This window comes from Gymnodraco acuticeps, unplaced genomic scaffold, assembly GCF_902827175.1.
Source record: "Gymnodraco acuticeps unplaced genomic scaffold, fGymAcu1.1, whole genome shotgun sequence".
NCBI classification, from domain to species: domain Eukaryota; kingdom Metazoa; phylum Chordata; class Actinopteri; order Perciformes; family Bathydraconidae; genus Gymnodraco; species Gymnodraco acuticeps.
In genome coordinates this window covers 1,487,830-1,559,918 of record NW_022991123.1, presented here as the reverse complement: position 1 = coordinate 1,559,918, position 72,089 = coordinate 1,487,830, and positions in this window count along the sequence as shown.

Below are 72,089 nucleotides of genomic sequence, written 5' to 3'. Positions count from 1 at the left end.
GCTATTATTTCATGGGTTATATCTATTTGACATTTGGTGTAGTAGTGTCTCATGACATGAGTAATAAATGATATATGACTTTGTGTAAGCTCATAATAATAATAATAGCTTGGATTTATATAGCGCCTTTCATGAGACCCAATGTCGCTTGATGTGGAAAGGTGCACAACTGACCTTTAATGACACAATATTGAAGCATTGGACTCCATGTTGCAAAAAGGGAAATGTTTTAATAAAACAAATAGGTATTTTTACACACACACACACACACACACACACACACACACACACACACACACACACACACACACACACACACACACTCAAATGATACTGGCTGGCAGGTATCTTCCCAGGTTCTCCCACTGTAAAACACAATGAGTAAGAACAACCATAATATCATTGCATGTGCCACAAGATCATTTCATATGCATGGGTTATCATAAAACAACAAATTATTTAGGGTCAGTTTTGTAGAAGCCTGATACTAAACTAGTTATGAAGTAATAAATGTATTTATAATGCACAGTCTAAAGAAAAAGCTAACAAAAGAGCTGTGTTCTCACCATGACGCGCAAGGCAGCCAGCAGACCATTGCCTCCTCTCTTCCCTACACATGGGCACACACAAACAGACAGGCAAAAACAAGTGTTAGCCATATCAGCGACCACGGGTAAATGCATTGCTGCTTCATGCTAAAGTAACGAGTTATAGCAGAAAGTTTAATACAGCGTATTTCTGGTATATTCATTTTAATGTCACCTGATATATAGGATGTGTGTTAAACTTGAATGGACGAGTCAATTTTTTCCTCTTAAATATAGAGAGGTTTTTTATATTATATATTCCTAAAATGATGTTCTATTTTAAGTAGAATTAGATTAGCGCAAATGGTCTTTTCTTCCACTTTTGTGTTATAATCAAAAGGTGTTTTTTTGGCTATTTGTGAGTAGGAAAGGTACAGTACAACCTGTGATTTCTGTCTTGAGTAAAATGATTACCCGTTGATAAGTATTTTTCAGAAAGTCATTAGAAAAGGCCCACGAGTCTCTTTGCTAATTATCAATGCTCTTTGCAATTAACAGCAGGTGTACCCATGTTAAGTGAATTGGTAAGAGGAACTCCAAGAGAGGGCTTCCTCAGACATAATACAGTTAAAGTCTTGTTAGTAAGTGGTTCATATCCAGCATGCATTAGCTAAGAAACGATAAAGATGTTGGTGTGTAAGCTGCATAGGGAAAATGTATGTGCGATAATGTGCAGACGTTAGTTAATTGGATAATGCATATCCTGAAGGACTCCTAGAGAGGCCATGAGACGATTGAGTCACACAGTTAGAGGGACAATGGTCGTTCTGAATTATCAATAGATGTATTCATGTTAAGTGAGCTGATTTCGAGGTTAGAGGAAGTTCAGAGAAGGCCTTAGGGTATAAGAACAGTTAACCTTTGTTAGTTAACTAATCCTAAGGATGTCATGAGACGCAGAGAGAAAAACATGTGACATTTGTGTGGTAGGCTGCAGGATAAAATGTGTGTGTTCATTGCAGTGGCTATACATGCTGTATGATTACTGATCAACTGTACCTGTGTTTGTGTTTTATTTGATTCCTCTCTGTTTTATTCTTTCATGTTGTGCATGCTAAATTGCCACAACATTTTGGAGTGGTTGGCTTAAACATATGTGTGTGCATAATTACTCTGTGTTGTGGAAATATTTTCCAAGGCCCATACTGTAACTTTGACCCAGTTTATCAGTTCAAACTGTCCTGACTGAGCACACGCACCTCGTAACCTTGGCTGCTGTGCTCTCAGTGTTCTGTCTCCCTGTTCCTGACTGTTGGCGTCAGCTGATAGAGGTGTTATGATTCTATGTTCCTGCCTGTTGATGTCAGCTGATAGAGGTGTTATGATTTTATCTTGTTATGCAGCAGTTTTATGATGCTCTCAGAACTAGTTAAATACATGGGTCTGAGGTAGAGTTCTTTAGAATTGACGTGGCAACCTACCCATGCAGTCTCACCGGGACTGCTGTGATTTGTGATGTGAATGCTCCGGCCGAAACTCCAATAAATCATCAGTGTTTTGACATCAAAGCTACTGCTCCTACCGTGTCTCCTTCCTGAGTCGGTGACTCCCACTGCATAGCTACACAGAAGTTTCCTTTACAATTTGGCGTTGTCGGCAGGATGCCAACAGATCTTCAGAGCTGGTAAGTGTGATTTTCAAATCTACATTTGGACATTGCCTTACCAGAATCTGTGATTGACGGTATCCTAAAATTACCTGTGAAACTGAGCGGCTGCGTTTAATTTTGGTTAATGAACATTTGGGAATAATAAACCCAGGGAATCAGTGTCTGGGGACTCAGTCCTGGCTGATTTCCTCTGTGTGTGCTGCCAGGGACGGAAGTGCCATACAAGCATACACAGCTCATGTTTAGAGAGACCTTAAAGAAAGGCATCAGTGAAGTGGAGCTTCTGTGTGAATTGAAAGCAATGTAAAATATTTGTATTGGACAAATCGCCGAATTCTGGGGGTTTCAGTGGCCAAAACAGCAGTTAAAAATAAGCAGCCAGAGATATTTTCCCCCATCGCCTCTGTGAGCACGGCTCCAGCAGCAGCCGGGGGTGTGTGTGTAAATACTTCCCCTGTCTGGGTGGCTGCATCCGTGCAGCTGAGAGGAAGAAAGTCACAGCTTTTTGTCTATATCTTTAACTCACACCACCGCCGTCTCTATTAAAAACGGGATGGTCTAAAAGCACTCGTGGTTGTGACCGTCTTCTGCATTGCTGGCAAGGCTGGGGCAGCACGAGGTGCGTGCATCGCCCGATGCGCCACAGCTCTCTACTCTGCTGGAGGAACATTTCCTCCGTTGCTTGGAAAGCGTTCCCTACTCCGCTGGACCAGCTGGTGGCGGTCCGGGGTGCATACATACAATTATAGGCTAATTGATCACAGGTGGGCAGTGGCAAGCAAGTGTAGAACAAAACTGTGTTTCATCGTTGTGATGAACTCGATGGCGATAGGCCATCGATAGGCCTATCGATAGGCTGGTCGAGTAGGACTACAGTTAACTGGGCTGTTTTTGGAGAGAAAGGGTAGAGAAAAAAAGTCTATGTTCTCCTGGTCGGGGGTTCATAGCACCACTGATGGAGTAGTGGTTGTCGCAAGAGGATAAGCTAGTTATTGCTTTTGGACGGTCTTCAGGCACGATCTTAGCACTTGTACAAGGGTGGACGCGCGAGTAGGTGCTCCATTTCTATAATTCTCTACCCCCTCTGAAAACCTCCTAATTCGAACTAAATTGAGCTGGATGAGCTTTGCTGTCGCGCTGGTGTTTATTGCGAGTTCATGTTTTGTTTGTCTGATTGTTTGTATGGGGGGTCTATATTGGTTTGTCCCGCCGTCTTGTGTATGTTTTGTAACAACTAATAATGAATCAGTCCATAGACAGGGTAAAATGAACTAAACTTTAGTTATCTCACCAAAAGTAAATGACTTGAGAAAAATAAATAATATAAGATGTAAAGCAAAATTCTGGTCGTATAAATGTGCTGCAAAATGAGAATAAATAACAAAAGAGTGTTTTTATGTCCTGCCTCTGAGTGCAGGGGAAAATGTAAACAAGAAACCCACTGTTCAGGGTGAGTGCTAGGTGTAAGAAGAAAATAAGATTATATTGCTTTAAGAATCCATTCTTAGATGGTATTGCTGGTATGTTAAGATATGTTTGTGACCTTATATAAACCCTATACCCGTCCTGCGCCCCGAGACCCTCAGAGACCTGCCTGAGGAGATCAGGGTTGCAAAATCTGTTTTTGTAGGTCAATGTTGTATTATTTGTTTCATTTATTCTTAATCTATGTATTGTATAGTAATAATGAATAAAAACGTAATGTATTGAACACATTCCGAAACAAAGCAGATAAGACAGAACAAGACTCAGACATAATACTAATTGTTGTTGAAACCTTTTGCGCTGTTGCTGCAAAATGGAAACTGTGTTGATTGTATATTCCAACTGGCCACTGGAATCAGATAATTAATATAAGTTGAAGTTCAATTACAGTTTTAAAAATAGTTTAACATTCTTTATTAAACTGCTTCAAATTATTTCTCGTATCAACCAATTGGTCTCCATAGACAATACTAAAATTAAAATACTTGTTAAACTACTGACAAGTTTTCTGAAACCGAGCTTATGAACAACAGAGTAAAGGTCGCTGGTTAAGCCAGGATCAATATATTTGTTGAAGTTTTTATTGTGTGCATAATAAATGTTAAATTCATTGAGCAATTCTTTAAAAGTATAATATTGCAATCTCTTTAAAATAAGTAATTACAGTTAAAAAATAGATGTTGTTTTCCAAGGGCCTCTCTTTCACAGGCCCACACTTTGAATCATAACATTCCCAAGTCCTACAGAAACTCAGTATCATTTTAAGTTGCAAGCCAAATCCAGGGGTTCTACTCAAGCCCAATTTTAAATACCATAAAGAAAAGTATTGAACCCAGCTCGAGCTAAATGTCAAATGTATTTAATTAATGTGCAAGTGTTTTGATTTATTTCAAATGTTCCAGTCTAGCTTCCTTCGAGTTTAGTGTAAACAACATATTGGTTCTCATAACATTCTCACTGCTGTGCTGTCCCAAATGTTTTAAACCATGGGCAGACAACCACACACACACACACACACACACACACACACACACACACACACACACACACACACACACACACACACACACACACACACACACACACACACACACACACACACACACACACACACACACACACACACACACACACCACACACACACACACCACACACACACACACACACACACACACACTTTTTGTTCACAACATTAGACCTTGTCCTCTAATCTCTACTAGAATAAGATAAGTGTGCATGTTTGGGTATTTTAACACTCCTGTAATGTACCTAATCTTGTTATCCTTTTCATTACAGAGCTGGGAAAATGGTGTATTGATTAGATTCTGATCCGTGCAAGTCCAATTTTGACTGACTTTAGTTCTAATGTTAATTTGATTTCAACCCATAAGTAATTATTTAGATTAACTCAACATTTCACATGATGGATTAGTGCTCCACATTTTTCCCACTAATTTGTTGTGCAATTAGGCCAATGGTAAAGAGAGACATTGATGACCTTGTGTCCCTTTTGTCGGTACGTGGTTCCATTCTGTCTATGGCCTTGGACGATTTCACTAAGAGTCACCCAGTTCTGACAGTCCGGCTGAGTGCAGTCACAGAGATGCTATGGCTGCTCTACATGAAATGACATTAATGGTCTGGTCCGAGAATGGACACCATTCCCTGCTCCCAGAGACCATGCCGCTCCTGAAACTGAACAATACTGTCTCACGTGGACCATTCCCCCCACCAAGCCATGAACTGAAAGCTAGACATCTGCTTTGAACACCTGGAAGCCTCCCGGTCACACATTACATTACATTACATTACATTGCATTTAGCTGACACTTTTATCCAAAGCGACTTACAATAAGTACATTCGACCAGGAAGACACAACCTTGAAGAAAACAGAATCATATAAGTAGATCAGGTTTCATAGAGCCAAAACATTTCAAGTGCTACTCAACTGGCTTTAGATAAGCCAGTCCTTTATTAGTATATAAGTGCTTTGTTAATAGTTCTATCGCTCGAAGTGGAGTCGAAAGAGATGAGTTTTCAGTCTGCGCCGGAAGATGTGCAAGCTATCTGCCGTCCTGATGTCAATGGGGAGCTCATTCCACCATCTTGGAGCCAGGATAGCAAACCCACGTGTTTTTGCCGATGGGAACTTGGGTCCCCCTCGCAGCGAGGGCGCAGCGAGTTGTTTGGCTGATGCAGAGCGTAGTGCACGCGCTAGGGTGTACGGTTTAACCATGTCCTGGATGTACGAAGGGCCAGATCCATTCGCAGCATGGTAAGCAAGTACCAGTGTCTTGAAGTGGACCAGCACCAACCCTTGGGTCAGTCAGATGGGACTAACGGCTTAACTTAGGCCATTTGGTTCAGAAATATGACTCTCGTTACCGCAGAGTGGGTTGTTTTTTTAAGGCTATTCATACTGCTATGCAGAGGATGCCTGTAGGTTGGCAAGCTGTTAAAAGCCCCTACTATTTTTAAAAATAGGCCTAATGTCAGGGTTCTCTTAGTTCTACATGTATTCACATTATATGGACAATGTTTCCACCTGGTAAAACTAAAGGCTGCACGGTACTCAGTTTACAATACAACCATTCTGTTCTGCTCTAACGATTCAATTGATAGATTTTACATCAAAACAATTAGTTTTTATTGTTTCCAATGATAACGTCACCTTAAGTGGAGGAATGCAAACCTGTTTTCAAATGTAAGGTTTTGAATTTGTTTGACATTTCTCAGTAATAACACCCTCAGACACCCACTATCATTCATGCTATGCCTTCAGTGGTAACTCAGATGTTAAGGGGGTTGAAGCTTTTCCTCCCAAATCAGATATGCTTTGTTTTTCAACAAAGGTATACAGTTCCTGCATAATATATGTTTCTCACAATTGTTTTTTTTGTAAGCCGCACACAGGTGATACTGAGTCTTCTCGAGTAATAGATTACACCATGCTTAAATAGACTCCTAAGTTATTATTTCATATGTGACATATGTAAGAAAAGGGAGGGAAGAGTCAATTATATTGAGTAATTGATTTTATATTGGAACATTTATTTCTCAAACCTATGTTTTATGGAAGAGGAAAATATTTCTGATAAACTAATATGTTATCAAACGGTAAATGGTGAATTAATATAACATTTACAATCATTGAGAAGGGGTGATATCCACAGGGACTAGCTCACCTTTAACTTAAAATAACATTTCTCTGCTTTGGACTGATGAGTATATGATTCTTGCATGTTAAATGACTAACACCAACCTTACATTTATGCATGTGTCAGGAAGGCTCCCAAATAATTCTGAGGGGCCTATCCTATTTTTGTATTTAAATGATAATGTGCTAATCCATTACCTTGAGTTGTCTGCACTCAGGAAAACATCCCTATCAAGTGTTAACCCAATAACTAGGACAGCTCTGAAGGCCAAGGGTCAGAGAGAGAGGGTCACACTCTCCGGCTGCAGAGGACACCCCCAGCCACGGGCAAGGAGGCACGAGGTCGTTCGAGATGAGAGGATTCTAATCTTCAACTATCTGAGGAGATGGGATGCTTCTTCACCATTCTGCTCGGTGGGCTCAGGCAGACAACCCTGCGGGACGAGCGAGGACTTCAGAGGCTTCATACCAGGTTCCTTGTTTCTTGGGGGGGCAGATATCTTCCTAACCTCTCCCATCACGGGGGGAGACCTGGATGCGCCACTAGGAATACGCAGTTTTGTCTGGCACTGCTCTCAAGCAGATAGCAGAAGGAATGCAGGCGGATGAGCCTCCGTTTCACTTGGGGATCATCTACAGTGCTCACTAATGAGCCACACAAAAGCAGAGCAATTGGGGGGTTTAAATATGGTGCTCTGATGAAGAAGAGTTTTGAGCCAATCAGCACCTCAGTGCTAGTCTACAGTATCAGGATGCCTTTACACACCAGACACTCTTTGTCATAAAGAGAGGAGGAGAACGAGTCAGAAAGACTGAAGGACACGTTTTTCCAGCTGTCGTACAAAGATGAACTTTGAATTGATTTTATATCTTGGATGTTTACAGATGTACAATTAATGACTGTCTTTATATTTCCAATGACCAGACATGTGTTGAATAGTGGTGATTAATATATTTTTGCCGGATCAGATTACACTTTCGCACTAAACAAAATTAATTCAGATTATAAAGTATTGAATCATAAGATATTTCTACTATTATCACAGATAATGTTAATATCCTTAATCGTCCAGCAATCAGGCTTAACAACACTACTCTTTAATGTATTAGCCATGCACGGAAAGACCTACAATGATGTTTCAAGTACTGGATTAATTTAAGTTTTGGCCCAAAACTAATATTTATAATATTTCATATAACAATTATGTAGCATATTTGATCCTCAAATTAGAGGAGTATAATTTAAAGAAATTGATATTCTATATTCAACATTAGATAAACACAGAATAATCCTTTCCAAGTACCATAAGTAGATGCTCAGGTAAGTATGGCTAATAGGAATAATTGATAGACTTAATTTGGTACAGATCAGTGGTAGCATTCACAAACGTAATAATTCAAGTTTTAAGAATGTTTAATCCTTCCTTTCCAGGTTTTTACAAAAGTCTTTGAATATTTGCCTAACTTTTCCTTTTCAGATTTTGAACAATGTACTTGACTAAAATGAATGTATTGATTTCACTAAGTTCCTTACTCTTGACTAAAGCGTATTTGAATAAACGTAAAAGTAATCCTAAAATTGAGGACACTGCACTTTTGCAGATTACAGATTGATCAAATCACCATTGTGAATTATATACTCTAACTGTGAATTTTTAGCTGGATCTCTTACGATCTTGAGTTTTAAAATGCTTTTGAGTAGTGATTGCCTTGAAGTAAATCTTTAAAGCGGCAAGCTGGTTTTGATTTTATAGTTTGATGAATGAAATTAACTAATGGTAAAATATAAAAGATATAAATTTAAAACAAATATTTTTGCTATTGTGCACCTGTGTTTTATGTGTGTTCATTATTAGGCTTTTGACAAAGGATGATCAAACACTGATGAGAGATGATTTTTCTATTATGATTGGCTGTATCAATCATTGTGATTGAATGTTTCAATCTTAATGTGATTGTTATTGATGTAATTGATGTTGTGTAAGTCCACACTCAAATCTGAAGATTCCCATTGATTTAAGTATTGAACTAAATATTATTAGACTAAGGGTTTTAGATTATCAAACTTGATAAAAAGAAAGAAACTTTAGATTATCAAAATTGATAAAAAGGAAGAAACTGTTGTGGAAATATTTTCCAAGGCCCATAACTTTGACCCAGTTTATCAGTTCAAACTGTCCTGACTGAGCACACGCACCTCGTAACCTTGGCTGCTGTGCTCTCAGTGTTCTGTCTCCCTGTTCCTGCCTGTTGGCGTCAGCTGATAGAGGTGTTATGATTCTATGTTCCTGCCTGTTGACGTCAGCTGATAGAGGTGTTATGATTTTATCTTGTTATGCAGCAGTTTGATGATGCTCTCAGAACTAGTTAAATACATGGGTCTGAGGTAGAGTTCTTTAGAATTGACGTGGCAACCCACCCGTGCAGTCTCACGGGACTGCTGTGATTTGTGATGTGAATGCTCCGGCCGAAACTCCAATAAATCATCAGTGTTTTGACATCAAAGCCACTGCTCCTACCGTGTCTCCTTCCTGAGTCGGTGACTCCCACTGCATAGCTACACAGAAGTTTCCTTTACACTCTGTATGAAGCATAGACTGTATATATAAATGGACGTAGGGTCCGTGACGTCACCCATAGGATTCTGCAGAGTTGCCGAGAAGCCCTTAGTAGGCGGAGTCGGCCACTAACGGCTCGACAGTGACGTCAGAGTTAAACTCCCGCCTGCTCCAGCCTGATCCAAATAAGGGCAAAGAGGCGGAGGCGGGACCTCCTGCCACCGAGCTGGAAGTTCCAGAGCTAGCTGAAGCTACCAAGCTAAGCTAACATGCTCCCCATCTGCACGCTGCCGTCGCATTTTACGTTTCTAAGGTAAGCGGACATGAAACTATTCAGCAAAACTATAAATAATAATCTAAGTTATTGAGCTTTTAGCATAATACTTCAGAATCTTAAAACCCCTTAACGTTTGTATGCAATTGTGCTAAATTCAACACTGGAATCAAGCAAATATTAATATGTTTGCATGACATTAGTTATTTATATTTTGATATCACTTAACTATACGTTTAATACATTTAAGTCAAGCTAAGGTACATGTGATGGTAGCTAGTTAGTGCTCTTACCTGTGAGGCCTCCTCCAAACAGCATAATAACCAGACTGTATCATTAAAATGAAGTACCAGTTATAGATCCTTGACTTTAGACAAACAATTCAAAAGACAAAATGTATTTAAAGACCAATCTTTATTTGAATGTGTCTCTTAACCTGAGATATTAGTTATACAGTAATATTATTGACAATCTAAAAAAACTGAGCAACTCAACAGTCAACTTGGTTATGTTCTTATTGTCTAAAGCATTTATTATTTTCATTTTCCCCATCTCATATTCAGTGTGGACGGATTGAGACAGCGTGGTGTCCAGAGAGCAGCAGAGACTTCAGGGAGAAACCTCCGTGTGATGGACGTCCAGTCTGTTGGTTTGGAGAGGACTGAGGGTCTTTCCTCTGCGAGGAGGACCAGGCCTGATGGAGGAGCCCATGCTGGGCAAAGCTGATACCAACTGCACAGGCCTAGTCGGTCACTTTATTTGACTAAATGTGTTTAATACATTTAATAGGTTTACACCTTCTGTCCATATGTGCTTTTTATTTAAAACATTTGATTAACTTTTGGTTCACATTTCAATAAATTGTATTTGTATTTGCACTCCTTTTGTCCATTATTCTTACTGAAAATGTTAGATTACACATTCACATCTGACTGAAGATTGGCCCCATTTATTTGTGACGTTGCAAACTCTGCGGTACAAGGCACAAGCGATGTGAAGCTCATAAAGTGAGGCAAATATAAATAATCAGCTGATGGAGTGTAGATGTGGAAATAGGTGCATTCGATCAGCTGACTGTTTTTACAATAAAAGTAGTTTCTTAGTGAATGTCCTGTACTGGTCTTAAAATCTCATAACATCAGCTTTTAATGTTCCTCTTGGATGTTCTTCTTGACCCTCAGAGAAGGAGAAAATGTCGTGTCTTTCAGGCATGTCCTTTCCTAACAAAAATGACAGGAAACATAAAACATATTATTGCAGAACAAGTGTGTTATCTATGAAAGCGGTGTGTTTGTGTGTTTAGGGGCTGTAGATATAATTATTTTGTAATTGTTATGTTTTTTATTTTATTTCAACAGTGATCTACAAAGAAAATCAGATTATGAATGAACAGTATGAAGTTCATCAACATTGAAATATATGTTATTATCAAAATAATATTGAAATATTACAAAACGTAGTGCAACTGTAGAAGCTTGCTCTGTTGTCTCACTGAAAGAATAACTTTTACCACGTTTTTTACAGACAATATTGAGAGATAAATAGTAGCAGTTCTCACTATGTGTTAAATATCTTTGCCTTCAATACATTAAATTAGAAAGCTGACAAAATCATAGTGCTTGTTAACATCTAAATGTAACTTTTTGCATGGAAAAAACCCTCAACTTAACTGATGTGTAGGTGATCTAGTATTTAGTATTGTTTAATGGAATGTATATCAGTGTATTCAAGTCAATACTTCATTTATTTTAACCAATATATTTCTTGATTCTTTGTACAGTATGAAAAAAGAGTCTTTGCACCTGTGCTGAAGTTCACTGCTGTGAGGATTCCAGTTCTGTCTCTCACTCTCTGGTCCAGCCTGTCTGCATCACCTGGACACCTTAAACAAACATATCTATAAGTACCATGTGTACAAACAATATAACTGATTCTCTTCTGTTGAACATGTTGGATTGTGTATTGTCCGAGTCAGGGGCCTTTTTATTTTACTGTAACTTTGGAAGTTGTGTTACCAATGCTTACTGTTTATTTGATACCCATTTGGTAATGCAATTAATAAAAACAACAAGGTTTGGGTTCGTTCTTCAGATGACTGTGACGTTAACGTGTAAGCTCGATAATGAACTCCAGCTCAACCAACCATATTGTAATATCTAAGTAATCATCTTGAAATTTGACATTAATAATTGTAATATACACATCTTATTGTGAGGTTGATTTCACATACACTACTTCGACATTAGCTTGTCTACATACTTGAGCATAACCAATTTAAATTAACCTTAGCGATGCATACAGTTCCTACCTACATAATAAAATATCTCTCTAAGTTACAAGGATGACCTTATTTTATCAACCTCAAACAGAAGCCGTTTGTTCAACAGTATTATCCCACTTAACGCTTGTCTATTTAGTTTTAACCTTTATATATAGTCTATGATTTTAACTTGGAGGCTACGATTAGCATCGTTAGCACCGATGTAGCTACCACTCACTTAAAGAGCCTGTGACAGCATCCCAACAACTGTTGTGCAATGAAATATTGGGCTACTAGTAATCTCGAACCGTCAGTTTAAAAAAGAAAAAGTGATACCGTTCCGTTAAATATCAATAATTTCAATCATCGCGGGGAAATTCCTTCGACTCATTTTGAAGTTTTGGGGGAAGCCGGAAGTGACGTCAATGCGGGAACGCTTCACTGTGTTGTCATGCGTAGAAATTGTGAATTACTGAGTTTAGGCACGTTAATAACGTTTTAATGAAGTTGACAACAGTATATTCATATTTGTCAGTGCGTTCATGTCAATTCGGCGAACATAAACATAAATGATAGTGGTGAAGATGATGATTACATTAGGATTACAAATCGGTAGTGAGAGCTACTGAATTTCCTCCCGTAGGATGTGATATAAAAACAAATCGATTATTTTTGTAGTTGTAAACTCAAGTGGATGAAACTACATTTTATTAGTGCTTTCATGTCAATTCGGCGAACATATGATAGATTAAATGATCGTGAGAATGATGATTAAAAATCGTTTGTTTGTGCCGGTCTGCATTTCCTGATGACAAAACAAACCGATGCTTTTTGTAGTTGTAAGGCAAGGCAAGGCAAGGCAAGTTTATTTATATAGCACTTTTCAACACAGGGCAATTCAAAGTGCTTTACAAAAAATGAAAGAGATTAAGAAAATGGCATTTAAATCAGTCATTAAAAAGAAAAGCTAATAAAATAAACATTAAAAGAAAAAATACATGGATAAAAGTTACAGTGCTGTCAATTAAACATTAAAAGAAAAAAGTACATGGATAAAAGTTACAGTGCAGTCTAAGATATGAATAGTTCAATTAAAAGCAGCGACAAAAAGAAAAGTCTTCAGCCTGGATTTAAAAGTAGTAAGAGTTGCAGCGGACCTGCAGGTTCTGGGAGATTGTTCCAGATATTTGGAGCATAATAACTGAACGCTGCTTTTACCATGTTTAGTTCTGACTCTGGGGACAGAAAGCTGACCAGTCCCTGAAGACCTGAGAGATCTGGATGGTTCATAATTTAGCAGGAGGTCAGAAATGTATTTTGGGCCCAAAACCATTCAGTGCTTTATAAACCAGCAGCAGTATTTTGAAATCTATTCTTTGACACACAGGAAGCCAGTGTAAGACTTCAGAACAGGAGTGATGTGATCCACTTTCTTAGTGTTAGTGAGGACTCGAGCAGCGGCGTTCTGAATCAGCTGCAGCTTCCTAATAGATTTTTTAGTGAGACCTGTGAAGACACCATTACAGTAGTCGAGTCTACTGAAGATAAAAGCATGGACAAGTTTTTCCAGATCCTGCTGTGACATTAGTCTTTTAATCCTAGATATATTCTTTAGGTGATAGTAAGGCAAGGCAAGGCAAGGCAAGTTTATTTATATAGCACTTTTCAACACAAGGCAATTCAAAGTGCTTTACAAAAAATGAAAGAGATTAAGAAAATGGCATTTAAAATCAGTCATTAAAAAGAAAAGCTAATAAAATAAACATTAAAAGAAAAAATACATGGATAAAAGTTACAGTGCAGTCTAAGATATGAATAGTTCAATTAAAAGCAGCGACAAAAAGAAAAGTCTTCAGCCTGGATTTAAAAGTAGTCAGAGTTGCAGCGGACCTGCAGGTTTCTGGGAGTTTGTTCCAGATATTTGGAGCATAATAACTGAACGCTGCTTTACCATGTTTAGTTCTGACTCTGGGGACAGAAAGCTGACCAGTCCCTGAAGACCTGAGAGATCTGGATGGTTCATAATTTAGCAGGAGGTCAGAAATGTATTTTGGGCCTAAACCATTCAGTGCTTTATAAACCAGCAGCAGTATTTTGAAATCTATTCTGTGACACACAGGAAGCCAGTGTAAAGACTTCAGAACAGGAGTGATGTGATCCACTTTCTTAGTGTTAGTGAGGACTCGAGCAGCAGCGTTCTGAATTAGCTGCAGCTTCCTAATAGATTTTTTAGTGAGACCTGTGAAGACACCATTGCAGTAGTCCAGTCTACTGAAGATAAAAGCATGGACAAGTTTTTCCAAATCCTGCTGTGACATTAGTCTTTTAATCCTAGATATATTCTTTAGGTGATAGTAGGCTGATTTAGTAACAGTTTTAATGTGACTGTTGAAACTCAGGTCAGAGTCCATGACTACACCTAGATTTCTGGCTTTATCTGTTGTTTTGAACATTGCACACTGAAGCTCAGCGCTAACTTTTATACGTTCTGCCTTGGCTCCAAAACCATTACCTCAGTTTTATCTTTGTTTAATTGGAGAAAGTTCTGACACATCCAGTCATTGATTTGTTCAATGCACTTACTCAGTGTTTGAATTGGAGCATAGTCTCCTGGTGAAATTGTTACGTAAATTTGTTGTGTCATCTGCATAGCTATGGTAACTTATTTGTTGTTCTTCATTATCTGAGCCAGTGGTAGCATGTAGATGTTAAAGAGAAGAGGCCCCAAGATGGAGCCTTGAGGAACCCCACATGTCATATTTGTCAACTCAGATGTGTATTTACCTATAGAAACAAAGTTGTTTCTGTCCTTTAAGTAGGATTCAAACCAATTCAGAAACTGTTTCCGAAAGTCCCACCCAGTTCTCCAGTCGGTCTAGTAATATGCTGTGGTCAACAGTGTCAAACGCAGCACTGAGATCTAATAATACTAACACTGAAGTTCTGCCACTGTCTGTGTTTAAGTGGATGTCATTAAAGACATTTACAAGAGCAGTCTCAGTGCTGTGGTTTGGACGAAAGCCTGACTGGAACACATCAAAACAGTTATTTAAATGCAAGAAATTACTCAACTGTTGAAAAACAACTTTTTCAATGATTTTACCTAGAAATGGGAGGTTTGATATGGGCCTGTAATTGTTCATTACTGAAGCATCTAGATTATTCTTTTTTAAGAGCGGTTTAATGACTGCAGTTTTCAGGGCCTGTGGAAAAATACCTGAGTGAAGAGATTTGTTTACTATATGAAGTAGATCTGAGGCCATGCAACGAAAAACATCTTTGAAAAAATCCTGTTGGAATAATATCAAGGCAGCAGGAGGAGGATTTCAGAAGTTGAATAATGTCCTCTAGGTTTTTATCATTAATCTGATGGAATTGTGTCATGATGTCTGAATTGATGTTAAGTGGAGATAGGGACAACACATTTACTGTTCCTGATGCAGAGGCACTGACTGCTTGTCTGATTTTCTGAATTTTGTCAGTGAAAAAGGAGGCAAAATCATTGCACGCCCTGGTGGATAGAAATTCAGAGGCTACTGACACTGGGGGGTTAGTTAGTCTGTCGACGGTAGCAAACAAGGCACGTGCGTTGTTTTTGTTTTTGGTAATGATGTCAGAGAAGAACGATTGTCGTGCGTTTTTCAATTCCAAATTATAGAGGCCAAGTCTCTCTTTATAGATTTCAAAGTGAACCTGGAGATTTGTTTTTCGCCACCTGCGTTCAGCTTTTCGACATTCTCTTTTTTCTGTTTTCACGGTCATGGCCTTTCTCCATGGAGATATTTTCTTGCCAGACACTTCCTTTACCTTAGTTGGAGCAATGGCATCTATAACATTTTTAATTTTTGAATTAAAATGATCTACTAGCTCATTTACTGAGATGTTGGCAGGGGCAAGTGTGGAAGAGAAATTCTGAGTAAACATTTCCCTAGTGTTTTCAGTTAAATATCGCTTTGTGGTTACCTCTTTTTGAACATTTTTGTGAACAGAAATAGAGCTCTCAAAGAAAACACAGGATGGTCAGAGAGTGCAACATCAGTCACCACAACCTTAGAGATATTCAGACCCTTTGAGATAATTAAGTCCAGAGTGTGCCCCTTATTGTGCGTGGGCTCCGTCACATGCTGAGTCAGTCCATAGCTATCAAGAACACAAAACAGTTCTTTAGCCCCTCTGTCCTGGGGGTTGTCAACATGGATGTTAAAATCACCAACAATGACTAGACGGTCAAAGTCAATACACACTATAGACAGCAGTTCAGTAAAGTCATCAAAAAAGCTTGCACAGTATTTGGGTGGTCTATAGATATTTAGGAACAGAGCTCGAGAGGAGCATTTCAGCCGGAGGGCCACATATTCAAAAGAATCAAAGTTTCCATAAGATGTCTTCCTGCATTGAAGGGCATCATTGAACAGATAGCAACTCCACCCCCTTTCTTATGCATTCTTTCCTGACTCATAAAACTGAAGTTGGGAGGGGTTGATTCGATAAGAACAGCTGCACTGTTATTTTGTTCAATCCAAGTTTCTGTTAAAAGATAAAATCGAGATTGTGCTCAGTGATAAAATCATTGATTAAAAATGTTTTCCTGCTAAAGACCTGACATTTAATAAAGCTAGTTTAAGTTTGTTAAACACACTATCAGTCATGTTTTTTGTAACAAGCTGTGGCTGACATGCAATCACTGCTAAATTAGATACACTCACACAAACGTTTGAGCGCTTCCTGTTTCTAAGATGATTCACTGCTCTTAATCTATTACCTATCAACACAGATATCGGCAAAGCTACTGGCAGGCAGGGCCCCGACATGTCCTTGAAGAGTTTGAGAGTGCCATACGCCCTTGAGCCTGGACCCATCACATATCAGTAAGAGTTTGTTGGTGTTTTGTACACACACATCCTTATCAGGCTTCGGAGACTGCAGAAGCCCCCTCGAAGGGAGGGGAGGTGGTCGACGTAGGCACGGTGATGGAGACGGGCTAGATGGTGCGGGGGTAGAGGACATGCTGCCAGGGGGGGGGGGGTGGTTGACGTAGGCGCGGTGATGAGGACGGGGGAGATGGTGCGCGTCTCCGCGGTGATTTTGGTGGGCGTCGTTGAGGAGCGGGGGGTAAAGGACATGGTGCCAGCCCTGCGTATCGCCTTCGTTTGGTCTTTGAACTCCAGGAAGGAATCGGTGCCAACCTCTGTATCTCCTTTGTGTGTTCATCGATCTCCAGGAGGGTGGGGCGGAGGGTGTAAAGGGTGAACGGAGTATCCTCAAAGGCGTTGACAGGGGGGGGGGGGGCAGTGGAGACTCCTCCATGTGTCTCATATGTCTCCCATAATCAGAACATTCCTCAGGCGGGTGCAGTGATAATTCTTCAGGGTTTTCTGCGTGATGTGTTGTGTCTTTCTCGTGTTTTGATTCCTCCTGCCGCTTGTCCTTGGCAGAGGGAACAGATTGATGACGCAGGCAGTTGAATATGTTAGAGATAAACAATTTCACTCCTGACTTGTTCAGGCAAACTCCATTTGCCTTGAAAAGATGTCTGCGATCCCAGAAAAAGTTAAAATTGTCAATAAAATGAACAGAATGGTCAGTACAGGCCGTTGAAAGCCACGTGTTCAGTGCAAACAATCTGCTGAATCTCTCCACTCCTCTTCTGACTGGCGGTAGAGGGGCCACTGATGAACACCTCTGCATTTAGAGAGCTGGCAGTTTCCAACAAACATTTAAAGTCTTCTTTCAGCACTTCTGACTGTTGTTTCACAACATCATTTGTTCCAATGTGCAGTACCACATTCTTCACAGTCGGATGTTCAGCCCCAATATGCAGGATCTTCTCAGCCAAGTCAGAGACCACATCCTTGGGAAAACAGAGTACTTTGGTGTTGTTCTTATTACACAGACCTTTTACATCTCTTACAGCAGAGTCACCCACAATCAGAGTTTCAGGCCCAGTCGTTAGCTTTCCCTCTAGCCTTTTACTTTTAGAGTAGCTATTGGTCCTTACCCTGCTGCGTGAAGAGGACAGGTTATCCAGGTCATCAGATCTCCGGTTCTCGGTCAGCGGAGCGTATCTGTTCTGGATTGGCACACTTGGTGGTTTAGGAGGATTGTTTGTAATTCTCCCTTTAGCAGCTGTCCACGGCTGTTTCCTAGTATGAATAGGGGTTGAAGAGGCGCTCTTCCTGGGTGATAACAATGCAGGCCAGCCGGTCGCATCACAGATTTCGGAGCTCTGGGCTCTGCCTGTTATCCGTCCTCCCAAATCCCATGGAAGTGATTTACTCTTAGGCTTTGCACCCAGAGAGTTCCAGGGAGGACTACCACTTGTAGATTTATTACCCGGTACACAGCCCTCCTGTTCCTTGGAATCTTTGTAGCTGCTAACTAGCTGTGAGTTAGCATACCCTTCTCCATTACTTAGCAACACTGGTAAAGTCGTGTCATTCCCACGACATAGTCCATTCACTTCCACGTTAACTTCCAACCGTTGCATTTTCATTTCCAACACAGCCATCTTCTGTATAAGTTTCTGGAAGTCATCTGTAGAGAACGGAGGCATTTTGCTACCAACTAGCTTAAGCTAAATAGCAGTAGCCTACCAGGCTTTAGCTGTTGTAGGCTGATTTAGTAACAGTTTTAATGTGACTGTTGAAACTCAGGTCAGAGTCCATGACTACACCTAGATTTCTGGCTGTATCTGTTGTTTTGAACATTGCACACTGAAGCTCAGCGCTAACTTTTATACGTTCTGCCTTGGCTCCAAAAACCATTACCTCAGTTTTATCTTTGTTTAATTGGAGAAAGTTCTGACACATCCAGTCATTGATTTGTTCAATGCACTTACTCAGTGTTTGAATTGGAGCATAGTCTCCTGGTGAAATTGTTACGTAAATGTGTGTGTCATCTGCATAGCTATGGTAACTTATTGTAGTACACCAACATGGATTAAACGTGTGGTTTTTTCACCACAATGTTGGGGAAATTAATGGATAAAATGCACGGATTATTATTATTATTATTCCCACTCCGATCGGGACACTAGGTCCACCGTTTCCCCGCAGCGAGGCTCCCCCCGTTGACAGTTTACGTGGGCTGGGTGCAGTGGCGGACTGGCCATCGGGACGAATCCCGATGGGCCGGTACCGAAGTGGGCCCGTCGGATAAGTCACTAGCACATCCCCCATAGGCGGCGCGTGAGGCTCAGGTTTGGGAAGGCTAAATAACTTTTTTTACGCCTCCGGCGTCTATAGAAAAGAGATCAACTCAGTGTGCGGAGTTTAAATCTCTCAAGTCATATTACAGGATAAAGGAAATACAGTTTAAACTGCCGTATGCAGAGAAGACGCCGACGTGTCGCACTTATCATTCATATTACATCATCAATCAGATCATCGATCATATAATATCATAATATATCATATCTTTCCTTATCTGAGTCAGCTTCTCCAGCCGTATCTGGCCGTGCAACACTTACAGTGTCACATACTGTATGCAGAAGTATTATTTTAAGCAACACATTATGTTGACGAAACACTCGAGTCAAATGTAATTAAAGTCAGATCCACTCGTGTCTTAGACGTGAACGCGCTCTCAGCTGGAGAGAGAAACCCTGGCTTGATTTACCGAGTTGATAACCAGCGTCGTAGGACCGCTTAGCGAGATCTCGTTTGTTAGTTTGTTGTTGTTAGTTTGTTACTCAAACATATCCAGGGTATGTTGAACTGGCTTCGTACAGGGCACAGGTGGCTAGCAGCGCTAATGTCAAAGACACAGACATTATACATTATATTTGTATTTTACCAGGATGCAGTGACACAAATATTTACATATTTACATTTACTATCTACAGCACCCGCCGACCCTGACATCCCCCACTCCCCCCATTTACTAGCGGTACCGAAGTGGGCCGGTCGAGAGTCCCGGGATGATTTTTAGTCCCAGTCCACCACTGGCTACATGACCGTATGATCGCCCATATTGACGACGCACCTAATTCCTAAACTTCTAACAGATACAACATAAAGCGATCCTTCAGCCTCATATGAGCTCTCAGACACGTTCAACAGTAAACTGTCATCGCTGTCTGAGCTTGCTGCTGTGTGCACCATCGTGCGTTTACATGCAGATGCTGGGATCCTGAACGGTGCAGCTGGAGCGCTGTGCCCGCAATGACGTCACACATAATTTGGCGGGACTTGAAGAATCCCAGAGAAGATCCAGAAAATGGTCAACATTGAAGGGCAGATTAATGGTTATCAAAGTACAAATATCCAAAATCAGTTCAGTAACGGTTTTCAAGGGGACAATATTTACTCAAATTGATGGGTTTGGATGATGGGGGAAACTCGTGTCACAGGCTCTTTAAATGCTAACCCAAGCCTTACCATTCATTACGTAGCTGATTACAATCATTAACACATAAATAAAGCACTCGAATTTCACTTACCGCATTCATGCACCGTCTGTTTTAACCGCAGAGCGAGTCACAATAGTCCGATATATAAGCATGAAGAACAAACAACCACGGCCGGCTTCAAGTTGTGTTTCCTGGATGAACTGAGCAGGCAGAGTCCCTGTAGCTAGCTTCACGGAGCAGGTAGCAGAGAGACAAGAAGCTAGCAGCAGCAGTCACTTGACAGAGCCGTCACTCAATGTGACCACGCCCTAATTTATGCACAAACTTTAAGACCCAATATAAATAAAAGGGTCGCGTTAGAAAACAATTCACTCACAGATCCATAATCATGAAGGTGGAATCTAACTATATCGATAATAAAATGTATGGAGCCAGGGGTAGAAACATGTTTTTTTCTGCTGTAAAATTGGGCATTTTAACATGGGGGTCTATGGAAATTGCTCCTTTCTGCAGCCATCGCCTATCGGCCAATATATGAACTGCAGTGTGTGGCACGTCCGTATTGGCGTCCCGGCTCTACCCCACAGTTTGCCGCTTGGTATGAAGTAGGAGCAGTTTGCATGGCAGGAGACATCCTTATTTAGACACATCATGTCAAGCATCTGGAAGGCTACATGTCTAAGATGTGTGTGTGTTAAAGATGTTTAAGGGGAATGTGTGTGCGTTCTGTCAAAGAGTCCTAGGGACATAGACAGACACACACACACACACACACACACCACACACACACACACACACACACACACACACACACACACACACACACACACACACACACACACACACACACACACACACACACACACACACACACACACACACACACACACACACACACACACACACACACACACTCACACTCACACTGTAAGGAGATGGGGTGAACCAGACGGAGTCAACGGCTGCTGACTCATTGCCTAGGGTTCGCCCAGAAGTGAAACCGGCCAATAACAAATATGTGTATAAATACTGTAACATTCTTACACTCTGCGCTGTCTTCTGACTGACTGTCCTGAGACGTATCTCACACGGTGGTAGAATTCAGCCCGGAGTACTCTGTATTTGGTACTGTTGCAGGGTACTCTGTATTGTGTATTGTTGCTTTTTACCATTAAACTCAGCTTATTGCTTATCTCATTCCTCGGTGTTCGAGTCCTTTCCTTGTAGGAGCCTACTCATCAACGGACGGCGCGGAGCAGAGGTGAACCTTCCAACCACTCGATTGGGTGGTGCTCCAACAATGCTCTGTCAGTTTCAACATCTTACCTTCTCTACCCTTCTGTCTTTTATGCCGTTGTACTTAAATATCTGCTGCCTTGAGCATTTTCTGCAGCCTGAAATGATGCAAATAAGAAGTTATTAACAAATGAAGAAAAGGTTTTGACATCCTCCAGAAGAATATTTGATTAATGACTTTCATATAGGAAGAGAACATTAGCTAATCTGCAATGTGGCCTATTTGTGTCCAACTTCCTTTTTGTTCTATTTTATGAAACATAATTTCTAAGATACACCACCTTATAAATAAAGACGAGCAGACCTTTATGTTTTTTTTATGGTTACTTAAAAAAAGAGGGATTATGGAAACCTGGATCTGATATCTTGTCTGAAGTGTGTGCAAAAGGACTTGCGAGTGAATGAGAGAATACAGCTCTTTATTTGTTCAGTAGGATGTACCACAAAAACAAAACATACCCTTATTCCTCTTCTTCATCCCTTCACCTGTGGTACTGCTACACCCATTTGCTACAGAGGTAGCAAATCTTGGAGAGGAGGAGCGCTCTGTGGGCAAACCTGTCACAGATGTAAGAAAGCTAAATGTACAGTAAGTGACGGTAGAGACTGGGGCATAGATAGCATCACAACCTCTGTGGGCTATAGATGATTGTTGCCCTTCATGTTCCTGATCTACTGACCTCAAATATAGAGTATGTCAAAGTGTATTTTTGAATCAACTTAAATAACTTTCATATTTTGTGTTATCGTCCAGCTGTGACTTTATGACAAATCACACCCTATTTATGGAAAGACGGTTTCCCTAAGATATCTGTGAATTGTGTTGTATTTGTATTTCTGTTGTATTTGTAAAATGACCTTGGGTTCCTTGAAAGGTGCATTTAAATGACAAGTGCTATTATTATAAACTGTGATGCCAGAGGGCAAATAACACTCAACACTCATTGTTTTAAAATGTAATGATTCACACAAACAAAACACTAACCCTTCCTCCTCTTCCCTGGCTGGGACGCAGCAGACGGTGAAGGGAGTGAATAGGTGCTTGCAGCTGGGACAGGGATGAGTGTCAGGGTGTATATCTCCTCGGATAGGTTTCCTACAAAAAGTATGTGAACCCTTTGGATTTTCCACACATAGCGTTGTGTGTTCCTTCCAAACAACTCAACTTTGGTTTCATCTGTCCACAGAATATTTTGCCAGTAGTGCTGTGGAACATCCAGGTGCTCTTTTGCAAACTTCAAACGTGCAGCAATGTTTTTTCTGGACAGCAGTGGCTTCCTCCGTGGTGTCCTCCCATGAACTCCATTCTTGTTCAGTGTTTTACGTATCGTAGATTCGTCAATAGAGATGTTAGCATGTGCCAGAGATTTCTTTAAGTCTCTAGCTGACACTCTAGGATTCTTCTTCACCTCATTGAGCATTCTGCGCTGTGCTCTTGCAGTCGTCTTTACAGGACGGCCACTCCTAGGGAGAGTAGCAACAGTGCTGAACTTTCTCCATTTATAGACAATTTGTCTTACCGTGGAGTGGACTGATGAACATCAAGGCTTTCAGAGATACTTTTGTAACCCTTTCCAGCTTTATGCAAGTCAACAATTCTTAATCGTAGGTCTTCTGAGAGCTCTTTTGTGGGAGGCATGGTTCACATCTGGCAATGCTTCTTAAGAATAGCAAATTCAAAACTGGTGTGTATTTTTTATAGGGCAGGGCAGCTTTAACCAACACCTCCAAACTCGTCTCATTGATTGGACTCCAGGTTGGCTGACTCCTGACTCCAATTAGCTCTTGAAGAAGTCTTTAGCCTAGGGGTTCACATACTTTTTCCACCCTGCACTGTGATTGTTTACATGGTGTGTTCAATAAAAACATATAATTGTTCGTGTGGTATTAGTTTAAGCAGACTGTGTTGGTCTATTGTTGTGACTTGGATGAAGATCAGAACACATTTTATGACCAACTTATGCAGAAATCCAGGTAATTCCAAAGGGTTCACATACTTTTTCTTGCAACTGTAGAAGTAGAAAGAGTAGAATGGATATACGCCACCTTCCTCAATGTACAGGACCTCCTATTTTACTGGAAATCGCGATGAACTATGCTGTGCTACCTACCAGAGGACTCGGTGGGGGCGTCTTAGGTGGCAATGACGACTTCTGAAAAAGGCAATGTTACAATTTGTAAAACATCCAAGTTGCTGTTAAAACTGACAATGACTTTGAATAGAAGCACCAGGTACAACGAAATTTAAAAAAGCAATCTTCGCAGTGCATTTCCACATAAAACGAATAAATATATCAATATAAACATATACACACATAAACATATGCTCACACATCCATACCAACATGCATACATGCCCGCACATTATTTAAATACAGTTTACAATATAAAAACACAGGGATGATATTTTGCATCTCTGATGTCGATCAGTTAATAAGTTAATACAACTATTAAAAAGTAGTGCAGTTGCAAGTTGTAACTGTTCTTACAAAAATAACACAAGTTTATATTACATCAAGACTCGGGGAGGTAGTGACGGAAAATAACAATACAGGACTCTTACGAAGCCCTGTAATTGGAATGAGTACACTTTAAATCCTTTAACGAAGATCCATTGGAGGGCAAGTCTGGTGCCAGCAGCCGCGGTAATTCCAGCTCCAATAGCGTATCTTAAAGTTGCTGCAGTTAAAAAGCTAGTAGTTGGATCTCGGGATCGAGCTGACAGTCCGCCGCAAGGCCGGTTCGGAACCGGTTCCATCATTTCGATTCCAACGGCATCATTTAGAAATGTGAATTTCGGTTCCGCTTTTCGATGTTCAATCAGGAGAGACGGTTGATGTATAAAATACATATGTATTGCCAGGACACGCAAATGAATGTAATAATGATCGCCAGAATTATACAGGTGAATAAAATGGTGTTTGGCGATTAGGCCCCGGTTTGCAGGATTATGATTCAGGAGTAGGGTTGGGTATCGTCGCACGCATCTCTGCTTGTCTAGCTGACATCTCTCAGTGGATGTCTGCTCACCACCTCAAGCTCAACCTTGACAAGATGGAACTGCTTTTCCTTCCGGGAAAAGATTGTCCCACTCTTGACCTGACAATCAACATCGGCACCTCTATTGTTTACCCGACTCAGACTGCAAGGAATCTGGGTGTGACCCTAGATAACAACCTGTCCTTCACTGCAAACATCGCTGCTACAACCCGCTGCTGCAGATACACGCTTTACAACATCAGGAGGATACGTCCCCAGCTGACCCAGAAAGCGACGCAGGTTCTGGTCCAGGCTCTCGTCATCTCGCGCCTAGACTACTGCAACTCTCTCCTGGCTGGTCTACCTACATGTGCCATCCGACCTCTGCAGCTCATCCAGAATGCAGCGGCTCGTCTGGTCTTCAACCTTCCTAAATTCTCCCACACCACGCCGCTCCTCCGCTCCCTTCACTGGCTTCCGGTAACTGCTAGAATCCAAGACAATGGTACTTGCGTACCATGCTGCGAATGGATCTGGCCCTTCCTACATCCAGGACATGGTTAAACCGTACACCCCAGCACGTGCACTCCACTCTGCATCAGCCAAACAGCTCGCTGCACCCTCACTGCTAGGGGGACCCAAGTTCCCATCAGCAAAAACACGTGGGTTTGCTATCCTGGCTCCAAAATGGTGGAATGAGCTCCCCATTGACATCAGGACAGCAGAAAGCTTACACACCTTACGGGCAGACTGACAACTCATCTCTTTCGACTCCACTTCGAGCGATAGAACTATTAACAAAGCACTTATATACTAATAAAGGACTGGCTTATCTAAAGCCAGTTGAGTAGCACTTGACATTTTTTTGATTCTTTGAGGGGCAGGGTAAAAAAATGATACATGCTTCTTCCACCAAAAAAATTACATTTATTTGAGAAACTTTTACACAGGTTAGTTTACAGTAATATTCACATTAATCAGTCTGTTTATATTCACTGCTATGTAACTGTAACCTGAGAACCACTGAAGCTACAACAATGCAACAGTCCAACTTTTAAAGGAACCCCCCCCCCCCATTTAAAAACAGTTATTGTTGAGAAAAACAAGCATATCTGCCTTCTCAGGCATAGCGGGGAGACATGTTTGAACATTTTAAAGTAAAATTCTTCAATCTGGTGCACTTTGAGCAAAATTACTAGAGACTAAATCTAGGGGGTACAACTCTAAACACCCATATGACAAAGATCGGTTTACATTTTAATAATTAAATATGTATGTGCACATAACCAATATAGCCTACCACAGCCAATAACAAATACATATACATATTTTATTTTTATTGTTCATTCATATCTTACTTTTTTATTCATGCATATTTTTGTATCTCTCCAGTTCAAAACAATATGTCTGGTTTACTGTCCTATAGTATACATTGGAATTATTTCAAACCTGTTTTATCCCAATAATTATAAAAGGAGTGCCTTGGAAATATGTGTTTACATAAATTGTGATCAAAACGTTTGAGACCCACTGAGATAACTGTGCATTCACACCTAATAGTCCGCTCTCTGGTGCACCAGACCACAGTTTGTTGTATTGTTTCATTATTCAGAAGGTTCGGTTTGCGTTCACACGGGCAAAACTCAAACGGACTATAAACTTTAAACACAAGTCATGTGCACGGAAATGCTGTTCAACCATTGGTCAGACATTAAGGGGGTAAAAATGCAAATCCCGGCAATTTCTACCGGAGCCTCCGGCATGGAGCATCGGCAGGTTATTCTCATGCTGCTGTTAATCTGGAGATCAACAGACACTAGCGGCCCGCGTATATGATTATATAATCAGACAACGTCCGTTAAAAAACATTATAACACATAATGAGACGTTCTGCAGTAAGGAGAGGCGTTTCACCGACGACAGGTGTTCTTACTTTTATGTAGCTGACGGAGAATTTTTACTTTACACGACACTGTTCAACACTTTATTCTGCTTCGCTCTTTAACTAGACAACCGCGGATGTCTTGAAAGACTCTTTCACTAAAGATTTTGAAGATATCCGCGTTCTTGTGACATGTAAATACTACGCTTCCTATGTTTTGGTGCGGACTGCGTTCACACCAGCAATGAACCGCTCCAGAGTTCGCAAGCAAGCGCTTGGAGACCACCTATTTTAGCGGACCAGAGTCCGGTTGTTTAGTTCACTTAAGAGTAGGGTTGGGTATCGTTTGAATTTTCACGATTCTGATTCCGATTCTACTTTTCGATTCCGGTTCTTAACGGTTCTCGATTCCGATTGTTTGAGGGGCAGGGTAAAAAAATGATACATGCTTCTTCCACCAAAAAAATCACATTTATTCGAGAAACTTTTACACAGGTTAGTTTACAGTAATATTCACATTAATCAGTCTGTTTATATTCACTACTATGTAACTGTAACCTGAGAACCACTGAAGCTACAACAGTCCAAATTTTAAAGGAAACCCCCCCCCCCCATTTAAAAACAGTTCTTATTGAGAAAAACAAGCATATCTGCCTTCTCAGGCATACCGGGAAGAAATATTTGAACATTTTAAAGTACAATGCTTCAATCTGATGCACTTTAATTAAGCAGAATTACTAGAGACTAGATCTAGGGGGTACAACTCTAAACACCCATATGAAAAAGATCGGTTTACATTTTAATAATCAAATAAGTATGTGAACATAACCAGTAACCTACCACAGCCAATAACAAATACATGTAACGTATTTTATTTTTGTTGTTCATTCATATCTTATTTTACTATTTTATTAATGCATATTTTTGTATCTCTCCAGTTTAAAACGATATGTCTGGTTTACTGTCCTATAGTATACATTGGAATGATTTCAAACCTGTTTTATCCCAATAATTATAAAGGAGTGCCTTGGAAATATGTGTTTACATAAATTGTGATCAAACCGTTTGAGACCCACTGAGATAACTTAGTTCACTTTAGTCTATCTAAACACTCAAGAGTTCTTTACCTCACTGAGCTGTAGTTATCAGCCTCAGTCTGACTGGAGAGGACTCTCCCTCCACATTATTGTAGAAACATCTTCTTCTTCCAGCACCAGATGCTAATAACAACAGCGCGTACCGGTGCACCCTCCCTTTCTTCCTCGCTCGCTCCCACGCTCACTCGCACTTTGGCTGTGAGCTGCGGTTGCCAGATAAGCCAACATCCCCCATTTTCATCACTTACAGCGCCCATCGTACAGGGCAAATGAAAAGTGTAACCGGGATGAAAAGGGTTACTTAATTATGAATGTTGTTACATCAAGGCCGAACATTAGGATGAGCACCAACGGTCAAAACATTTTTTTTCCTCCCAGAGCTGTCAGCGCAGCGCCTCCACATATCTGGTGCCATAGGCGAACATCTATAACGCCAGTGCGACGGTTCGGCCCTGGTCTCAGGTTTTTGTTTTGTTTTGTTTGTATACCCCCCCTCCCAAATGTAAAGCGTCTTTGGGTCCAGAAAAGCGCTATATAAAATTAATATATTATTATTATTAGGTTACGCTGTAGGAAGTGTAGGTACAACCGCAATGTGTGGGTTGTTGTCCTTGTACTATGGGTACAACGCTACACTTTGGGTACAATGCTACATTTCCCGCCCCTTCGCAGTCATACAGTAGGCTACGCAGAGCGGCGAGAAACATTTCCTCAGGCATCGAAAAGCGGAACCGAAATTCACAAGTCTAAATGATGCCGTTGGAATCGAAATGTTGGAACCGGTTCCGAACCGGAACCGGTTCTCGGTACCCAACCCTACTTAAGAGGTCTCGGATTGTTTTCACATCGACCCAAATGAACCGCACCAAGCGGCTAAACGCACCAGGGTTCGATTCAACCGGACTATACAAGGCAGGTGTGAACGCACCCTAAAGTGAATGATCTAAACACTCAAGAGTCCTTTACCTCACTGAGCTGTAGTTATCAGCCTCTCAGTCTGACTGGAGAGGACTCTCCCTCCACATCATTGTAGAAACATCTTCTTCTTATATCCGTTAGAGCAGCTAGCACCAGATTCTAATAACAACTGCGCCGGTACCGTTGCACCCTCCCTCTCTCCATCGCTCTCTCCCACTCTCTCACTTTGGCTGTGAGCTGCGGGTGCCAGATAAGCCAACATCCCCCATTTTCATCACTTACAGCGCCGATCGTACAGGGCAAATGAAAAGTGTAACCGGGATGAAAAGGGTGTTACATTTACTTAATTATGAATGTTGTTACATCAAGGCCGAAAATTAGGGTGAGAACCAACGGTCAAAAATGTTTTTTCCCCTCCCAGAGCTGTCAGCGCAGCACCCCCCAGAACTGGCGCCCTATAGGCGAACATCTATAACGCCAGTGCGACGGGCCGGCCCTGGTCCCAGGTTACGCTGTAGGAAGTGTTGGTACAACGCTACATTTCCCGCCCCGCCGCAGTCATACAGTAGGCTACGTAGAGCGGCGGGAAACATTACCTCAGGCATCGAAAAGCGGAACCGAAATTCACATTTCTAAATGATGCCGTTGGAATCGAAATGTTGGAACCGGTTCCGAACCGGTTCTCGGTACCCAACCCTATTCAGGAGGGAAAGAACCGCTCCGAAGAAACCCCCCGGGGTAGATAGGTCCGGTCTGAAGGGAGAAGGTTGGCTTGGCCCTTTTGGAGACAGGAGGCGAAAGGGGTGGAGGGGGTTAAATAAATAAATAAATAGCATGGAGCTTGCCAGAGATTGCAGGGTGTTGGCTAAACTACCATCCGTGAGAGGCTGGTTAGCGGTGCTCCTGTGCTTGTCAGCGTTGGGGTGAGCCTGGGAAGGGGTCGATTTTTTGGACAGGCAAGCTCCTGGAGGGCTTGACTTCCTTGTCCTTTTGCCTCCGCGGCTGCGCCCACGCCCTCGCCCTGATCTTGCAGGAGAGCTGGCTGGAACTGCTGGCCTGGGCTGGGGGACCGCGCCGGAGACTTAGTCCGAAAGCTCGCGAAGCTGGGAGAGAGGGAGACCTGGGGCTGGGGGAATGCCCTGCTGCTGAGGATGGGTTATGAGGAAGTCTGCCTCTGCTGTACATGAGCCGCTGCGGGAAGCCAGACGAACGCTCATTACATTACATTACATTACATTGCATTACATTGCATTTAGCTGACGCTTTTATCCAAAGCGACTTACAATAAGTACATTCGACCAGGAAGACACAACCTTGAAGAAAACAGAATCATATAAGTACATCAGGTTTCATAGAGCCAAACATTTCAAGTGCTACTCAACTGGCTTTAGATAAGCCAGTCCTTTATTAGTATAAAAGTGCTTCGTTAATAGTTCTATCGCTCGAAGTGGAGTCGAAAGAGATGAGTTTTCAGTTTGCGCCGGAAGATGTGCAAGCTATCTGCCGTCCTGATGTCAATGGGGAGCTCATTCCACCATCCTGGAGCCAGGACAGCAAACCCACGTGTTTTCGCCGATGGGAACTTAGGTCCCCCTCGCAGCGAGGGTGCAGCGAGTCGTTTGGCTGATGCAGAGCGTAGTGCACGCGCTGGGGTGTACGGTTTAACCATGTCCTGGATGTACGAAGGGCCAGATCCATTCGCAGCATGGTAAGCAAGTACCAGCTCATACGCCGGTGGCTTGAGGAATTGGAAGCTACCTCGAGTGGAACGTCGGAGCCAGGATTAAGATCCTTCGAGAAAGGTTCGTGGTCAGAATATTCCGAGTTAGACATCTTGAGGTTTTAGTTCCTTTTCTTAGTGCTTTACGAAGGAGGGGTATTATTTTTAACTACCAGCTGCGTATCGTCACCTGAAATGACAACTGACGGAGGGGGAAGAGCAGATTTAAAGGGATTAGCGGGTGCTATGATAGGCTTGAGAGAATGGAGAGAAGTGATTGGTTAGCTGGGGAGTGACGCCCCGATCACTTATTGAGGGAGGAGAAAGTATAGGAATGACGTGCAATATGGATGAAGATATTGGTCTTCCTGATTTAACTTGCGCTGAGCTTCATTTAAATCAGGAGAGATGGTTGATGTATAAAATACTTATTTATTGCCAGGACACGCAAATTAATGTAAGAGGAAGAGGGCGAGGGCGCGCTCGCGGCCGCGGGGGCAAAAGGCCTAAAAAAGCGAGTCCTCCAGGAGCTCGCTCGGCCAAAAAATCCTCCACTCCTCAGGCTCACTCCAGCGGTGCTCAGCAGCCCAGCACCGCTCAGCCCGGGAGCTCCGGCACTCAGCCCCCCTTCGACGGCAGACTAGCCAACACTCTGCAATCTTTGGCAAGTTCCATGCTGTTAATAGACGCTCGCCTTCAGTCCATGGAGAGAGGTCAGGCCGGAGCTTCAACCTATTCGGCGGCCCCGCCGGGTCAGGATTTTACATCTGGCACGGTAGCTCCATCTTACTCTCTGGCTTCCGCCCTCCCGGCTCCTCTCTCAGGTAGGCCCTACATCCCCCAAGCCGCTAACATCTCCTCACGGCTCCGGGCAAAAATCCTCGACGGGAAAGACATTAATTTGGTCAGCCTCATCCTGCCTTCCCCGGAGTGCGACAAAGCCATCGCCACGGGAGGAAGCATTACTGCGGTATTTAAATCCGCAGACCCCCGGCTCCTCAAAGACCTTTCTATAGGGCAATTCCTGGTAGCTTTTAGCATTTTCCGCGATGTTCTCTGCACAGTTTACCCTGGAAGGAGAGTGGAGTTAGACGCTTATCTGGCCATGATCGGAGATCTTCACATCAAATACGGGAAAATAGTGTTCTATCAATACCACAAAAGCTTCTCTAGCAAAGCAGCGCTACACTTAGCTCATAGCAACATCCGCCTGGACTGGTCCGTGCTGGATACCGAGCTGCTCGTTATGGCTACCGGCGGGCAACAAGTCGTCTCATGCATTAGCTGCGGAGCGCAGGGCCACACCTCTCTGCTCTGCCCTTCAGTACCTCTCTCCGGGTCTAGCATTTTCCCCACGCAGTATTCTGGGAACATTCAAACAAACCGTCAGATGATTAAGCAAAGGGACAATAAGATTTGCGGTGCTTTTAATGAGAACGTATGTTCTTACCCCTATTGTACTTTTCTCCATATTTGCAGTACTTGCAGGGAGGCCCACCCGAGGTCAGTTTGCCCCAGGCGCCGGCTCCCTTTCCCGCGCCAGAATCAACGTGATGAAAAAACCTCTTAAAACATCACCCCTCGACTCCCATTAACACCACACACTTAGCAGCTGCACTTTCGACTCACCCAAATCCCGTGTTCGTTGATTATCTGTTGTCAGGGCTCTCTCAAGGGTTCAGGGTAGGGGTTCTCTCTCCCCCCTCAGTGACTCTAGTGGCAAAAAACCTGCAGTCAGCCGCCAAAGAACCCACTATAGTCTCTCAGCTCATTAAAAAAGAGCTCAACAAAGGATATTTAATCGGTCCTTTCCATTCCTCTCCGTTCCCAGTGTTCCGGACAAGCCCAATAGGGGTCGCTACACGCAAATACTCCGAGAAGAAAAGGCTCATTTTCGATCTGTCCGCTCCTCGCGCTGGGCCGTTCTGCAGCATCAATAGCCTTATTCCCCCCGAGTATTTTACACTTCACAACACTTCAGTCGATAATGCCATCAAGCTCATCAAATTCGCAGGGCAAGGAGCGTGGCTCTCCAAAGCAGATATCACCGATGCATTCAAAATCATTCCCATTCACCCATCTCAGTGGCACATGTTCGGTATCAGGTGGGAGTCCAAATTCTACTTCGCTGTCCGTCTAACCTTCGGGTGCAGAAGTAGCCCTTGTATCTTTAAATCTATTTCCGAAGTCCTCTGCTGGATCCTCCTGAACATCGTCAGAATCCCCTCCGTTCTTCACTTATTGGACGATTTCCTCCTCATAGATCCCCCTCGGGACAACTCAGGCGACTCTCTAGCAAAACTCAAAACATGCTTTCAGGAGTTAGGTGTTCCCCTCTCAGAAGAGAAAACGCTAGGTCCCAACACACACCTGGAGTTTCTGGGCATTACACTCGACTCCGTAGACATGGAAGCGTCTCTCCCCACGGACAAACTGCAGCGCATTCGCGACATCTCAAAAGCCTTCTGCGAGCAACAAGTTATCACCAAGCAGCAGCTGCTCTCCCTGCTCGGGCACCTCAATTTCGCCATGCGTATCATCCCTCAGGGGCGCTCTTTTATCTCCCGGCTCCTGGATACAGCGTCGGCTGCAGAAAACCTCCATGACCACGTCTTTCTAGATGAAGGCTGCCGCTCAGACCTACGGTTTTGGTCCCTCCTGCTCGCACACTGGAATGGCGTCACCTTCTTCTACGACGACCTCGTGTACTCCTCCGACTCCATGAGATTCTTCACGGACGCTGCCCCATCCGTGGGTTTTGGGTTTTTTTTCAGGGAGAGTGGTTCGCAGGCTCGTGGCCTCCGTCATTCCCCAGCCATGCCTCTTCCTCCGCTCTGCATGAGATCTTTCCGATCGCTGTTGCCTGCCACGTGTGGGGTCACCTCTGGCCCCGGAAGCGGATCTCAGTACTCTGTGACAACCAATCAGTGGTCGGGATTATTAACAAAGCATGCTCCCCGTGCCGTGACATCATGCCGTTCATGAGAAGCATCACGTGGTCTTCCATCACCCACAACTTCCTCATCTCCGCTCGTCACGTTCCCGGCCACCTTAACTCAGTGGCTGATTCCCTCTCTCGCTTCCAATTCCAGACGTTCCGGAACCTCTGCCCTGGAGCCAGCGCTCAACCCGTCAGGATTCCTCCCCTGCATCTCCTCTCTCTCTCCTAAATAGAAGCCCCTAGAAAGGCACCTCGAATCAGCCAGGTTTTTTATGAGGAAGGGCTTAGCCGCGTCCACCCTCAAAACATATGATTTCGCTTGGAGAACGTTCGCGATGTTTTGCTTTTCCGTAGTGTTACGTGCCGTAGTGTTTGTGTGGTCGTGTGTGTGTTTTTCTCTCTCTCCCTCTGACTCCCGAGGTGCAGCCTGATTGTCCTCAGGTGCAGCTTCTCCCCAGGTGCTCCCAATCCCCAATCAGGGCCTCCAAAACTTGTTTTGCAAGTTGGCTGGTGAGCCGTGTTCATGTTTGTTCATTAAACGACTGGATCGTTACTCAGAGATCGGTTTTCTCTCCTTTTTGTCGTGCTTGGTCATCCTGGTGTGATGTTACTTCCCTTTGTACCCCCTAGATTTAGAAGTGAATGTAACATGGGGGCTCGTCCAATCTTTCAGAAAAAGAGTGAGTATTTGTTTGTGGTTTAGTGTGTTTGGTAGCATTGACTTCCTCAGTTTAGACAGGGGAGTGTCTAGCTGGGCTGAATCAGGCACTCATTTTTTATTTTGCCTTTTTTATTTTCGGGGTAATCCTGGGTGGGGATTTATTCCCTGTTGGGGGCAGGCGATTCAGGGTTTCGGCCGCTGATGTTTGCCTTTAAAGTCGCCTCGAGCCCGGCACGCCCCAGAAGATAGTTAGGTAAGTTTGGTAGGCAGGATCTGGGGAAGTTTGTAAATAAATAAATAATAATATTGTAAGTAGCCGTTGCTAAGGATGGCTTTTGTTTTGGAGCAGTTTGTGGCCAGTCCTACTGTGGGGCAGCTAGACTGCTGTAGGAAGGTTGATTTGCGGTTAGTTGCTGACCATTATCACGTTTCTGTCTCCTCTGCTCTGGTAAAAAGTGAACTCAAGGCTACTTTGATAACTGGACTAGTTGAACAGGGGGTTTTGAGGCGGCCTACTTTAGTGGAATCTCCTGGCACGATGGTTCAGAGTGCTGCGGAACAGGCAAACATTTTCACCACACCTCAGTTTGACTCGGTTTCGGCAGGATCCTCACCTACGGGGTCTAAATGAGATGCCAGGGTAAAAGTGCGTATGGCTATTCTCCAGTGTGAGAGGGAGGAGCGTGAGCGAGAGTTTCAGCTCAGGAGGGAGCTGGAGATCAGGAAGCAGGAGCAAGAGCTGGAGATCAGGAAGCAGGAGCTGGAGCTGGAGATCAGGAAGCAGGAGCTGGAGCTGGAGATCAGGAAGCAGGAGCTGGAGCTGGAGATCAGGAAGCAGGAGCTGGAGGCAGACACTGCTGTCCGGATGCGTGAGCTAGAGCTCCAAGCAGCTGTGGTGGGTGATTCTGCAGTTACACCTTCTGGTCCTGCTGCCTCCTTTGACGTGAGCAGGCATATTTCTTTGGTCCCTGTGTTTCGTGAATCAGAGGTCGATGTCTATTTTGGTGCATTTGAGCGCATTGCTGCTGCCCTGCACTGGCCAGAAGACGTGTGGGCTATTCTGTTACAGTGCAAGCTAGTCGGCAAGGCTCAAGAGGCTTGCTCTTCTCTTTCTGTCGAGGATAGTTTGGTGTATGACAAGGTGAAAGGTGCTATTCTCAGGGCATATGAGCTGGTGCCTGAGGCCTACAGGCAGCGTTTTCGCGGCCTGAAGAAAACTTCTGGCCAAACGTATGTGGACTTCGCGAGGGAGAAGAAAGCCCTCTTTGACAGGTGGTGTAGAGCGTGTAAAGCTAATGACATTGCTTCAGTGTGCGAGCTAATGATGTTAGAGGAGTTTAAACACTGTGTACCGGAGCGTACGGTAGTCTATTTGAATGAGCAGAAAGTGACTACCCTTCAGCAGAATGCCATTATGGCAGACGAGTTTGCGCTGATACACAAGAGCGTTTTTTTTCAGCGGGACACTTATCGTAGAGCTCCTGATAATTACGTTCCCGGTGCCAGTGTTCCATTGTTAGGTCCCAGGATAAACAGAGCTTGTTATTTTTGTCTGGACCCAGGTCATATGATAGCAGACTGTGCAGCTTGGAAGAGAAAGCAGACAGTGGATGGCAAGCGCCCAGAAGGGGTGGGTTTGGTTACAGCAGTGTGTCCTAGTGGACGGGCCACTGTTAACAAAGGGCCTGATGAGTGTTTGAAACCGTTCATCTCTACTGCCTTTGTCTCTCTGTCAGGAAAGGTGGAGGACCAGCGGCAGGTCACGGTGTTGCGAGACAGTGGTGGCTCACAGTCATTCATCCTTGCCGGTGCCCTGCCCCTGAGTGCTGAGTCTGCCTGTGATGCGGATATGGTGGTGAGAGGTATTGGAATGGGTTCTGTGCCCGCACCTCTTCACAATGTCCATGTCCAGTCTGAACTGGCTACTGGTTTCTTTCCAGTTGCTGTGCTCCCCAGGTTTCCTGTCGACGGTGTGGATGTCATAATGGGTAACGATATAGCAGGGGGTAAAGTGTATCCTCAGGGCAGTTATCCTCACTGTAGGGCTCGTAACAGACGTGTCACACGTGCTCAGTCTGTTTCTCTCCCAGGTCCCGACACTAGGAGATTGTGTTTCTTTTGTCTTGACCCTGGTCATTTGGCGGCGGAGTGTGATGCTTGGAAGCAGCAGGTGGCAGCTTCCAAGCATCCAATGGTATGCTGGTGAACTGGGTGGTGGGTGTTGTTGGTAACTGTGACCAAACACTTGTTTGGTTTTATGGGGGGAAGTGTTACGTGCCGTAGTGTTTGTGTGGTCGTGTGTGTGTTTTTCTCTCTCTCCCTCTGACTCCCCAGGTGCAGCCTGATTGTCCTCAGGTGCAGCCTCTCCCCAGGTGCTCCCAATCCCCAATCAGGGCCTCCATATAGAACAGGAGGAAGGTTGCTGTCTCTCTCTCTCCCCTTCTCCCCGGGCTGGATGTGTGCAGCGTGGTGTCCATGTCTCCAGCATATAGTTTTGTAGCTAGAGTTGTTTTGCAAGTTGGCTGGTGAGCCGTGTTCATGTTTGTTCATTAAACGACTGGATCGTTACTCAGAGATCGGTTTTCTCTCCTTTTTGTCGTGCTTGGTCATCCTGGTGTGTTGTTACTTCCCTTTGTACCCCCTAGATTTAGAAGGGAACGTAACAGTAGGCATCACACTTAAACCTGTTCTCATCTCCACCGCGTGTGCCTTCATGTGCTACTGCGCCACTGATCGCCACCTCAAACCCCAATACATCCGGGGCCTCTTAGCAGGAGTGCAGTTTAACGTTCGCTGTTCCGATCCCGGCTTTCCCAGCCTGTTCACAAACCAGTCAGTCAAACTCATCCTCAAAGGTCTCATTAAAACTTTGCCCCCCGTCTTAGACCGGAGACGCCCTATTACACTCTCCACTTTACGCCTCATGCTCTCCAAACTTAGAAGTGGGTTATTCTCCCCTTATATCGATGCGCTACTCGATGCTCTATTTCTCCTAGCTTTTTATGCCTTTCTCAGACCAGGTGAATTTACCACAGCTTCCCTTACATTCGATTCCAATCGAGACGTCAGCTTTTCTGACATATCCTTTCACGCTAGCCACTTTAGCTTATATCTTAAACACTCCAAATGCGGCGGCGCCTGCTCCGTCATCGCCACCCGCATCGACTCCCAGTTCTGCCCTTATAAATCCATGATCAAATTCCTACAGCTTAGACCTACCTCTAATCCTCTCTCACCATTATTCCTTATCTCAGGGAATGTTCCTTTAACTCAACGACAGTTCAATATCTATTTAAAACAAGTCCTCATTAAATCCGGGTTATCACCCCTTCTATACACGGGGCATTCCTTTAGAATAGGCGAAGCTACTTCCGCTGCTAATCAAGGTGTCTCATCCTCATCCCTGCAACAACTCGGACGGTGGTCCTCCTCCGCTTTCTCATCCTACATTCGCCCTGACCTCAATGCCGTGCTGGCTATCCAAAGGTCTCTCCAACCTTAAAATTGGTACGTATGCATATAACTGGTGGTGGTTCTTAGCATGTCAGCACGTATGTCGCCCCGCGGCTCATGTTTATTCCTGCATATCTAACCCTGTATGTCCAGGTTGTAAAACCTTCGGGTCTGTATAAATGTGTCCCTGCTAAGGCAGGTTTCCCCGCACGTTCGGGAAGCCCTGCACGTTCCGGGCGCCCCGCACGTCGGGTCGCCCGGTGCGTCCGGGATGCCCCGTTCGCCCGGGATGCCCCGTACGTCCGGGACGCCCTGTATGTCCAGGATGCCCTGTATGTCCAGGATGCCCCGTACGTCCGGGACGCCCTGTACGTCCAGGATGCCCTGTATGTCCAGGATGCCCTGTATGTCCAGGATGCCCCGTATGTCCGGGACGCCCCGTACGTCCAGAATGCCCCGTACGTCCAGAATGCCCCGTACGTCCAGGAAGCCCCGTATGTCCGGGTCGTTAACCTCCGGTCCGTAAAATGTGTCCCTGCTAAAGTCAGGTTGCCCCGCACGTTCGGGAAGCCCTGCACGTTCCGGGCGGCCCTTACGTCGGGTCGCTCGGTGCGTCCGGGATGCCCCGTACGTTCGGGACACCCTGTACGTCCGGGATGCCCCGTACGTCCGGGAAGCCCTGTATGTCCAGGAAGGATGCCCGGGAGGCATCAGATGTTTAAATTCTCACATGTATTAACCTCTCATTTCCATCCATAGATTTCCACTGCATCCCACAAGGTAAGATTCTTCACGTTCAGTACTTCATACTTCATTCTTTTGGGGGTTCATCGGAAACGGTTCTTCCCTTCCCGATTGATATCCTGCAAAACACCATTTCATTCACTTGTTATAAACTGTCATCATTATGTTTCATTTATATAATGTGACCGATAATAAATATGTATTCAATACATCACGTCTCTCCTGATTGAAATGAAGCTTAGCGCAAGTTCAGACAGGAAGACCTATCACTCCGTATTGCACGTCATGGCAATACTCGCTCCCTGTACTAAATGACAGGGAGCGCCACTCCTCAGCTAACCTATCACTCCCCTCCATTTACAAGCCTAATTATCGCACCTGTTAATCCCTCTATATATGCTCTCCCCTTTCCTATCAGCTGTCTTCCAGGTGTCAACGCGCAACCCTCCTCCACCCCTTCGCCTCCTGCTTTCAACTCAAGGCCAAGCTTAACCTTCTCCCTTCCAACCGGACCTAACCACTTATCACCACCACCAGTGTCTAGACCCAGGGGGGTTCATCGGAAACGGTTCTTCCCTTCCCGATTGATATCCTACAAAACCTGGGCCTAATCGCCAAAACACCATTTCATTCACTTGTTATAAACTGTCATCATTATGTTTCATTTATATAATGTGACCGATAATAAATATGTATTCCATACATCACGTCTCTCCTGATTGAACTAGTGTAGGCAGCTGCCATTTGATATCAAGGATATGGAATACATACTCAAATGGCTTGCCATACGGTAGAGCATTTGCTTGGCACTTCCGGGCAGAGATGTTCACAAGTCTTTTTTTGCAAGTCCAAGTCAAGTCTCAAGTCTTTGGTCACGAGTCCAAGTCAAGTCTCAAGTCTTTGTGGGGTGAGACTTGCTCAAGTCTTTGGTCACGAGTCCAAGTCAAGTCTCAAGTCTCTAAAAAATAAAAGTCTCATGTCTCTTCTGGTTGTAATTAGCCTTCTATTGTCTGCTGCTATCCAGTCTGTTAAGAATACTGCACAGCTATATCTAAGAAATTCAAAGCATTTACTGTATCTGAAATATACTGAACTGGTGATATTAAAACATGACCTGTTCCAAAAGAGATATCTACCATTAACACCATTTACCAGCCAAATGCTGGTAAATCATGCAAGTGGCTGGTACTGTATGTTGCACGCACCAGCCAAAAAGAACAATGGCAAGCTATTGAGTGGCTGGTAAAATTTCAACATTCACTAGGCTAGCCATTTGGCCAGTGGACAAAAATGTTAAAATTTGACCTCTGCAACCGTATTGTTTAATTACACTGGGTCTCTAATGACATCTTTTAAGTCTACTATAAATAAACATATTCCTATATCCTCTCACTCAAACCCAGTGTAATGGTAACCTGATAAACCTGTAACATTAACGTTACGTGGTCAACAATAAACCTGTAACCTGCCTATAAACCGACAGATGTATTTATGTATGTAACTATGTATTTTTCTACGTTTAACGTTAGCCAGTAGATGGTGGCAGCGGAACGTAATGATTAACGTTACCGACCTTTTTTATGTCATGTCAAGAGTTGGATGTCAACGCCACTCAACGCAAACAAGTGTGACAAGCAAACATTCACTCATCTTTTCAAATATTCAGTTACAAAGCTAGTAGCAAGCTAAGTTAACATTACATAGCTGATGCTGAGCTAAACATGTTTGCTAACCGTCCATATGCGTTAATGTGACTGACCTCTCCGGGTGAGTTTTCAAGTGCCTGATGAAATTTGACGTTGTTGCACCAGCATCCTTGATTTTAATATTGCAGACTTTGCAGTGTGCGCTCCTTTTGTTGGTGCCGCCGGCGTTTTGTTCGAAGTTTTTATAGTTGAACCTAATTACAAGCGGTACAGCTGCAGGTGTGCCGCCGGTCGCCATGGTGTTACCATGATGTTAATGTTAACGTTAAAGGTGGGGTAGGTAAGTTTGAGAAACCGGCTCGAGATACACTTTTTGTTATATTCCATGGAATGCTCTTAACATCCCGATAGCCGGCCCGGCTAAAGTAACTGGATGGCCTACCTGCCTGTCAGCCTCCCATCTGGGCACAAACTTATCTCGTGCCCTCATTGGTCATGTGCGCGTTCGTGTGTGTTGGAGGAGGGGCTCTGTGAGGAAGTGGCAGATTTTCTCCGGTTGTGTATTTTCAAATTCTAGCGATCTCAAGCCGGTTTCTCAAACTTACCTACCCCACCTTTAATACGCCAAAAATAGAAAACACAATTTGATTGTTCACGAGTCCCAAAACACGAGTCCAAGTCGAGTCCGAAGTCTTTTGAGCAGGAGTCCAAGTCAAGTCTGAAGTCTCTGTGTGTGTGACTTAAGTGCGACTCGAGTCCGAGTCACAAACTCGAGTCCCCATCTCTGCTTCCGGGTATTTCTCCACTGGTTGGGCCATGTTAACAATACCGTTTAACTGTCACGTTTAAAAGGACGAAACCGTGACATCTTCACGTCTCCCAGCATGGTAAATCGCCACATGTTCACGTCTTGCCGTGATACCGGGTTGTGAACGAACCGTCTATACGATAGAACAAAGTAGCAGATACAACCCGGACCATCTCCATGTAAACGGGGCCTAAGAGAGAGAAAGCTTTTTGATACAACACAAAGGCCTAGATGTTAGATGTAACTTCACTTGCGGGAATTTTAGAAATGACAACCCTCCCTCCCCAAGATAAAAGAAAGGGAACAAACACAAGGAGAGGGGTGAGAAGGGAAACAGGGGAGGACTGAAATACTTTTTTGGTGCGAAAAAGTGGAGATTCAAGCTGAGAAGGAGGGACCGTAAGTGTGTGTGTGTGTTTATACGTGTCCCCTCTACTCCAGTACGAGTTGTGTGTACGTCTCCGCCTATGTCACCCAGAACAAGAGTTGTCATGGGAACATGGCTGTCAGAGGAACAGGCATATTTCCATCACACAGTCTTTGTTCTTCTTGTTAATACAATGATACAACCCCCCATCCCAACAACAGACAAGTTTACTTTGGTTTCTATTTTGATAGTTGTTGTGTTTTTTTTTCGGTCGTCCTCTCTTGTTTTTGCATTTTCTTCTTCTGTTGTTCCTTTCTTTTAAAGCTGGGGGAGGCGGTTTATTTTTAACATTATTGGGCAAAGAAATCCATAATAATCTTTTAGCATATTGTAATTCAAGTGGTACCCCAGGGTATGTTTTTTTGGGAAAAGACTAATAAATTGCAGAATTTGTAGAACAGCCTATCGGAACGTTCTTTTTCTTAGTCCTCTGTAAAGAATGTGGTCATGGGTTACAAATAATGTGGTTAACTGTCATTCTGATAAATGTAATTTAATTAGAACAGCTTCATTCAGGCTTTGTATAAATTACTAAACCAAGATAGTTTATTATTTAGTTTAATACGTTTTATGTTTAAAAAGTAGCCAAGAGCTATGCTCACTGAAAAAGATAAATCAATAAACCCAGTGTATGCTTCAAACAAAAAAAGGAATTCTAAACACGCATTAATAACAAGATATTGCTATCAGGAGATGGTGGAGATCAGAAGCCATCACGCAAGTAAGGTTGACGTGGTCATCAACAATGCCCTCAGGATTATAACTGGATGCTTGAAGCCTACCCCTGTGTCCCTCTTGCCAGTCCTCGCGGGAATAGCTCCGGCCGGCCTCCGACGGGAGGCTGCCACCCTCGCCCTGGCCAGGAAAGCCTAAAAGCATGACTGGCACATCCTGCATAACCCGACAACAAGAGCAGCGCCTCTAAGTAGGCTCAAGTGCCGCCTCCCCTTCAACAAGGCAGCACAAGAGATTCTCAATTCCACCTCCCTGGGACCCAGGAGATGGCGCCATAGGAGGAGACGACCTACCACGCCGGCAATGTACCACACTAAACCATCTACGAACTGGGGTTGGTTGCTTCAAAACATCAATGAAGAAGTGGGGCCTGGCAGACAGTGCTGCATGCGAGTGCGGTGACCCTGAACAGACTGCCGAACATATAATAACCACCTGCCCTTTATATAGACCATGCTCGGAAGCCAGCCTCTTCGACGTAGGACCAGAGATGCGGGCATGGCTACACGACACCAACTTGGACCTCTGACGAAAACAAAAGAAGAAGAAGAGCTTAAAACAGAATACATTGACTGAGACACAACTCTGAATCCCAGTGTCTGCTTCAGACAAAAGAAAATAGTAATGAGCTTCTAAACATGCAGTAAGCAACTACAAATGAAGATATCTCCCCCAGGAGGCGGTGGAGACCAAAACAAGATCTAGTAAATTGACAAAAATGTGGCAGGTGGCAAGAAACACAATAAATGCTAACGTGGCTCAGTGTCTGTAATTCTTATCCAACATGAATACACTTGACTTGATGTGGCTCTCTGGAATTATTTAATATACAATCTATGTAATTCATTCAAGAGTATTGAGTGCCTCCGGTTTAGACAAATTGGAATTGTGTGTTCACAGTTATTAGCGTTTCAGTCTCCTGCTTTCACTGTTTTTCTCCATCAACAAACCCCAATGACTCTGCCGGTATGCTATAAATCAACAATTTCACAATCGGATAATCTGGGAAGAAAAGCGAGTTGGTACATATGTTATCTGACGGCGTTAGCGTATTCTCCATTATTGAGCAATTTACTTGCTTTTTTATATTTTTCCCACAATGTGATCAAGTCAATGCGATTGGATTTGAAGAATTCAGAGAACTCTGGGTTCAGTTTTGGCTTTCATCTAATCCTCTCAGGAAACATTGTCAGGATAATTTACTCAGTGTGATCAGAATCATCATGTGTTTGACAGTTAACAAGTCCCCCCCACTGTGCAGGGACTGGTGTTTCTGATGTGTTCATGCAGGCGCGTCACTGTGACTTGCTTCCTTTCTGTCCATTAGGCCACACATCGCCGCCATGGATGATAGCGAATTCATTATCCCTCCGTAGACAGGAAATACATTATTTCATCTTTTTCCAATTTTCAAGAAACACCTGCTGCATCCTGTCAATTTACACACTTCACCTCCCTTACTCTAGTGTGGAAATCAGACTTTGATATCCTTTGAATCACCATTGTTGTTTCTGCATTGTGAACAAGAAAAAGCTTTTGTTATCGCCACTTCACATTGAAGAAATGCTTATTCCCCGGCTTTTTCTAAGTTGCTGCCAGCAATGGAGATTAGAACAAGTAGCATGGGGTTTGTTTGTCTGGGGGGTTGTTATTATGATTTTTGTTTATCTATTTGTTTTCTTTTATGGAGGGTTTTTCACCACACGGAAGCCGTTTAGAATATCAATAGCAGGCCAGATGCATAATTATTGCATTCCCCTCAGGTGTCGGTGAAGCAATCACATGAATTATTTCGCCCTTTTTTCCGCTTTTTCTTTCCTCGTCTTCCGATATGGTGATTATTAATCACCTAATATCATGGCACAATGAACAGATTGCCATGAGTCGCGAGTGGAGGCCGCGCGAGACAAAACAAGAAGAGGGAGTGGGAGAGAGGCAGCTTCACCTCTAATTAAAAAAAGCTAATCTGATCAGTGTGTGTTTTCGGTTGTACATCCTTCAGTGTTTGCAGGATTGTGTGCACGGGTTCATGGTATGCCCTTGCAGTTAGCATCGCAAAGCCATACAGCAGGATGTAAAAATCCCCCATACTGTATCTATCAGTCACATTCAAACTCTGTAATAGGATCAGGGCTTCATGTCTTTAGGGAGAGAGCAGAACAAATCACACATTATTTGAAATAGAAGTTGAAATATATAAGGTAAGATCAATTTGATTTTTTTTTTTACTGGAACTTAATATCTCTGCTGCTTCCTTTTGTATACTGAGGGACTCAGAACTAAGTACTGGATAGTTTTTTCTGTTTCAAACTTTTAAATAGTTTCTGAATCCATTAAAGAATATTTCTGTTTGAGAATCAGAAGACCTGTTTTAGTCCCACGGTGGGGAAATGTACATAGGTAGAGCAAAAATACAAGACAAGAAATAAAAAGACAACAAAAAAAAAAGTTAGTAGACTGACACATTAAATAAAGAGACAAGCACATGTTATTTAAAAAAAAAATTGAATAAGAACACATCAAATGATGTCCATATCACAATATTAACTAGCCTGAGGGTCAAAATACACAAATGCACAAATAAGGCTATGTTCATGTTACAGGGCTTAATGTTTGATCACAACAAAGTTGAATGACAGATTAATTGCTTGACAATTTGTCATATTTTGGTCCAACATTTTTTGAATAATAATCATGTGTTACTGTGGAACTTGAGACTTAACGTTATTTTGACAGACAGCTCAACCTGTCATGTGAAAGAACATGATAACAACTGTATATCTGACAAAGATCTGTTTCTGCTGCTTACTGACTGACCAAGTTAAGGATGAGAGGTAACTGACACTAACCCCTAGATTCCACCGGGTCCGTCTGCGGCGCGATACGGCTGCGCCGCGGTTTTGGTCCGGCCTCCTCCGGCGTCATACCCTACTGGGCGCGTTTCAGGAGCGTTTCAGAAGCGGAGCGTCTTGCATGCCGGCTCGCAGTTCTTGTTGATTTGGGCATATTTCCTGGATATGTCTGTTTAAATTGTGTATATTGTTGTTATTTCCTATTTTGTTGTGTTGTACAGACATAGTTAATAATAATTGTAATAGTCCAGTTATAAAGAACATGAATCAAAGATGTGTTGCTGTATTTTAGTGGTAAAAAAAATGCATTCATCATCATAATTATTCTATATAATTTACACACAGTGCCTGTAAACCGGAGGAGAACGCTGGCCTTTATTCTCCTACTGGAAAGACTACGGAGGGATGGGGGGAGGAGAAGGAACCGGTTTTGGGTGCACCCCCTCAACCAGCAAAGGAGACAACAAGGTGATTTTCATCACCTCGTGGCTGAGCTGAGGCTGGACAGCCAACGACATCATCGCTATTTTAGGATGAGTGCAGAGCAGATGGATGAACTTCTGTCCCTCCTCGGCCCTGAACTGACCAGACAATCGACAAATTACAGAGCTGCCATCGAACCCAAGCAGAGACTGGCTGTTGCACTGAGGTAAAATGCACATTTCAGAGACAATAAATCACTGACCACAAGTTTAATAAACGTTTTATTTTTAACAATTTCACCCCAAACAACATTTTAAACAGAAACATCAAATAACAGTGGATATGTAAAACAATCAACACAAAAAAAGTAACTATTTACAGTAAAAACAATGAACTCTACAATTGTTCATAAAAAGATTCTGGAATCCTGCCATGCTGAGCTACTGCTGGAGGACAGCATGTCTGCTAATGGCCCTGTAAGTGTTGATTGGGCGCGTGGGGGTTGGGGTACAGTTGGCCGAAAGGCTACTGGCCTGGAGGTGTGAATGGAGTGTTGTGACGTGGGGCAGTGGCGCCTCCAGAAATGTTTCATAGGGTTGGCCAAATGGGGCCACTGAAAATCTTGGGGTGGCTCACCAAAACCAATAATGTAATTGTTGTAAAAGTATAGACTAGATGAAAACAAGAGAATCACCTACTGATATACTTTGGTTTCTTATTTTACATTTTCTGATACTATTCATCTGAAGTTAATATAATACGGATAGTTAACATTTTACTTCAAACAACATTTAAAAGAACCTTGTTTTGTGTATACATGTGTTGGTGATTTATTGTTTTGTTTTTTATATATGCTAGTTGTTCTTTCCTTTTTAAAAAGACAAATACAGCTTAATTTAAATAAGTTGTAAGGCACAACATTTCCAGCATTCTCAACACATACAATACACAACAGCAACACAACATGTTCTTCAGTTATATTATGTGGGTTATAAATTGTTTTAGACTGAACAAAGCTGTTTGTGTCACACTGGGATCAAAGATGATTGACATGACTTTATTAAATCAAGTTTTAAAACATGACTGTTTTATTTCAACAGGACCCAAAAACACAAGGGGTATAACATGGTAAATACATACTGTGATTGAACACAAAAACACCATCTATTATTGACCTTTATAGCAAATTCAAAACATTATAAATGATACAAAACACCACCTTTTAGTATTAGACAGAAAATAGGTGACGAGACATATTGCTATTTGTTTTAGATTAGGCCACTGTGGTGAGAGTAATACATATGGCTTGTATTCCATTTGTTTTGAAAATGTATATACTTTATAAACAAACTGGTTACCCTTTTTTTAAATTAGCATACAGAACATTATGAAAACAAACTTGACTAATGGTCGGCTCATAACCTCAGAACACAGAAGAGGAAAAACTGCATAGATTCTCGTTTAATTTTGAAGGAGCTGCAGACCTAAAGTGTGTAGAAGACTTAAATGATTAAAAAGGTCACAATCACATTAATACAACTGTATTTAGGTTTTAGTTTCACTTTTACAAAACAGAGTTCCACATGTACTTTCTAGCATGTATGGCCATCTCCTCACTAGCCCTTTGCTACTGCTCCCCTGCCAGCTCTGTCTCTCCTTTACTCATCTTCTTCTTAAAATAAGAAGAGATGTCTGTTGACTTTCTCTTCATTTTCTGCAAATTGACATTACACACAGCAGTGATTAATGTGCCTACGCATTACACCAGCCCAGCATACCGACATTAGCTAACGTTAGCTGAGCAAGCTAAACTAACGCTAACTAGGATAGTGTGTTTACAGACAAATTATTCCTGAAGTCAAGCAAGCCTTTACTGAGCCCTGAGCCTGTTTTCCAGGTCTTCCAGCATTTTTCTCGTTTTAATGCCATTGAACACAATTTTTGATCAGAATAGCAGCTAAAGGTAAGCATATCTCCGTTTTTTGCTACCTAAAGCTAACATACTAAAGCCTAAAGTGTTGTGGGGCTTAACAGGCAACACACAAATATGACTTATTTTCTAGAAGTCTGGTGGATTTTTGTCAACTCCAGTCCAGTGGCGTTTTCTCCTGGAGGCCAAGGGAAGCCAGGCTTCCCCTGTTTTTTCGGATTGTAGTTATAATTTTAATAAATAAATAAAAACACTTAGTTTAGTTTCGGTAATTTTTCTGTGCTGTGTGTTGCTGCCGGCCCGTCTCTCCCCCATTCTCATTGAATATTTTACAAAGAGTGAAACAGCGCATCTCTACATGTTATGGTGAAACAGTAGATTGCACTCACTGTTGCGAGAGGAGGATGGCCGAAACTGGCTTCCCTTGGTGAAAAAAAATGGAGGGATTGACCAATCAGACAAGGCTCACGTCATGCCCCTGCCAACCTGTGATTAGTCAGGGCCATGCCAAGGGAAGCCACAGGCGGCTGGCTTCCCTTGCCTCACAATCCAATCAAATCGCATCAACTTAGTGTGGCAGTGACGCCTCCTAAAACCCGGAAGTAAGCTGCGCTCGGTTTCCCTCGACAAAAAGGCAATGGGATTTCTCCATAGGATTTTGGAAAATAGCTCGAAATAAGGTCAGTGGAAACCGAACCTGTTAGATAAATGCACGTTTTGTTCAGTCGGATAATATCCACATGTCTGCCCTACTTTTATAATTTTCAAATCATAAATCTAATCGATAGAACGAAGATAGATAGCGTCACTGCAACACTCTCACCGCCGTTAGAAAGTAGCAAGCAACTGAAGCAAGTGCAATTATGGATGGTGGAGATTTGGAGTATTTAATCAAAAATAATTGTACTAAACTTCCGCGACAGCAGCAACAACAAATACAATCTGATGACAGGCCAATGCCCAAACTGGAGCTGTTTTCAGCGAGGAAAAAAGGAGCGAATCGGAAACGTTAAAACGTTAAAGGTCTCCTGATTTAGTTTGTGAATGAATGCTTATTACGGCCCGTCCACACTACAGCTTCGACAGCTTCAAAAACGGTTTCCAACGCGTCTGCCCATTCACTTTGAATGGGGTGACGTCACGTTGCCTCGCTTTTCGCCGAACTGAATTGTGGGTAGCATAGCGGTCCGTCTCCCGCGTCAGAAGTTGAACTTCTGACGACGGAGACGCCGGAGTAGCCAGCGCCAGCCAATCAAATCCCGTTTCTGAAAATCTGACAGCTCAAGCCCTAGCCAATCAAACCGCGTCTAAGCTGGGAGAGATATCCCGCCGTTCATTTCTATATTTAAAAAAAAGATGGAGGAGAAACTAATTATCGCCGTAGCAAATCACCCGGTTTTGTATGACCAGACCCTCTTCACCTACCGGGATACAAACCGGAAGAACCAGTCATGGAGGGAGGTGGCAGAGACAGTGGGTGAAACTGGTAGGTTTACGCCTGTTTGGGGATATATATATATATATTGCTCGCATAAAATCCCCGGGGTTTTTTGCTTTGTATGTCGGGGGCGGGAGATTCATGTGATTGGTTGTTGGTCGCGTTGCTCGAATAAAATCCCCAAGCTTCAGACACGCCCAGCTCCAAGCTTTTTTTGAAGCTGTAGTGTGGACGCTCCGTTAGAGTTTCGGCTGGAGAGTGCGTAAGGACCTCTCGGTTAGATAACAGGCGTGTGTAAATCCTGCATCTGTATGATACAAATGTGTGTAAAATGATACCGGGTGCTGTAATCACTCATCTGGTTACGTTATTACATTGACCACCACCCCCCCGACCCAAAAGAAAGGACGTATTATTGGCTTCCCCTAATTTTTTCCCCACGCCACGCTACTGCTCCAGTCCAGTCAGTAGAAAGAAACGTTTTGCTGCAACCTGCTGCTGTCTGTGCGAATCTCAGATTGGTGCGCGCGAGTATCAGAGTGGTGCGCCGAGTATCAGAGTGTTACCATGGTAGCAGAGGGAGAGGGAGGGGCTGCAGTATGAGCGTTGGAAGCTCAAATCAAGTGACTCGCTGGCTGTGTATTTGTTGTTAAATATCAGATAAACTACTACGCATACGTGACTGGCGAGGTGGTGTGTGTGGTGGGGGGGGCCAACAAATATGCCCCCCCCTGCTGGCGCCACTGACGTGGGGGGATGGTCAATGGGCTGCCAATGTTGCTGGTGTTGTGTATCTTTTTCTAAGTTATGGAGGGTGTTTAAAATTATGATTTTGGCTTGAAGTTTCCTATCTTTGTCCAGTCTTTGCATGTGTGGTGTGGTTGGAGGTTCCTGCAGTAGAGACATCAGCTGCTCTCCAAGGTCTGTGCTCTGTGGCCTCCTCCTTGTGTCCCGTGTGGAACGCTGCCGCTGCTGGTGTGGAAATGGGATCCCTGGGGCTACGGGACCTAGAGGGCCTTTGCCTCTCCGTTGTGGGTACCAGAGGTGGTGGGGCTGTAGGTGGTGGGGCTGGAGATCCAGATGTTGTCCTGGCATGTTCCTCTGTTTCGAATGACTTGGGTGTACGCTCTCTCCATGTCTTCTACAGGGGAAGGATTGCTCAAGCTGCTTTTTGAACTATATGAAAATAAACAACAACATGAAAACAATTAAAACCTTTTTTCTTGGGATTAATTTATGCAATAGGAACATATTTATGTAATTTAAAATAAACTCTTTCATACCCTTTGCAATACATCATGACAAATTACAAAGTTACAAAATTATATAAATTAAAATATCTGCATACATACCTCCTTTGCTGTACATAGGGCAAAAGGAAGGACATTATGTCGGTATACTTCCAGCCCTTTTGCGTGCCACCTGCAGATCCACTTGGGAGAGATTTGTTTCTGTTTTTCACAAAAGCATCCCGGAGTGCCTTCCATCGTGCCTTGCAAATGTCGACTGAAACAAAGAATAGATTCAGATTAATAAAATGATTTCATAAGAAATAAGATCTTACTTTATTGTGAAATGCAAGTTTACTGAAAAGTTTTTTAATGACTTTCACAAGATGTTAAACTACTGAATGGCTCTGTACTGTACCTACAAGTATTAATTAACTTTAAAACATTAATATGTAGTTGTTACCTTCCACTCCACAAACTCCAGCGATTTAAAAACCAGGCCTTGTCCTTTCTGATGTTGTACTTGTAAAAAAGCATTGGTTACTGTCACAATCTTAAGGAGAACCCAAATGCAGCACTCGAGAAACCAAGGAGAATTGGTAATAAACTTTATTGGAGATTCCACTGGATCTGAGGAATACCAACCGAGCAGCTTAACGCACCGGAGGACAGCGGGCAGAAGGTGAGTCAGGGACAGGCAGAGAGTCAGGGAGTAAGCGAGGCGGTCAGCGTAGATACAGGCAGGGTCGGATAACAGGCCAGACAGGATAGTCAAGGGACAGGCAGGAACAGGGAACAGGCAGAGCAGGCAGATCGAGGACAGGCAGGGTCGGAACCGGGTAGGCAATCTGGTATGAAACGTGGGAAAGACAAGCATGAGGCAAAGTACAATCTGGCAAAGAGTGTGTGTAAGGTGCGGGTTTAAATACTGGCAGAAGCTAATGGGTGCAGAAGAGAAAGAGAGTGAGCTAACGAGTGGGTGTGGAAAACAGGTGAGACAGGTGAATGGAAAATTACTGGTGAATGATGTAACTATGACAGTTACAAAATATAAAATAGTGTGTGTTTCCACTTCCGGAATGAAAAGCTCCTCGTCCATTGTGCGTGTCGTAGTGAAGGTGTTGTGAAGGAGGGGGGTCTATTAGTATATGTGGGGGATGGGCCTGGCACGGATGCTCTAACCGTTCCACTTCCTGCCTTCCCGACCTTATCTTACGGCTGCGCCGCGTCAAAAATAGGATTCATACTAATTTTAAAGGAGCCCTGCGCCGAGGCGCTTCTGGGACGCTTCTGGGACGTAACGTGCCACGTGTGGTGGAATAGAGCGCCCGTAACGCGCCCGTAACACGCCCGTAATGCGCCGCAGACGGACCCGGTGGAATCTAGGGGCCACCGGGTCCGTCTGCAGAAGCGTCCCGCGTTGCATAGCGCCGGGCAGGAAGTGGACCGGTCAAAGCATCCAGTCAATCCCCAAAATAAACACATTTTTGCTATCCTTCCGTAGTCTTTCAAGTAGGAGGAGAAATGCCAGCATTCTCCTCTGGTTTACAGGCACTGTGTAAATTATATATATAGAATAATTATGATGATGAATGCATTTACCACTAAAATACAGCAACACATCTTTGATTCATGTCGTTTATAACTGGAATATTATAATTATTATTAATTTTGTCTGTACAAAGTAGCCTGTCCGGGAAATATGCCCAAATCAACAAAAACTGCAAGCCGGCACGCAAGACGCTCCGCTTCTGAAACGCGCCCGGTGGGTTATGACGCTGGAGGAGGTCGGACCAAAACCGCAGCGCAGCCGGACCCGGTGGAATCCCGGGGTTATAGTGCTTCCTATGACTGTAACGGCCCCTAAACACGGCGGCGTGCGTTGCCGCTTGGCTGTGGGCGTGTCTTGAGCTTGGGGAGTTTACGCGAGCAACGCGACCAACAACCAATCACATGAATCTCTCCTGTCAATTGCATAAAAGGTTTTACATGTCACACTTTATATGATGAACATTTATGACATTAATGTCTATGGTGCTATTTTACGCAAAATTCCATGCTGGCTAAATACTGTCTATGTCTGCTAGCTGTCCATTCAAACGAAGTACACTGAATATAAACTCCCCAAACAGGCGAAAACCTAGTTTCACCCACTGTCTGTGCCACCTCCCTCCATGCCTGGCTCCTCCGGTTTGTATCCCGGTAGGTGAACAGGGACTGATCATAAAGCACCAGATGATTCCCTACCGCTACGATTATTTTCTCCTCCTTTTTTTGGCATATGAGGAAATGAACTGCGGTCTGGCTCTCCCAGCATACACGCGGTTTCATTGGCTAGCGCTTGTACTGGCAGATTTGCATAAGCGGGATTTGATTGGCTGACGCCTCCGTCAAGGCTTCAAAAGTAGAACATTGCTCTACTTTTGCCGCGAGCACCGCGAGAAAAGCTACGCTTCGCTCCCACAATGCAGTTCGGCGGAACGTGACGTCACCCCATTCAAAGTGAATGGGCAGAAGCGTTAAAGAGTCAACGCACGCCGCCGTGTGTAGGGGCCGTTAGGGTGAATGTGTCCATCCATCCATCTTCTCCCGCTTATCCGTGGTCGGGTCGCGGGGGTAGCAGTTCCAGCAGAGAGCCCCAAACTGTATTTTCCCTGGCGACATCAACCAGCTCTGACTGGGGGATCCCAAGGCGCTCCCAGGCCAGCGAAGAGATATAATCCCTCCACCTGGTCCTAGGTCTACCCCTTGGTCTCTTCCCAGCTGGACGTGCCTGGAAGACCTCCCTAGGGAGGCGCCCAGGTGGCATCCTAACTAGGTGCCCGAACCACCTCAACTGGCTCCTTTCGACGCGAAGGAGGAGCGGCTCAACTCCGAGTCCCTCCCTGATGACCGAACTTCTCACCTTATCCCTAAGGGAGACACCAGCCACCCTGCGGAGAAAACCCATCTCGGCCGCTTGTATCCGCGATCTCGTTCTTCCTTCATGACCATAGGTGAGGGTAGGAACGAAAATGGCCCGGTAGACAGAGAGCTTTGCCTTCTGGCTCAGCTCCCTTTTCGTCACAACGGTGCGGTAAAGCGACTGCAGTACCGCTCCCGCTGCTCCGATTCTCCGGCCCATCTCACGCTCCATTGTTCCCTCACTCGAGAACAAGACCCCGAGATACTTGAACTCCTTCACTTGGGGTAAGGACTCATTCCCTACTTGGAGTGGACAGTCCATCGGTTTCCTGCTGAGAACCATGGCCTCATATTTGGAGGTGCTGATCCTCATCCCAGCTGCTTCACACTCGGTTGCGAACCGATCCAGTGAGTGCTGAAGGTCGCAGACCGATGAAGCCATTAGAACCACATCATCTGCAAAAAGCAGTGGTGCAATCCTTAGTCCACCGAACTGCAGACCCCCTCCCCCATGACTACGCCTCGAAATCCGATCCATCTATATTACAAACAGGATTGGTGACAAAGTGCAGCCCTGGCGGAGGCCAACCCTCACCGGAAATGGGTCCGACTTACTGCCGAGGACCCGGACACAGCTCTCGCTTTGGGAGTACAGAGATTGGATGGCCCTGAGTAGAGACCCCCTCACCCCCATACTCCCAAGTCTACAAAACACATGTAGACTGGATAAGCGTACTCCCAGGCCCCCTCCAGGATCCTTGCAAGAGTAAAACGCTGATCCGTCGTTCCACGACCAGGACGGAATCCGCATTATTCCTCCTCAATCTGAGGTTCGACAATCGGCCTGACCCTCCTTTCGAGTACCTTAGAGTAAACTTTCCCGGGGAGGCTGAGTAGTGTGATGCCTCTGTAATTGGCACACACCCTCTGATCCCCCTTTTTAAAAATGGGAACCACCACCCCGGTCTGCCACTCCTTCGGTACTGTTTCCACGCAACGTTGATGAGACGTATCAACCATGACAGTCCCTCAACACCCAGAGCCTTCAGCATTTCCGGGCAGATCTCATCCACCCCCGGGGCTTTGCCACTGTGGAGTTGTTTGACGACCTCAGTGACCTCCCTCCGGGAGATTGGTGTTGATCCCCCGTCATACTCCAGCTCTGCCTCTAACATAGAGGGCGGAGTTGTCGGGTTCAGGAGTTCCTCAAAGTGTTCCTTCCAACGCCCTAACACTCCATCAGTTGAGGTCAACAACGTCCCATCCTTACTGTACACAGCTTGGATGGTTCCCTGCTTCCCCCTCTTGAGGTGTCGGACAGTTTTCCAGAACAACTTTGGTGCCGCCCGAAAGTCCTTCTCCATGTCTTCTCCGAACTTCTCCCACACCCGCTGCTTTGCCTCGGCCACGGATGAGGCTGCGGCCCTTCGGGCCTGTCGGTACCTTGCAACTGCCTCGGGAGTCCCCCGGGATAACAAATCCCTGAAGGCCTCATTCTTCAGTCGGACGGCTTCCCTGACCACCGGTGTCCACCAGGAGGTTCGAGGGTTACCGCCCCTTGAGGCACCTAGGACCTTGAGACCACAGCTCCCCGCCGCGGCTTCGGCAATAGAGGCTTTGAACACCGACCACTCTGGTTCAATGTCCCGAACCTCCACAGGAATGCCCGAAAAGCTCCGCCGGAGGTGTGAGTTGAAGGCCTCCTGAACTTGGGCCTCCTCCAGACGTTCCCAGTTCACCCGAACTACACGTTTGGGCTTACCAGGTCTATCCAGAGGCTTCCCCCGCCATTCGACCCAACTCACCACCAGATGGTGATCAGTTGACAACTCCGCCCCTCTCTTTACCCGAGTGTCCAAAACATACGGCCTCAGGTCCGATGATACGATAACGAAATCGATCATGGACCTTCTGCCTAGGGTGCTCTGGTACCACGTACACTTATGAGCATCCTTATGTTCGAACATGGTGTTTGTTATGGCCAATCCATGACTAGCACAGAAGTCCAGTAACAAACCACCACTCCGGTTCAGATCAGTGGGGCCGTTCCTCCCAATCACGCCCCTCCAAGTGTCTCCATCATTGCCCACATGTGCGTTGAAGTCTCCCAGCAAGATTAAAGAGTCCCCTTCAGGAGCCCCATACAGGACTCTTTCCAGGGTCTCCAAGAAGGCCGTATACTCTGAACTGCTGTTGGGTGCATAAGCACACACAACAGTCAGAGTTTTCCCCCCCATAACCCGCAGGCGTAGGGAGGCGACCCTCTCGTCCACTGGGGTAAACTCCAACAACGAAGCACCTAACCGGGGACTTGTGAGTATCCCCACACCCGCCCGGCGCCTCACACCTTGAGCAACTCCGGAGAAGAATAGAGTCCAATCCCTATCCAGAAGTAAGGTTCCAGAGCCGACGCTGTGCGTAGAGGTGAGCCCAACCAGATCCAACTGGTAACGCTCCACCTCCCGCACAAGCTCCGGCTCCTTCCCCCCCAGAGAGGTGACGTTCCACGTCTCCAAAGCCAGCTTCTGTCGCCCGGGTCTGGTCCGTCGAAACCCTCCGCTTTCACTGCCACCCTTCTGGCAGCGCACCCGACCCCATCGCTGTTTCCCGTAGGTGGTGGGCCCGCGGGACGGAGAAGCGGAGGTGTTGCCCACGTTGCCTTTTCGGGCTGGGCCTGGCCGAGCCCGGCCGGGCTCCGTGGCAAGCCCGGCCACCAGACGCTCGCCGACGAGTCCTCCTTCTGGGCCTGGCTCCAGAAGGGGACCCCGGGCTTCCTCCGGGCCGGGTATCCTCACTTCTTGTGTCGTCTTTCATGAGTGTCTGCCATGGCAATTCAAGAAAATTGAGTACAGCGTTGGATGCGGGTCCCCGTTTATTCCTATTAAAGATTCTCAGTGGTGCATTAAGTCAAAATGGCCTGACTCTTAGCAACAAAAGTTCCCATATCTCGTCTCATTCCAATTAATGTAGAGTGAAAATAACTCTGGATTGGACTTTTAGCACATTATAAACCTTTACAGCCTAATGACTTGTGTTCAGAGTGTAAAGTTGATTTACCAAAAAAACAATTATACCCTAATTTACAGGCGTGTCTTTCCCAATGTAAGTCAATGGGAAAGTCTTTTTTGGCCAAAAGGCCGTCAAGGATTAACACGGAAGTTGTAATACAATCGTTTGGCCACTACAAAAATGTGCTTCAAAGTCCGGCACACTTCCTGGGGGCTTGGTATCTGCAAATAGCTACTCATGCAGGATATCGTTACTGGACCTTTACACTTTGACAGTCCTCTCTCAAATGTTTACAAATCAGGTTGATTAAATGAAAAAAAATATGAATACATAAAGATGTAACACATAACCACATAACAATTTAAATTAATCTATTCCAATACATATGTATCTTTCCTTATCACTTCATTGCTCACATTCTCTCATCTTCCATCTTTTTCTGAAAGCTCATGGCATTTTAATACCCAGAATTACAGCTGTTGGACTTATATGTCCTTAGGGTGTTGAGCATTAGGAGGCAGGGTGGAGAGATGGCAGATGGTGCATTTTTCCAGAAGTGTGTTTTTGGAGCAGGTTTGCGTTTGCCAAAGAAAAGTAAGACTTTTGTTTAGACTTCAGGCTTAAAAACAGTTTCTCGTATAAGGGAGATGTCTTTAAAATACGACATATATATTTGATGTTTTGGCCAACATTACCATCCCAGAAAAATATGTCAATCTTGCATCACAGGGCTTCCAATAGCACTGCAATGTTATTGTCTAAATAACATTGTCTTTAGCCCGTCAACATGAGCCTGGGAACGTTACACATAACAACGCTTAACCTTCCATACACTTATTGTAGTTGTTAGAGAACAGAATTGGTCCCAAGTGCAGAAACACACTGATGAGGGTTTTTCCAGGAGGTTAATACTATTTGTTATATAGCAAATACAGCAGACATCAACACTTGTGTTGCGTCTTGATTGACTGACTTACAAGCCTCAACAGTTGGAAACTAACAAGCAGAGAAAACTGAAATATTCATCCTGTACTACAGATATAAGCTCTCTATGAATACAGATCTCACACAGTCTCATGCTGAGAGTTAAATCAATACAACGATGCTGCTCAGCGTGCAGAGAGGAATAATATGTTGCAGACTGTGATTGAATAATTAGCAGGTTGCTTTCTCATGTGAACCACATTGCAGAGATGTTCACAAGTCTTTTTTTGCAAGTCCAAGTCAAGTCTCAAGTCTTTGGTCACGAGTCCAAGTCAAGTCTCAAGTCTTTGTGGGGTGAGACTTGATCAAGTCTCAAGTCTTTGGTCACGAGTCCAAGTCAAGTCTCAAGTCTCTAAAAAATAAAAGTCTCATGTCTCTTCTGGTTGTAATAAGCCTTCTATTGTCTGCTGCTATCCAGTCTGTTAAGAATACTGCACAGCTATATCTAAGACATTCAAAGCATTTACTGTATTATTATCACTCCTATATCTATTAGCATACAGTATCAGTACTGATTAGTTGTTTGTTATATGATCACTTTAAACAGGCTATTGCAATGCAATATGAGGAAAAACATCACACTTTAGCTAAATGCAAACAACTTATAAGCAAAACACTTCAGAATCAAAAATCAGTATCACAAATACTTTATTAATCCCCCGCAGGGAAACTGTGTTAAAAGTACTTAAAAGTAAACATTTGTTCTGTGCCATTTGCAACTAAAAAACTATTGCTGCAATATTATCTGAAATATACTGAACTGGTGATATTAAAAAATGACCTGTTCCAAAAGAGATATCTACCATTAACACCATTTACCAGCCAAATGCTGGTAAATCATGCAAGTGGCTGGTACTGCATGTTGCACGCACCAGCCAAAAATAACAATGGCAATCTATTGAGTGGCTGGTAACATTTCAACATTCACTAGGCTAGCCATTTGGCCAGTGGACAAAAATGTTAAAATTTGACCTCTGCAACCGTATTGTTTAATTACACAGAGTCTCTAATTACATCTTTTAAGTCTACTATAAATAAACATATTCCTCTATCCTCTCACTCAAACCCAGTGTAATGGTAACCTGATAAACCTGTAACATTAACGTTACGTGGTCAACAATAAACCTGTAACCTGCCTATAAACCGACAGATGTATTTATGTATGTAACTATGTATTTTTCTACGTTTAACGTTAGCCAGTAGATGGTGACAGCGGAACGTAATGATTAACGTTACCGACCTTTTGTATGTCATGTCAAGAGTTGGATGTCAACGCCACTCAACGCAAACAAGTGTGACAAGCAAACATTCACTCATCTTTTCAAATATTCAGTTACAAAGCTAGTAGCAAGCTAAGTTAACATTACATAGCTGATGCTGAGCTAAACATGTTTGCTAACCGTCCATATGCGTTAATGTGACTGACCTCTCCGGGTGAGTTTTCAAGTGCCTGATGAAATGTGACGTTGTTGCACCAGCATCCTTGCTTTTAATATTGCAGACTTTGCAGTGTGCGCTCCTTTTGTTGGTGCCGCCGGCGTTTTGTTCGAAGTTTTTATAGTTTAACCTAATTACAAGCGGTACAGCTGCAGGTGTGCCGCCGGTCGCCATGGTGTTACCATGATGTTAATGTTAATGTTAAAGGTGGGGTAGGTACGTTTGAGAAACCGGCTCGAGATACACTTGTTGTTATATTCCATGGAATGCTCTTAACATCCCGATAGCCGGTCCGGCTAAAGTAACTGGATGGCCTACCTGCCTGTCAGCCTCCCATCACAATCTGATCTTGTGCCCTCATTGTAATGAGGGCCCTAATTTATATTTGAGTGTTGTATGTTTTTGTAATAATGGACCAAGAGTCTCTTTAAATAAAAGATGATGATGATGATGATTGGTCATGTGCGCGTTCGTGTGTGTTGGAGGAGGGGCTCTGTGAGGAAGTGGCAGATTTTCTCCGGTTGTGTATTTTCAAATTCTAGCGATCTCGAGCCGGTTTCTCAAACTTACCTACCCCACCTTTAATACGCCAAAAATAGAAAACACAATGATTGTTCACGAGTCCCAAAACACGAGTCCAAGTCGAGTCCGAAGTCTTTTGAGAAGGAGTCCAAGTCAAGTCTGAAGTCTCTGTGTGTGCGACTTAAGTGCGACTCGAGTCCGAGTCACAGACTCGAGTCCCCATCTCTGCCACATTGTAACAGCTAACAGTAATGGTGGAACCAGTCAGAGTCAGCCCCACGGACAGGAGCTCAACGAGCCCCTGAGAAACAGAGCAGCAGTAAACAGCACGATGGACAGTGGCCATTCAAGCAGTTAGTGCTGAATATTGGCTTTCACATGGAGAAACATAGTCTTAGGTAATGGAATGACACAGCCATGAAACTTTTATTTTCTGTTATAATTTTCAGTATGTTCATTATAATACTGTTTCATTACATTGTATGTTTGAATGTTCATTTGTCTAAGAAGTTTAAAAAGGATTTTTGTATTTATCTCTATAAACATCTGCATATGAATGCTGAAACTGAGAAAAATGGCTAACGATTTTGGTGTCGGTCACTGAGACGTTGCAAAAAAATGTGTTTTCCCATAGGATAAAATGATGAAGTGATGACATTTTGAACAGGCATGAAACCTTTTTCAAATATGTTCTTGTCTTTCCATATAAACAAACAGTTGGAAAAAAAATTGAAACAAATTTTTGCTAATTTTTATTTTGTTTTGTTTTTCTCTAATAATCTCTTTATCCTTCCTGTTGTCCTCGGTTCAAATGTTACCTGTTTCCTGTCTGAATAAGGGGGTTATTTAATCCCATTGGATGGTTCCAAACTATGTTGTTTGCATGAAAAACTAATAATAAATTATTTCTTTGAATTATGGGTGTTTTATTCAAATGTATAGCATCTGTGGCCTTCCTGGATCAATAATGACCCACAAGGACAAGGCCATTTTTGGTATAAGTGTTCTGGTTTTCCATTTCCCGTCTAAGTAGTATTGAATAATCACACAATAAACCAATGAAGGTCCACATGGACTCAATAGTGAATGTATTATTGATTTGGTGCATGATAAAAGTTCAAGGTCCATGTGACCCCTCAAATCACATTTTAAGGCATTACTCAAGGATCTATACACTAACTATGACCATGTAACACACATTTCCAAGAGGATCAAATGATAAAGTAAGTACATTCTGTAGAAACATGGACTTATACTGCAACATGACTGTTCCTAATTAGTTATAAAGTATGAAAATAAGAAGTGGGGATGCATGGGTAGACTTTCGCTTGTTACAAACCCTGAAAAAAACTTGTCCTGGGCCATATGACATTCACGCCACTTTGTTATGTAGAAAGCTGTACTTTATCAACGCCTCGTCAGCCAGCGTTTACGGAACAATGGCTTTGGTGCCTAGAGATTTTCACTGAGTGTGTGTCCTTTCTTTGAGCAGCCAATGTGACAATTGGATTGAGAGTACACTTTGTGTGCTCGCTCAGGAATGACATGTTTCTGCTTGAACGTGTCATACAAGTTTATATGGTTTAAGACTCATTAAAGAATGTCTTGATCTTTTTTCCTTTTTCCTTGTGGCAATGAAGCTATCTGAATATATAATTGTAGGATCTTTGAGTTGCCTTCGAGCTTCTTTGAAGGCATATTGAAAAGGCCCAGGATTTGATTTGTGCTCAGCTCAGGATACAAGCATATGCTAACTCAAAGTATAGCAGAGCCGAGTTATTTATGTCACAGCATTACTGTAGCACCTGCAGCTTTCTAAACTGCCTAATCCGATGTTCTGGCACTGACTTTTGAGAAACAAAATCCAAGAAACCCGAGTGATCTATTTCTGTCAGAGGAGGGGAGAATCCAATGGATTATTGTACTGACAGCGTGAAAATGAACAGCAGTGTAATACAATGCAGTTTGACATACCACCATACAGTTTGTACGTTATAAATCAAGCTACTGAGTTATGGTGCCTTTTTTCTTTTGACATACAGCAGAAAGAAAGGTATATTAATGCACATATATCATTTGGCTGTCTAGGGAACTTTTAGGACTCTGAATTCTCACATATACTTTTCTTTTTTGATCTAATGTAATTCAAATCAGAAATGTGCTGTGATAGCTAAATATAGATATAGTGAAGGGGGTCAGTTAAAGCCCAATTGACCAAGACAAATGTATTTTATTATCATGATTTAAATTGTTCCACATACCTGGACTAGAAAATAAATCTGCAGTTTAATTGAAGACATCCTGTTTTTTGTTAAGAGCACAATCAGTTCCCAGATAAGAAATGTAACTGATGATAGGATATTGATCAAATGTATACTCAAGCAAAACGGTCACATGATGCAGTGTGAACAGTCTGCTGGTAATATCATACTTCATTTAGAAGGCAGTATGCAGAAAATACTGAATAGGTACAGTAGAATATATATGCAAAGGGTATGTTTTCTGGATTTTTACAATTTACACCACAGTAGACTCAAAATTGGTATCAAGATGTAACGTGCTGGTGACAGTGAAGGGATAGGACCTCTTGTCACTTAAATATTCTGAGCATAATTCCATGGTAAATTAATCATGAGTGGTTCTGATTTGTGTACGGACCAAAATAGTTGACCGGCAAACCTTTATATCTCTAGAGCCAAGCCGCTAGCATGGATAAAAAAAAGCCTAAACTAGTTTAATATACGAATGTAATGGATTATTATTAACAAGATGTGGAGCAGCAGGAACATGACTTGACTTGGTGTAGTCCAAGGAAGGCAATGCAAAACAGAACTTCACATTACAAACCACACAAACGCATCAAACAGGAACTGAACAGACCTCAATACCAATACCTAACAGGTGAAACTAATAAGGCCAGGGAAGACAATCAAAAAGGGAGGAAAGCACTGGGATCTGATTGGCTGGAAGACCAAAGAGGCTTAATCAAAGCCTGAGACATGACACAGGCAGCGCCGTATAGATAGAAGAGTTGCGACAGCGGAAGTCCAAAATGCTTGATCGTGCTAACTTTTGCAGCCTGAAACGCCAGGAAAGCTACGCTCTGTTTCCCACAATGCAGTTCGGCGAAAAGTGACGTCACCCCATTCAAAGTGAATGGGCAGAAGAAGCTTCCAACTCCGCTGTCTGGACGGGCCGTTAAACTTGTATGGTAGTCAGGAGCCCTAACCCTAACCCACACATATTTAGAGGGAGGGAATGGGATTAATTTCTACCATTTCTTTCATTCATGGTGGTTTCAGTAATCCCATGGTAATTGAGGACATAAGTAATCTAAATGACTAATGTAATATTTATGACTTTCAGAGAGGACAGGAGACCGACAGGTGACTATCAAAGGACTAGCAGCAGCATGATGTTACATGTATTGTCTTAGGAACATCAATGTAAATAAATGCATGTCATGCAGTTTGTCTGTGCCTTTTCCTCCGTGTTGTCCTGGCATATAGTCTTCCCCATGGTTTGCTGTGCTGCCTGGGGATGCTCCAATCGCTCAGAGAAAGGAGTACAAATGTAAGGTTTCCCCACTGACACAGAGAGGAGGAAAGAATGGCTGGCTCAAGTCAGCAGGAGCAATTTAACTATCACAAAAGACAACAACAGCAACCACATATGTGAGGTAGGCCTAATCATATTTTTCACAAAACGAAGACCACACCATTTGGAAGTGTAATGTCTGTTTAATACAAATATGGAACCGGGAGAGGCTTGCAAAACTCTGGGAGTTGAGACTCAGGTGCAGGGTGAGGGTCTCATTGCAGGTCTTCAGGCTCCATTAGCCGCGTTCACACCGCAGTACTTTTCCCACTTTAGTTCCGATATAGTTCCGAAATGTCGCGTTCACACCAAAAACAGCCGGAACTAAAATTAGTTAATCATAACCTTTTTTACCCCCTTTTCCGTCCCTGCTAGAGAGCAGGTACTTTCGTGGGAGAAAAAGGTTCCTATGTCTGATTGGCTGGGTGGAATGCAAACCACGCCCCGTAAAACTCCCAAAAAGTTTTGTTAAGCCGCCATTTTATTATCCTCGCATTAGCATTATTAGCATTAGCCCAGCGCACAAACGCAGAGAGACTAACTTATGGCAACACAAAAGAAAACATGGGAGCGGTGGAGATGAGGAGGTGTCGGTGTTCTGGCGATTTACTCGGAAGCTGCTGGGAGTCCTAGCAGCTTCTACTGAAGCCAGTCCCCCACTCCGGGCCTTTCCAGCCGGGGACTTCGGATGGCAGTATACGCCGTGAAGTTGTTTGCGGCCTGCCAGTAAACCCAATGCATAAGAAGAAGAAGTGACGTCAGCGGCTTCATTTGCCTAATCCAGGGGTCTGCAACCTTTTTGACCAAAAGAGACATTTTGCTCCTTTTTCCAAAAAAATGTTTTGTCTGGAGCCGCAAAACATATTTCATAGTTATATCAGACAAAAACTACAGGTTTTTTGCATTTATTAGGCTATTTATTACATGATATAAAACTGTTAACCTCTAATAAGAAACAAAGAACTCTTATAAGGAGAATTAAAAATAATACACAGGCCTACTTTAAAATAAATTAAACACCGCACTTGGGGAGTCCTCTGCACATTTGAAGGAAAAATAAATATTATTAAAATGGGCCCACTTTGAAATAAATAAAACATATAGCTGCACCCTAAAAAGAGTTAAAGGTAGGGTAGGTAAGAAAGGAGAAACCAGCTCGAGTGCGCTATAATTTGAAAGTACACAACCGGAAAAAATATGCCTCTTCCTTCACACTTTCTTACAGAGTCCCTCCTCCAACACACACAAACGCGCACATGACCAATGAGGGCACGAGATAAGTTTGTGCACAGATGGAAGGCTGACAGGCAGTTACGGCCCGTCCACACAGTGGCGTGCGTTGAAGCTTCCAACGCTTCTGCCCATTCACTTTGAATGGGGTGACGTCACTTTTAGCCGAACTGCATTTTGGGAAGCGACATGGAGCGTTGCTGGCGTTGCTCGCTTCAAAAGTTGAGCAATGTTCAACTTTTGACGCCTCGATGGAGGCGTCAGCCAATCGAATCATATGCCAGTACAAGCTCTAGCCAATCAAACCACATGCTTGTGTGTCTGGGGCGGGAGATTCATGTGATTGGTTGTTGGTCGAGTGTCAGACACGCCCGCCGGCAAGTGTCAACGCACGCCGCTGTGTGGACGGGCCGTTAGGCCATCCAGTTATTTTAGCCGGGCCGGCTCAGATGATTGGTCGTGCTTTTTACAGCGCTACGGCTTCCAGAGATTAATTTTTGTATGTATCTATTGTCAAAGCATTTAATATATTCATTGCTATCGGGACATTAAGAGCATTACATGGAATATAACAAAAAGTGTTTTCTGAAATAAATTACATACCCCATTGAATTATGACTGAAGATCATCAGCTGTCTTCCTCTCCCTTGTTGTTCCTCGATACGTAAAGGCTGCACCACCGTTGACAACTTCTCTCTACATATCAGACATACCGGTAAACCAGCATCGTTTGCTGTGAAAGCATATAACTCTGTCCACACAGAATTAAATCCTGTGTTCCTCCGGTACTTTTCTTTGATTTATCCATAGTTCGCTCATCGAGCCGGGGGTCAGGTTATTCGCCTCCAAGAAAAGGCGCTCGCGCAGGACCGTAGCAGGATGTGACGCATATTTTAGTTGACCTAATTAAAACCGTTGTGTTTTTTATTTATGTGTCACAGTATCACCTCAAAATACAAGATACGAAACATTTTCAACCATGCAACAAAATATAAATAGTCCTACAAATACTTTTATTTTATTTCCTTCTTATTTTTGTCTAAGCTCAAGGGAGCCAGAGCAGAGGGTTTAAAGGGCCGCGGGTTGCCGACCCCTGGCCTAATCCTTCCCCAGGAACTTATTCCGGTGTGAACGCGATCTGTACTTAGTTCATGAGAACTAAAGTTCTCATGAACTAAGTTCTCATGAACCTTTGGGGGAAAAGTACTGCGGTGTGAATGCGCCTCTTGAATCCCCCTGGGGTTCTTGTACTGAAAGAGGGAGACAAAGACAGGAGAAAGGGTTAGATACATCCAGCACAGGGGTTCCCAACCTTTTTCCCCAAGGGCCCCCCCAAATGACTCCTGTTGGAAGTTGCGTGCGCAACAGCGGTAATTAAAGTTTAAAAGTCTCAAAAATGCTACAACTACTCTCACAAACTGGGTGAATGTGAAGTATTTTGTTAAAGGAGGATGAAAGCGAAATTAAGGAGCACTATTGGAGTGACTTTGATGGTTATTGGACTCAGGATTAATTCATTTGGATTCACGCTGTATGAAGAAATTAAAGGAAGGCGGAAGTGGAAACAATTCACAAAGGGATTAAACTGTTTAAAACACATGCTCAAAGTAAGCCGGATTTTGCCGATGTGTTTATGTGGATTCAAAAGTCGTAAATAATCTACAAAATGGAGGAGACCGATCTGATCGGAGCAACTGACAAATAATCTAACTGAAACCGACATGGACAATGACTATGTTTTAAAAATGCGCTTATCCAGAAAAGCCTGGTTTGGACACTTTACGGGCGGAAGAAACATTACTATTAAAGAAACAATTATACATTTCTGTCTACTAACTTGAATTTGTATTCAAATGAATCAATCAATTATTCTTTATATTTTATTGTAATGTAGAGACAAGGCCTTTTACAATTATAAGTATATAAAAAAAATCTAAATATTATATTTGGCCTCAAATCATCTGAGGCCTGGCCCTGGCCCTGCGATCTTTGGCGCCCCCCAGGTTGGGAACCACTGATCTAGCAAACTATAGGATGGGAAATTGCTGACCTATTTTAAACTTACCTTGTGTTTTCACTCTCACTTAAGGCGAGACACGGCAGGCAAAAACATACTTTAACATGCACTGGTCAATTTTGAGATTTTGTGCTATTTTGATTCCATAGGATGTTTTATTTCAGGCTTTTGGAAGGAAAACGTACAAAATACACATTTAAGTGTTCATTTTACTATAGTTTGTCTATTTGGGTATATCTCCTAAATTCACCAAAAGTTAGCATTCTAGCGTAACAAAGTACCGCGACCGCTGTCTGCACCATGTCATCAGAGATATCGTTGGAATGCTCCGTTTCTCCTGCACAATCTCATCGGATCCAAATATGGTCATTTCCTTTGTATCAGCAACCAATTGTGAAAGTACAAAGGGGCCTTAAGGCGAGACACGGCAGGCAAAAACATAGTTTTTCAAGTACTGGTCAATTTTGAGATGTTGTGCTATTTTGATTCCATAGCATGTTTTATTTCAGGCTTTTGGAAGGAAAACGTACAAAATACACATTTAAGTGTTTATTTTTACTATAGTTTGTCTATTTGCGTCTGTAGATATCTCCTAAATTCACCAAAAGTTAGCATTCTAGCGTAACATAAAGTACCGCGACCGCTGTCTGCACCATGCCATTAGAGATATCGTTGGAATGCTCCGTTCCTCCTGCACAATCTCATCGGATCCAAATATGGTCATTTCCTTTGTATCAGCAACCAATTGTGAAAGTACAAAGGGGCCTTAAACCAAAAAACAAAATCTCATTGGCTGGTGTAAATTTGTAAAAAACGTGATTCGTTCAGATGCGTCACGTGGTGTGCTAAAACACTTCCTGGTTAGCGTTCCGCTAGAAATCTCAAAATGGCAAAAGAACGGCAAAAAAAACGTTCACAGAGAAAACGACAACAATTATCACTTGCACGAAGCAAGGTTATACAAAAAACAAATGACCCTGAACATGAAATACCTTCATGGAGTGCGTTGAGGCGCAAGCTATCATCCAAAGAACAGGAGAGTTTAGGTAGCGCCTCACAGCAATCTTTAAAGGTCGTTTTCTCAAAATGAGTTTTTTCTCCTACTCTGAGTTTGGGGTGTCTCGCCTTAAGTCCATCTTCCTTTGCCATCAATCCAAAATCAGCTGAGCTGCAACATAATACAGACAGGTAATAATCAACAGAATCTCAAGGACATTATATGGCTCTGCTAAAAAAAATCACTCATAAGTAACGTTTTTGTTTACTGTTTAGAAGTCTCAAATATGCACTCTAAATCCATATTAATAGCGATGTATCACAATCATAGCTTATTGTGTAACGTGGAGGCGTGTGGTGCAGTGGGTTGAGCGTTGGTGTTCGGATCAAGGGGTCACAGGTTCAAACCCCACTGCAGTCAGTATGTCGTTGTGTCCCTGGGCAAGACACTTCACCCCAAATTGCCCCTGTGGGGATTGCCCACAGTATTGAGTATGTAAGTCGCTTTGGATAAAAGCGTCTAACAAGTGACATGTAATGTAATGTTAACTATATTATACTAGCTTGAACTCCAAAATGGATATTGTAGATATGTTTGTTGTTCTCGAGTCCAGGAGGAAGTTAAAAAGAGATAATGTAGTCCCGGAAAAGTGCAAATGGTGTACTTAAATGAAGTAACGCGGTTTTGAAACAGACAGAGCAAATCAAGAACACAGCGCTGTGTCGGAGAAGGGTGAAGGAAGGGCCGAGCAAGCCCCGTGCTCTGTCTCTATATCGGATTCCTGGCTCCTCCTCTCATTGGCTGCTTTGACGATGGGGGGTCTCCCTCCACTCGTTCTTCTGTGTCTGATATCGCGTAAATAAGAGGATTTAGACGTTGTGTGTTTATTGTATGACTTCACACGCATTTTCTCCTCGTATTCTCATTCATTACTTTTTATTTAATGCATTTTAACGGCTGTAATCATTGATAGCGTGAAGCCGGAAGTAACATCGCTACACCGGCGATAATAAATAAAGCTTTTAAAAATAAAATTGCATTCATTTAACATTCAGCAATAACGTTAGCCACAAGCTAATGCTACCCGGAAATTAAGTATTTTCAGAATAAAACAGTTTTAAGTTTACAGTATATTTAATCTAAATTACGCCATATAAACATTGATTTTAATTTCTTACAATATCCTCATTTCACCACCTCTACCCACTACAATCACACGCACCAATGTTATATTAAACTAATATTTAACTCCCTTCACCCCGGATAAAAGCACGTTAAGAAGCCCTTTTTCTCTAATTCCACAATGTTGGATGAAATAACATTAGGAGAACGGATTAATAGGCTGTTCATGGTTAACGTGTGTTGCTAACTTTATCCGGTATCCTAGCCTAATCTGTTATCTGTAAACGTTCCCTAAATCTACTGATTTAGGGATAATCCACTAACATCCTTTAATACACATGTTCATTTGACTCAGATGTGCTGATGATATCTGCAATATAACTCTTTAAACGTCTTCTTACCTTTAAAAGTCCATCACGAACGGTCTATTATGCTGCAACTCTACTGCGCTGCTAGCCTTGCCGCTAACATCCGGGAACTATTGAGAGGCTCCACGCCCCGCCATTGCTGTAAAAAAAATGGTGCATTGGAGTGAACGGATATGTCGTAACTCTTTCTATTATAGGGCTCTGCACACAGGGTAGTAATATTTTCAAAATAAATCAGGAAACGGATTAACCAAAAGCTAGGTTCATGACCATCGCCTTATTTTACATCTTGTGTTTTGTGACATTTGTACTCTGATTTAATTGTTGGTTCCTAACTTACTGTATAACTCAAAAGTGGACTCCTGCCATGATTGTTGTGGGGTTTGTGACCATATGCATTTTCACCAATAGGTGACTATATCAACAAGTCCTCCAACTCATACGACCAAATAGGTCGATTGTGCAAGCCCTTATTACGACCAAATAGGTCGATTGTTCAAGCGCTTATTACGACCTGTAATCACGTTTTAAAGTGTTTGACCTCTAATGCTTCCGTTGACTGCAAATGCTCCGGAGGGTCGTATATTCACAAATAACCCTCTCTGGAAAATCCTAAATTGTAGATAGTTTGGCCATTAAAATGCTTTTTGATTAGATTTCTAGCGAGAAGAGTATATTGTACTTTTAGAATCCACGTCCAGTGGATGTGTAGGATCTATAGTTTGATAGATATTACGAAGATGATTTGAGGTCTCACCAGGAGAAAGTGTAACGGCAGCGTCCATGTACAGTTAGCGTCAACCCTCACGGGTGAAAACTGTATTTCCGGTCTCGAAGTTTTCATAATAAAACCGTATTTCCCTCATTGTCAAATTATTTTAAAGTTACATATGCAGTACTCATCCACCAAAGAACATCAGTTTATGCTTTTATTAAAAGTGTAATATAATTACACAAAATTAATTGGTTTCAATTGTGTACACTGCTTTTGTGTTTTTCCCATAGGTTTTTCCCTTTTGATTCTGAGAGACACATTTCTTTTTCAGAGGTTTTGATAGGCTAAAGCATCAAACTACCCATAATCCTCAGCTATCGTTGAAGCTCGGTGATTGGATGTTTTAGCTGCAATGCACGTTGGGATATGGTGTTTATGTGATGTGAAATCCGAAAACATAAAAAAAAGAAGAAAATAATACTTTATTTAGAGTGTGCTTGTTTTTCTCTTTGAAAGTCATCATATAACGGCATTGTAATACACGGTTCGGCTGCATTAAATATTACACATCTGCCTTAGTTATTTATTTATAGAGCCCTGATTAGAAGACCTTTGGACAAACTGGAAGAAATGCCGCCGAAACTGAATATGTGACGTGGATCATAAATATATCAGCAATTAAACAACATCTTCAATTTCTCTTCACACAATACGTCTCCTTGCAGTATCAACACTAATTTGGCTGACTTTTGTATTTGATCCAATTGGTAAATAGGCTGTATTTACACCATAACGGTGCACAGCTGATAGAAAATGACTTGTAGTTTTTACAGATATTACTGAGTTTCTTTGCATTAAAGAATCTAAATACTGAGTTGAGAGAATAGTCAGGGGTTTTGGGTGATGGGAGACACATATGTGACCTGCTCCATCGAAATCAGTCGCATTGACCCGAAGACACATTTTGAGTTGTATACACTGTTGGAAAGAGGATATTCCTAGCTTTCTAATGATATCAGGATTGTTTTTGTACTCCAAATATTAAGCGAAATATGTCGCATTATATAATGACTGTCACCGAGTCCTCATTTTGAGAAAAAGGCCTTAAAAGTTTCCTCTTCTCTGGAATCCATCGATCTGATTGATTATTAGTGGAGCAAATGATCAAAATACTACGGAGGGAAGATATTTTCGTTTGGAGGGGAAGCTCGCTAGTGTGTGTGCATACGTGTGTATGTGTGTTTGTGTAATTTTGCGTTTGTGTGTATTGTGTTTGTTTCCCGGGGAAAACACTCACGAGAAACACCGGCTGTTGTTATGCCTGCTGTGATGTTAAGTTACTCCGTTCTCCGCTTGTAATTATGCCGTTACAAGCTTCAAAGTTGTATTTATCATCTGAATTTGCCAAAACAAGTTTAATATTCTGAAAGCCAAGACTTTGTTTAATTGAAATCAGATGAAAACAAACTGTAACGGACCCTGCCGTGTTATCTATGATTACTATACTCTTACATTCATAATTTCAGCCGGAGGGAGGGGGGGCGGCGCTGCGGAAGAGCAGATTGTGAGGGAGAGGTGCCTGTCTTCGTCCCTTACAAGCTTAAAAAATGTATTTATCGTGTGATTTTGGAAATAAAAGTTTCATATTCTGAAAGCCAAGACTTTGTTTGTTTAAAATCAAACAAAACACCCGAACCCTGAAAAAATATTTTTTTACGTAAATGTACGTTTATTCTGAAATGAGCCGTTGCGACTTCCGACTGATTTTGATAGAGCGGGTCACATATGGATTCAGAATTTCAATAGCTTACCATTAAATGATGGATATACCTTTCTGTCTATGATGTTTTACAAATCAGATATTAATGTGTAGAACTACAATATGTGAAATATTATAGCAATATCCTGTAAAATTATGTGAAAACATGAATAAAACTACACATCTTCAGATGTTATACATACATAAGTGTCCTACACTAATAATGCAAAGTTATTATGGCATTGTATGCTGTGTGTTATTTGTTACAAATCTTCAGAAACTACCTTTCCAACTCCTCACCAGTTGAGTGTTACAGGTCTATACAGGTTCATGGTACAATACATACAGTAAGCTTCAAATCGAGTGACTGAAACTGTATTTTTCTTTACCGTTCTGTTTTAATTTCACAATAAAGTTAATAGTAATAAACTTGACACTCCATGATTAGAACTCGTGACTTTATAAACAAAAACAGACATCAAAACATGTGGCGCTAGGTAGCTAAAAACGCAAACATGGCTTACCTTTGGCGTTGTCTGGTCAAAAGTGGTCTTCAATGGCATTAAAACGATAACAACGCTGCTGAAGTTAATCCATAGGTTAATCCAATGTGTCTGTGTCCCTTTGAAATTATTTCTGATAATCCATAAGCAATAAACCTGCTTTTCCGTTTCCAGATGTGCAAGAGATAGGTTCACTCTGATGCGAACCTGCATGCGCAAAGCCCCCACCTTTTTTTTTTACCGTGTGTGTGAGCAAATCCCCCTTCGATTCCATTGGCTCTAGCGGTTATAAAGATATTACATTCGTCAAAATCGACCAAAGGGGGGCCAGAGATATGGAAAATCCACCCAAATGACCCCAGAAGTGTTTTTTTTGTGCTAAATCTCTCTAAAAAGGTCAAATGTCACTTGTTTTGCATCAATCTTGATACAGGGTACTTATTATATGTTGTACTTTGGATTCCTAAAGCTTTTAGTCTACATTACCATCATCCAAGGGTAGTTCTCACTATAAGTAAAAAATAATTTTTGGACGGACACTATAATTTACAGTTTTTTTACTATGTTCAATCTGAATTTTCTTTAAAATAAAAAACATCTATATTGATTCTGACTTTTCTACATCCAACTCACAGGTTTATAATTACTTTGAGAAACAAGATTATTAATTTAACCCTTTTAGAAGGGAATATATGGTCTGGGAAAGTCATTTTCGAGCCTGAGACCTGAAAAACAGGCTCAGGGCTTAACAGGTTAATAGGAGGATGTGCAAAACAGACACACTAATAAGGCTTTATTTAAACATCAACAACAACTTTAAGTTAAGGTCTTCTTTTGAATAAGAAAAAAACATTGGGGGTATCAACATATAAATATTAAGTCGGACAAAGTACTTAACGTCTAATATATTGCATCGTTTATTTTGGCACTTGACAATCACCTTCCCTGAATTTTACTCAGGTGTAACTAAAGTCTGCTTTAAGGGTTATTTATATTTCACATCATTAATCAGAATCTGCAAAGTTACTAAAATAAATGTAGTGGAGTAAAAATACCAGGTTAACCTCTAAATTGTAGTGGAGTAGAATTACAAAGTAACAATAAATTGCATGTTGTACATGCTGCTGTAACAAAATAATTTCCCAACTTGGGATCGATAAAGTACATCTTATCTTATCTTATCTTAAGATGATCGATGGCTACTGCCATATTTGCAAAATGTGCCTCTGAACCTTGACAAGTGCATGTTTCAGGCTTATCAATTAACAACAGGAAGGGTCACAGACATAAGACCAGCTGTTAAATAAAGCTCTTCTGACCTTAGCTGTCATGTGGGTATATTAATGCTGCCCATTATGGACACAAGCGATTTTCACCCATTTATGAATTATATGTTTTAAATTGGATAACACCAATGTGTTTCTTATCCAGTTTAATACTGGCAACTTCTAATTATGGGAAATA